Below are 72,089 nucleotides of genomic sequence, written 5' to 3'. Positions count from 1 at the left end.
ATTAAAGATGTTCTGAAGAAATTTGACATGGCTGACTGCAACTCTGCAAAAACTCCAATGCATCTGACATGCATTCTTGAAAAGGAAGAAGTAAGCGCAAAGGTTTGTCAGAAACTCTATCGAGGTATGATAGGCTCTCTTCTCTATCTGACTGCTACTCGTCCTGATATTCTCTTTAGTGTCTGTCTCTGTGCCAGATTCCAATCAGATCCTAGAGAATCTCATTTAACAGCAGTTAAGAGAATTCTTAAGTATCTGAAAGGAACTCCTAACCTGGGCCTGATGTATAAGAAAACATCAGAGTATAGACTTTTGGGTTACTGTGATGCAGATTATGCAGGAGATAGACTAGAACGAAAAAGCACATCTGGAAATTGCCAGCTTCTGGGAAACAATCTAATATCCTGGGCTAGCAAAAGACAGTCAACTATCGCTCTATCAACTGCAGAAGCAGAATATATCTCAGCATCACTGTGCACAACTCAGATGCTCTGGATGAAGCATCAGTTAGAAGATCTGCAAATCTTTGAGAGTAACATTCCTATCTTCTGTGATAATACTGCTGCCATTTGTCTAAGTAAGAATCCCATTCTACATTCCAGAGCTAAACACATTGAAATAAAACATCATTTTATCAGAGACTATGTTCAGAAAGGGATAGTAACATTGAAGTTCATTGATACAGATCATCAATGGGCAGATATCTTTACTAAGCCTCTAGCTGAAGATAGATTTCTTTTTATCTTAGAAAATCTGAACATTCAAAATTGCCCTGAATGAAGTGTGGCTCTGAAGATGTAAAATGAGACTCTGACATAAACAAATGTGTTTCTGCCTCTGACTCTGATACTTCTACGAGTTAAGAAGATATCTGAGTTAGAAATCTCCAGGAACCAATCCTTTGGTATTCCTGAAGATCAGATACATCAACACGTGGAGCACTTAGCGTCTAACCCTAGAACTTCTAGACAGCTGTCCAGAAGAAAATCAAAGGGAAACGTTTGAGATCTCCTCGAGCAGTGTGCATACTGTTGGGATTAGACATTCATTAATGAGCCTTAATCATTTTCCCCCAAGCGTGCTAACTTGTGCTTTGTGCTAACGCTGAATAGTGTGTCGTTTTGTATGTGTTTTCGTTTAGGGTATTTAAACACTTTTTCTCACATTTCACACACTATCACTCTCACTCACTCCCAAACCCTCTCTGAAGCATTTTTGCAAACACTTCATCTTCGCCTTCTTCTTCATCAACTATGGATGCTCAACAACAACAAGTTTTCAACTTTTCTCAGCAAATGGAATCCAACACCACTGACCAAAGTTCAAGCATTCCAACTCCAACGGTTACAGGTGTTTCCATTACTCCAGTGTACAAGGAACCCCATATTCTTGATCGTCAACCTCACATTAACCTTGCAACTCCCTTTGAGGGCCTGGATGTGTTATGTGAAACACTGGTGGACTTCGACAACATGAGGAGAAATGAAGTAGATCTTACTGAAGAACTCCATATACAAGGGTGGGAAAACTACTTCCAAAGGCTTTATGGCCCTGTTTACCCAAATCTCATCAAAGAATTCTGGAGATTTGCTGATGCTGATGACCACTTCATCGTCTCCTTCGTATTGGGGGTAAAGATAGTAATTACTGAAAAGTCAATTGCTTCTTTACTAAACATGGAGAAAACTGGAGGAAAAAGGATTTACAACATCAACCCTAGGTCAAGGCGCATTGCTGAAGTAATCAATCCAACCATCTTCAAACTTAAGACTGAAGGAAATCCTTCAAAGAACAAAGAGCTTCATCAGAACCTCAGAGTATGGCTCAAGATCATTCTGGGAACCATTCATCATCGCCCATCATCAAACTCCTCTGACTACATCAATGCAGATCAGAAGTGCATTCTTTATTGCATTCACAAGGGTGTAAAGCTCTGCCTTCCTGCACTTCTCTTCAGATATCTCAGAGACTCTGTAAGGGAGACAAGAAACAACATGAAACCCAGATCCTACATCCCTCTGGGAAGGCTTATATCTGATGTTTTCATTGAGAATGGGTTGGTAGATCATCTGGAGAAGAACAGGCTGATGCAAGATCTGGCGATAGATACTGGAAGACCTTTGAACGCCAGAAATCTCAAGAGTATGGGAATTCTGAAGAAGATTCAAGTCAGACCCACTATGGATACCTCCTGGGATGCCTTGAAAGATCAGAGGAAGCTGCCCCATGGTCTTGCAAGGTTCTTCAAGAATGAACCTGTAGATGCAATCCTCCACTACATGCAACGTCTGAAGGATGAAGGAGTTGACATATCTGATTTCAGATTGGACGATTGTCTAGATTCAGAAGAAGACTTTGTCAGATTCAAAAGAGGTCCCCCTAAGAATAAGTCTTCAAAGGCAAAGAGAGCAAGAATAGGAGAAACTTCTGGAACCAGATCTCCAGCAAGAAACCTCTGCAAGAAACTACTGGTACGTCTGCTCCCTCTATTCCCTCTGAACAACTTATGGCTTCTTCTAATCCTCTCCCAACACCACCCATATACACAACCTCTGAAACCCCACCTTCTACAACCAGAACCTCACTACCTCCACCTCAAATTAATCTTTCCCAAACATCTTTACCACGTTCTGAAGAAATGAACCAAACCACTTCCTCTTCATCATCTTCAGAACCAGAATCACCTCCATACCTTATCCTCTCCTCAGACCCAGAAAACTCTGACCCTAGCTCTCCAACATTAGCCCAACTTCAGGCTCTAAACCACAACTCTGAACAACCACAACAACCTCCACTTGAATCTGAAGCAATTTCACCTCCCCCAGAACAAACAACCAACATCCCTTCTGAAGACCAACCTTCTGAAACTCAACCCTCTAACCTCCACACCTCTGATATCACCCCTCCAAACACCTCAGCTGAACCTGAACCTGAACCTGAACCTGAAGCTGAACCTGAACCTCTAACCTTAAATCTCAGCCCTCCAGCCTCTTCACCTTAAACCTCTGAACCTAACCTTTCTGTACCTACCCTTGAGGAAGCCATAATGCTGGTCGCAGGGGCTTCAGTACAAAAGGTCAAGTCTCTGACCATTAACTCTGAAGTCAGTGATGATCCTGACTCTGTAAGGACACACTAGAACAGAGTCATTGGCTGGATGACCTCTGAGGCTTTTAGACTGAAGAACATCTCTGAACAAGTCAGAAATGGCTACATCAGAGATGCTGAGGCTAGACTCCAAGAAAGACTTGCAAGAGAAGCTGAAGCTAGAAGGCTAGAAGAAGAGAGATTGGCAAAGGAAGCTGAAGAAGAAGCTAGAAGGCTAGAGGAAGAAATGGCAAAGGAAGCTGAAGCTAAAGCTCTGGCTGATGCTGCTGCTGCTGCCGAAGCTGAGGCACAAGCTACTGCCGAAGCTGAAGCAAAGGCCGCCGTTGAAGCACAGCAGGCTCTGACTCAGGGGGAGTCCTCATCTGTTGTTCCTATGGTTCTCCAGACGCTGGAAGAACTTAAGAAAGATCAGCAGGAACTCCGTGCCAGAATGGATAAACAAGACTCTGTCAATGACAACATTCAGAACATGCTGGCTCTATTGCTTCAGAGAATTCCTCCGCCTCCCAACCCCTAGGCACTTAGGATTTTGTTTGCTTGTTGTTTTTGCCTTCTTTGTTTCTGATGTTTACTTGTTCCTTTTGCCTCTGTTGCTTTTTATCTGAATACAATGTTTTTCTCTTGAATTATTATTATTTTTGCTATGTCTTTTTGATTCTGACAAAAAGGGGGAGAAGTCATTAATAGCTCTGATGAAAATACTGTCTAAATACCTTAAGCACTTTGCTACATTTTTTTCTTAAAAATAAATTTATCTAACTCTAGACTTAAGAAATTGCAGAAGGTATCAAGAACTTCTGAACTCCCTAGCCTATCTCAGGGGGAGCTCTTGTCTATCTGATCTGATATTGTTTATGTTTCATCTGCTAATTAAGTTTGTTTTGTCATCATCAAAAAGGGGGAGATTGTAAGAACAAAAATTGTTCTACAACAGATTCCATGATTTTGATGATAACAAAGGATGAAACCAAAAATGGCACCCTAACGAAAAGTTTCTAAGTGTGCAGGGTTCTAAGGAAAGAAGGAAGAAATCATCAGATACAGAATCATATCAGATACAAATTATCTGAAGACCAGAAGTATCTGAAGTAGAAACACGTTCAAGAAAGTCTAACTCTGAGCAAAACAGCAAAGTATCAGAAGCATCTGAACAAGTAGTACGCTCTAGAAGTTCTGACTCTGAACAACGGTATGTCAAACTCCAGAAGTTCTCAGCGCTATCTGAAGTAACCATCAGAACTCAAAAGAGATCAACATCAGAAGTTAGATAGCAAGATTCCAAGATCTCCAGAAACACGAAGACTCTGATTATGGAATTGCTAAATAAGGAAGAGTAACGTTAACTTCAAATAAAGTTATGGAAATAGACTTCCTAAATACAGAAAGAGACGTTAACTCCAATTCAAATGAATAGGAACTATTTTTGGAAAGTAATCATTCAAGAAGAGAAAGTTGCTTTGGCAACAAGCAACATAAGTTATGGCACTAATTATTATTCAAGAGTTATTATCTGCTATGATTTTTCAACGGATCCTTCTCTTCTATATAAAAGACTGCAAATCAACATTGAGAGGTACAAGTACAACAACACAAGATTTTACTGAAACATCAACACACATAAAAACGTTTTAGTCTCTCCATCTTCACGAAGCTTTTGCTTAGTACGTGAAACATCTTGTTCTTACTGTTGTAATATTTGCTTATCTTAGAAGCACTCTAGATTACATAAGTTTTTATCTTTGTTGTATTTCCTCAAGTGACTCTGTGCAGTCTGTATACTTGAGAAGACTAAGAGATCCTTCTCTTAGACGTTGTTTGTAATCAATCTTTCAAGATTAGTGGATTAAGTCCTTGTTGAAGGCGAAATCACCTTGGCCGGGTGGACTGGAGTAGCTTTGTGTTATAAGCGAACCAGTATAAAAATCCTTGTGTGATTTTCATTTTGAAAAAGTGCTTATTTTCTAAACAATTCAAACCCTCCTTTTTTGTTTTTCTCACCTTCAAGTTTTTCGACCTTCACAATTCTCAAATCCATGTGTATAGTTGTGTAGATCTTTGTTTGCTGATGATTCTGGTAGAAATTTCATGAAAAATGGAGCATTATTCACTGAGTTATGAGTGATTTAAGTTTTGCATTCAAGAATGTTTTTGCTCGATTCTCTTTTGTTATGTGGATTTAGGCTTAGTTGTTGGTTGATCCTTGCTCACCATTGAAAGATCTTTGTGATGATATAATTTTTGTTGAATTCTGGACATTTCTGGAAATCTGGAGATTGGTGCATGAACATTCATCATCTTCATCATGAAGAAGATGAAGATTCATGTTAGCGACGGATTTTTGCATGCTAGCGACGGACTATCGTCCAATCTGTGCAGTGTTAGGGTTTTCAGGTGAAACGGTGTCGTTTCACCTTGGCGCGCGCAGTTTGAATTGAAACAGGGTTCGATCCCAGCCGAGCGCATGTTTTCAAATGCAGTCATATTTTAGTGTTTCCCTCCATATTTCACATGCTTTGCTTATTTTTGATTTTCATTTTTTATGCTAACTTGTAAAATCCATATCAATTTGAATAATGACTCAAATCACTCCCAATTTTTTGCAAAAGGATCCTTGTGATGTCTAGTTTTTTATGATGATGAATTTTGAAGTTGTGCATGGCTGGATTTCTGTTGGTGTTAGATTCTTTGAACATAGGTGCATATGTGACCTTGCCTTGCTCATCTCATCATGAAATGCTTGATTTTAATCCAAATTTCATGAAATTTTACATGATGATTCTAGACATGTTAATGGATGTTTTAGGCTTGGTTTGGTATTTTTCTCATTTGCCAATTCTGTTTTATGGACATGTTTGCATGGTGTGACAATTTGTGTCACACATTTGGTTGATCCTAGGCTTTGGCCTAGTGGTTTGTTACTTACCTTTGAGTTGTGAATTTCAGGTTCAAGTATGCATCTCCATGATTGATGTTGCTCCTTCATTTGAGCTTGATCATTTGTTATTGTTGGCTAACATTGGTTTGTTTTGTAGGCCTTGATGATGGTTCACTTGTGTTTATGGCTCATGTGTTGCATATTGGGTTGTCTGTTTGATATTGACTGTTGTCTGGATTTTGTACTGATTGGTTTAGCTATTTCCACAAGTACCTAAGTTGCTTTAAGTTCATTTGAACTTTGCGTTGCTTGCTTGTGGTTGGCATACCACTGAGGTATAATTCCTTGATCTTCATGTAGTCTGGAAGACCTATCATGTTATGTTGGCAGGAACCTGCCTGAAGCCCTCCTTAAGAGGCAATGTTTGTGGTTGTTTAATTTTGTGCCAAGCAGGTAAAGTCCTCTTAAGAGGCAATTGGCAGATAAAAGGGATGTGCAATCCATCCCCTACTATTCAGTTGTGTCATTCACTTTGCTCACACCATGTGTTGATGCATTGTGAATAAGAACCCAAGGTCTTGTTGTGTCAGTCATCTGTGGAGAAGAGTTCCTTCATTCTGAACTCCCACACTTTCTATTTGATTCAAGCTCTCCCAGGCCAGGGATAAAAGCTATGAGGCATAACCCTCATCTCCATTTCATCTGCTTCACCCTAACTCTCAATGTTAGGGTTAAGAGCTAAAAACACCCCATTCCAGTTGGCTTGTTTCTACTGCCTAGCCTTGTATGAGCCATTTGTTTGCATATAGTGTGTGTGCTTGCTTTATTGTGCTTGTATTTGCTTGATTGTGCTGTTTAGGCTAGCTTGCTTCCTGTGCAAGTTAGGATAGAGACCTCAACATAGGGATCGTATGCATGACAACTTCTAGGCTCGAGTCGTAGTCTCCCTAGTAGCTTGTTATCTCCCTTGTCTCTGGTTAGGTTAGAAGTTCTTTCCCTGTTTAGGGGAACTACGTCGCCCTGATCCTCATACCAGATGAGGTACGTAGGCAGGAGATGAGCTGATCTCTTCGGGCGCCCTTTTACTTTTTCAACCTTTCTGTTTGTGTTAGGAGATGGATGTAAGACCAGCGATTGGCATTCCGTATCCTATTTGTGGTTGTTTGTTTGGAGTCTGACGTAAGTCCAGCGATTGGCAGTCGGTTTCCTGTTTGTGTTTTGTTTGGCGTGCGTTAGCCGAGCTACGAGTGCTCTGATTCTTTCTCTGGTTGGAGAAGATACGTATGCATAGGATGCGACATCCTAGCGAGCACGTTTCTCGCTTCCCCGAACTACGTCGACTCTGATGTCTGTGTCTGACAGACTACGTAGGCCCAGGATGCGATATCCTGCCGAGTCCGTCTCTTCCGTCTTTCATCTGTGTTTGATTCCAGCGTGTGTGTAGTGTTTGAGCAGTTATCTAGCAACCTTTCTTCTATTCTTCCTGAGCGTGGATCCCGTCGAGTACGACGGATGCGTAGGGGTGCTAATACCTTCCCTCCGCATAACAGACTCCCGATCCCATCAATCTCTGGTCGCGAGACCATGTCCTTTCCAGGTTTACTTCGACCGTTTTCTTTCCCTCCTTTGGGATAAATAACGCACGGTGGCGGCTCTGTGTGTCTTTTCCCGCCGGTTTTTCGCGTAATGCGACAGTTGGCGACTCTGTTGGGGATATAAAAGAAGTTGACCTCTTGCTGGTCCATCTTCCCTAAGCGAGTCAGTCCTAGCGCTCTTTAGGATAGGGTTTGGTTGCTTTTACTGTTTTATTTATTGCATTTATTATGCTTTGATTGTATATACTTGCATATATGTTTGCAGGCATCAATTATCATTGTGCTGGCTGTGTCTCTACTTCTCTGTGGGGTGGGAATCACAAGAGGTAAAAAGCCCAATACCTAGGCTATAAGTGAACTTTAGGACACCTAGGAATAGAGTGATTCATGGGAAGCGGGTGGTGTGGCGCCACTTAGCGGAACATGATATCACGAGCAGTTCAGATTCTGATGGGGTATTATCGTTGCATACATCTGGTGTGTACATGATGATATTCTTGAAAGGGTTGTTTATCCTGCGTTTCTCTTGACCTTACCCTGGCCTAGATGACACCCGTGAGTGGGGAGGGATTGAATCATTTGCAGCTACAGATGGTGACTATGGTTCAGATGGACCTATGGATATCTATCTCTGACACGCCGGAATTCTGTCCGTGATATCTATCAGCGGGTTCCGTTTATTTTGGATCCCCGGGTTGAATCCAAAGGTACTTGTTCAGAGGATTGTGATGTCATCCGTTCAGTGGACTCCCTGTGATGAGGGTGATATAACCTCCAGTTCCGTTTATTTCGGAACTCCCCAAGTTGGATTTTTGGTTACTCGGGCCCTCAGATGATTGTAATCAGTTCAGAGACCGGTCCAGTACAGTTGATCCTCAGATAACTTGGAAGATGGCACAGTGACCTGCCTGCATGCATTTTGCATCATTTCCATTTCGCATTCATTTGCATTCAACCCATGTCTATCCGTACTCAGGGTCCATTTTTGATTGAGATTCTGGTTGAGAGACATCCTGATGTCAGAATGTCAGAATGTTATTGATGAAATATTATTCGTCTCAATGAAGCCAGAATCAAAGGACAAATATTCCTCATACGGATAGACATTGCATGTGTGAGTAATATTAACCTGTTTGCTGTTTTGTAGGTGTCAGTATCTAACCGGTGCGCATAGCTCTTCCGTTCAGAGGTCCTGCTAGGCTCAACAAACTCAGACTGATGGATCCACCCAACGCCGACATTCTCGAATTGAAAGAGATGATGAGGGAGTTGTTCAAAGTCGTGCAAGGGCTCGCCTTGGGGCAGAAAGCAATTGCTGAGAGGGTGGAAAGGATTGAGAAATGGCTGATAACGGAGAAAGTTCAGGGAAATGCTCCGTCATCCGTAGTAAAGAAGCCCTCTGGAAATGGTCAGCCCAAGAAGGAGGTTGAATCAGGTGGTGTGCCTGCCAGAAAGGAACACGGTAAGGATCGTTACCACCCTTATACTGCCACTGTAACCACTCCTGTTGGTAATCCACCTGCATCACAGCAACAACCGCCACCTCAACAGAAAGCACAGAAAGCTAACGGCCAAGTGAAGAAGGGGACGACGGATCGTCAGTTTGATAAGCCACCCGTGACTTATACCCTTCTGTTCAAGAGGTTGAGGGATCTTGGGTTAGTTCGACCGAGGATATTGGTTCCTGTAGAACTGCATCGGAGGCCTGCAAACTACGATGAGAACGCTAGGTGCGAGTTCCATTCGGGGGCACCCGGACACAACATTGAGGGTTGTAGAGCTTTTAAGCACGCCGTCCAGGACATGGTGGATTCTAAGGCCATCAGTTTGGCACCGACACTGAATGATAATGCTAACCCCATGCCAATGCCAGGTCCCGTGGGGGTGAAGGTGATGTCAAAGGACAAGAGAGGAATATAGGTGACTGAGGGGGATCAGTTAAAAACTCCTATGCCTGAGGTCCCAAAACATCTGATGAAGAGTGGAGTATTCCCTAGTGTTGATAATGGTTGTGCAGCTGTCGCTACAAATGAGCGTGCAATAGTGAGGGAAACGATTCAGAGGATGATGGGAGTAGAAATGGACGGTGAAAAATGTGAAACACCGAATCAGGCAGTTGAAACCGTCAAGGTGAAGAAGGCCATCTGTGCTGAGAAAGAGAAGAAGCTGTCCATTTCTTCTTACAAACAGGCCATGGAAGTGGTGAAGAACGGAGAAGCCCTAGGCTGGGGAAAGATCATAGACATTGTGGTGAAAGCGGATATGTTTGGGATTGGCTATCAGCCAGACCAAGGCTCGTCTGGGCAAAACAGAGGACGTCGTCAACCGTTCACATTCGTCAGTGCCGGAATGCTGGATCCAGGTCACGCCTGTACGGTGGGTGAAGAGATTGACAGTGACTGCGAGCTTGACTCGTGGATAAAATCGTGCGTACCAGGGAACTGGAAGGCCTCAAAGATCATCACTGTCACTCATCCTGAAGAGTAGTATTTCTGTTTTTCAATTCTGTTTGCATGAAAGCCATACGTTTTTCCCGAAGCGTAATGGTCAATTGTAAGGGCCATCTCATATGTTTCATTTTGCAACATTTTGCATCAGTAATAAATGGATGTTTTTGTATTAAAAGCGGTGTTCCCTATTTTTCATTTATTTTTGCAGTTTAAAAATAAAAATAAAAATGGCAATGTTTATTTTCATTTTTCTTTCCTTTTGATTTGTCTTGTTCCGACCTCAAAAGTGACTATCCTCCTGATCTCATTGATAACAATTCGGTTACACCTCTGTATGACTTCAACAATCCGATCTATCATGCCGAAGAAGAAGGCGGAGAAGATTGTGATCTGCTGGAATTAGCCAGGTTGTTGAAACAAGAGGAGAAGGTGATTCAACCGCACGAGGAGCGATTCAAGATTGTTAATCCAGGCACCGCCGAGGTCAGAAAGGAAGTGAAAGTTGGGGCCGCTTCAGAGGCAAATGTCAAGAGCAGAATGGTAGCACTGTTGAAAGAGTATGTCGATATCTTCGCCCGGTCTTATCAAAATATGCCAGGGTGGAATACCGATGTCGTGGCGCACAAGCTACCATTGAGAGAAGACTGTCCTCCAGTGAAGCGGGAGCCGGTGCTGAAAAAGGATGAGAAGGTGAGAATGTGTGTTGACTACCGAGATTGAACAGAGCTAGTCTGAATGGTGATTTCCCATTACATCGATGTGTGGGTAGATAATACAGCTCAGTTCTCGGTGTTTTCCTTCATGGATGGCTTTTCTGGCTGTAGTCAGATCAAATTGTCGCCAGATGATATGGAGAAAACAACGTCCATCATACCATGGGGCACTTTGCGTTATAAAGTGATGTCGTTCAGTCTCAAGAGCGCCGGTGCCATGTATCAAAGAGCCATGGTAACTTTGTTTCATGATATGATTCATCGTGGAATTAAATGATATGTTGATGACATGATAGCAAAGTCCCGAGCAGAAGAAGGGCACCTGGTGGATCTGGTCAAGTTGTTTGACCGGTTGAGACAACTCAGACTGAGGTTGAGTCTGAATCAGTGCGCTTGTGGAGTGTTGTCCGGTAAGTTGCTGAGGCTTATTGCGAATGAAAGAGGAATCGAGGTTGATCCTGCTAACAAAAAAAAAAGAGAAAAAAAAAGAAATGCCTGAACCGAGAACGGAAAGAGAGGTTCATGGTCTCTTAGGAAGATTGAACTACATTTTATGGTTCGTATCTCATCTGACAGCCACGTGGGAAGCCATTCAAGCTGAAAAAAAAAGAGCAAACGGTCAGGTGGATAATGATTGCCAAGGGGCATTGAAAGATAAAAGAATAAGTTGCAGGAGCCTCCGATTCTGATGCCTCCCAGTGGAGAGACGATCATTAATTCTGTACTTGACAGCCCTCGAGGGGTCTATGAGGTGTGTACTGGGTCAGCATAACGAGTCTGGTCGAAAAGAGCATGCAATTTACCTTAGCAAAAAGTTTATCGACTGTGAAACAATACATTCACTGCTCGAGAAAACTTGTTGTACTTTGGCATAGGCTGCTCGCCGACTGAGACAGTATATGCTGGTTCATACCACTTTGTGGATTTCCAAGATGGACTTGATCAAGTAAACAAGTGAGAAGCCAACATTGACCGGATGGGTTGCGAGATGGTAAATAATTTCGACTGATGTTGGTATACAATATACATCTCAGAGGGCGATCAAGGGGAGTGTATTGTCCGATTACCTCGCCCAGCAACCCATTGAGGATTATCAATCGAGGAAGTTTGAGTTCCCTGATGAGGACATCGAGGTTTTCAAATCGAAAGATTGTGAGGAACCGATCCCGGAGGAGGGGCCTGACCCTGAATCCGAACGGATTCTGATGTCTGATGGGGCTGTCAATATGAATGGTAGTGGGGTTGGTACCGCTTTGGTTACGCCAAAGGGATCCCACGTTCCTTTTGTTGCCCGGTTAGCATTTGAATGTACCAACAATGGTGGCTGAGTACGAAGCTGGTATCCTAGGTATCAAACCTCGGTGCATGCATCTACTGTGGCAACGCCTTCCTCACGGGTGTATGAGAAGGAATCGGTGCTACCATTTGAGGTTCAGATTTCATCATGGAGAGTCTTGGTGGGCGTAAAATTGGAAAAGGCTGAGTGGATAAGGACTCGGTATGACACGTTGAGCCTGATTGAGGAAAAGAGGCTGGCAGTTACTTGTCATGGGGCAGTTTTACTGAGTGCATGAAACGGGCTCTTAACCGAAAGGTGCGACCTCGTGTGTACCACGTGGGAGAGTTGGTATTGAAAAGGATCCTTCCTCCTCAAGAAGATCGTGGGGCAACAGTTATGAATGTCATTCGTGGTCAAAGAAGGTTTTCTCTGGCAGAGCTTTGTTGTCAACGACCACGGATGACGAGGATTTCCCATCCCTTGTGAATGCGGACGCAGTTAAAAGATACTTCGTAAAAAAGAGACCCGCTGGACAAAAAGAATAAAATAGTCCAGGAAAAAAAGGGCATCCTGGCGAACCAAGAAAAAAAAAGAGAAAAGGTTCGGGCAAAAATTAGGGATAAAAGAGAAAAAACTGTACACCCGGCAAGTCGAAAACCCCACAAGGGCGACTTGGGCAAAAAAGGGTATCCCGGTGGACCGAAAACCCGAAAGGGCTGTCCAGGCAAAAGAGGGATTGAAACGAACAACTGCGTCCAGCATGATCGTTTGTACTTTGGTTAAGACATCATGGATAATCCCCGACAGAGATCGATCGGAAGCGTCTTATTCAGAAGACAGAAAGTGCGGAAAGTCTTGAGGACATATGAGGTGTAACCAAGTTGGAACCCGATGAGATCACGGTTTCACATTGCCATTAGGATAGATTTTTCCTTTTATGCACAATCACCTCTTTTCATGGATTGTTTCCTTTGTATTGCTCAGTTTGAGCCACACATTTTTCAGTCAATAAATGCATGTTCAGTCAAATAATTTTGTTTTTGTCTTCATTACCGCTTTGATTGCGAAAATATCCGTTTATTTTTTATAAGAATATTTTCATTTTGAAACATAGAGGTCCCTTCCGATGCATGTTTACAAGATTGAAAACTTGAAATCTTATTCGGAAGTTTGAGTGACCTAAGTGTGGGAAGTTTGGCACGCCTGGGGCACGCTTTTGTCTAACGATCTCTTGTGCAGGTGCTGTTAGATATCTTCATTCACTTGCAGGTTGTGATATGAAGCCTTTTGACAAAAGATCCCCGCAGAGTCCAATCAGGGGCAAAGAACGGTGAAAAGACGGCGAAAGAAGGACGATGATCCTAGAGAGTAATCAAGAAGACTCTTCAAAGTCTGAAGATTAGAGAGTTAGCCCGGATCTGAGGAGATCATTCGTCTCAAAGCAAAGAAAAGACGAGAATACTAAGTGATGAATCAGAAAATACCGGATGAGTCTGAGAGCTCTCAAAAGTGGAAAGTTGACACTATGGTTGGATGATGAATGTCGATGTTCGACGAATCGACGAGTGTTCCGTGTCAAATAGACCATATCTCCCCAGTGGATTTGGAAGTGTTATCCCCACAGTAGATTCGAGATCGGTGTCTCCCCAACGAGCTTGAAAGTTTGCTATGTCCCCTGCGGAGTTGTCTGGGGGTGGTTTGTTTCTCATCAGTCGGGTCTGAGGTATTGTAATCCTCAGCAGGGTCGTGAATGCCTTTCCCCAGCAGGGTTGTGAATATGTTCCCTAGCAATTTTGAGGTGGGTAGTTTTCCCAGCGGAGGTTTGCATTGATGGTTTTCCCAGCGAAGTCCCCAAGGGGACCAGGTTCGGTGAAAATTATCCCCAGTAGAGTTTATCCTGCCCGTGGATTGGCAGTTATCCCCAATGGAGGTGAACTTTGGTTGTTTCCCCTGGTGGAGTCCCTAGGTGGAGTGGATTCGGTGAAAGTTGTTCCCCGGTGGGATTTATCCTTTCTCCAGCAGCAATGTTATTCGCCAGCACGGTTGAGAAGTTGGCGTGTTCCCCAGACAGAGTCTCCCCACAGAGTTGGAGAATATAATCAGAATTGTGTGCTCAGCGGAGCAACCGGCTCTTCTCAGCAGGATTTCTCATCATTTTGCATCTTGCATGTAGTAATCATTGCATCCTCAACTAGCGTAGCATTTCCATTCAACATGGAGCATTACGCCATAGAAAAATTCAAACATATGCATTCATGTGTTACAACAGTTTGGATCATATCCCCACCAGAGGCGGATCATATTTCAACATACGTATGGCACATTTGCTACAGTTGCTCTTGACAGCGTTTAGGATTAGTAATCCCCAGAGAGGTTTATTTCTTCACCCAGCAGTGAAAGGAAAGCTTGATTCCCCAGCGTAGTCCCCGACGAGTGTTTGGCCTTGTCTCGACATATTGTAGATGTCATCCTTGCGATACCAGTGGGTGTCGTGTTGATCCCCGTGCGTGTCCTTTTTTGGTGTCTGTAGACATCATCTTTCGATGTTCGTAGCATCCTTTCTCCCATTCGTTCGTTGACGTATGGTTGAGTCTTCCCATTCATTCGTTGATGTCTGGTCACCTCTCCGTTGGTGTCGATAAACGTCGAGTTTCTCCCATTCGTCCGTTGACGTATGGTTGAGTCTTCCCATTCATCCGTTGATGTCTGGTCACCTCTCAGTTGGTGTCGGTAAACGTCGAGTTTCTCCCATTCGTCCGTTGATGTATGGTTGAGTCTTCCCAGTCATTCGTTGATGTCTGGTCACCTCTCTGTTGGTGTCGGTAAACGTCGAGTTTTTCCCATTCGTCCGTTGACGTCTGGTTGTATCTTTTTCCATTCATCCGTTGATGTCTGGTCACCTCTCCGTTGGTGTCGGTAAACGTCGAGTTTTTCCCATTCGTCCGTTGACGTCTGGTTGTATCTCTTTCTCCCATTCATCCGTTGATGTCTGGTTGAGCCTTTCCTATTCGTCCTTTGGCGTCTAGTCGTGATTTCTTTTCCCATTCATCATCTTTCGATGTCTGGTCGTGGTTCCTTTTTCTGATAAAAATCAAAATCCCCAGTGGAGTCGTCGGTAAACGTCTTGTCTGGTCCAGTAATAAATATCAAATCCCCATTGGGAGCTGCCATTGGTGAACATTCTTTTCTTCACTTCATCCCTCGCATAGTGCAAATTTCTACGGTTCTTTGGTATTCAATCCCTGTTTACCTTGAAGGTCTGACAGACGTTGCTCTCATCCGTCCAGGTTCCCAGTTGTTTGAATAGGGGAAGTTGTAGCACCTCAAATTTGCACCTCCCATTTGTACATTCATTTCATTTTTAGGTCATTAACATTGCATTAACATGGCATAGTACATTGCATTGCATCAGTCAAAACTGGTTAGGAGGATTCATCTGTGCAAGAGAGCAAGGGTTTTTCCATGAGATAAAGGCCCTATGGTTGTTCTAGAGAGCTTACATGATCCAAGGTTCATTTCGATGCAATTTGGCCAAGTGCTAGAGGCTCAAAGTCCATAGTGCAGTTTCAGGTCATCTGGGGCCCATAAAAGTCAACTGCAAGTCAACTGAGGGCTAGGAGATGGAGAAATGGTTTGAGACACTTCATTCATGTTCAAAAGAGGTTTATTCAACATGTCAAACATCTACCTTGAAGATTTTGAAGCCAAATCAAAAGTTTCCAAAAATGGAAAGTGACATGTAATTTCAAGTTTCCAAAAATTGCAAGTTTTTGGACCAACTTCAACTCAACTTTCCAACATCAAAGAAGCTTCAAATGAAATTGTTTCCAACATGAAAGTTGAAGATATTTCTCTCCCATTTCCAAAAAGTCCAAGATCATGAATTTATGATGAATGGTTAAAGAGTTATATCAAATCATGGCAAAGTATGCTTGAAACTTCAAATGGCCATATCTTTTGAACCAAGACTCCAATTTGAGTGCTTCTTTTTGCACAATTCTCCTCATGGCATGAATTTTCCAAATACCTCATCACATTGCATGAAATTTGAATATATGATCACTTGTTTATTCATGTAGTTTTTGAAGGAAAATTGCCAAAATCAAAATTGGTTGATCACATGCATGTAATTCCATTTCCAATGTGTGCATGGGCTGATTTGGAGTGAATTTGGGCCAGCTTGGTGTACTGTTCACGTGTGCTTCCCATGCATGAGGTGAAAATGAAAATTGGTGCATACACCTTGGTTTATTCTAATCTCAATTAGCTTTGGCCTAATCATGATTTCAGATTAATTAGCAAGGCATATATAAGCTTAATCACAACTGAATTGAACAGAACACACAGTTTCAAATCTAGATTTTGAATTTTGATCAAAATTTTCTCTCACAAAGAACTTCAAGATTCCACGCATAAGACTCATTTCTCTTGCATAATTCTTGATCCTGGTGAAGTTTTGAGTGAGATTGAACGTGCCATTGGTGATTTTCTGCTCAAAATCGTGCATAACAAAGCTTGAAGGTGTTCATGGCAATTTCGAATTAAGCTGGATCTACATGTTTCTAAGCTTCCAATTCTTCATCAATCATCTCTACAAGCATTCTGGAATTGATCTGGATCATATGGAGCCTTGGATCGTGCAAAACCATAACCTGCTCTTCAAGAGGTGAGTTTTTCGACCTTCACAATTCTCAAATCCATGTGTATAGTTGTGTAGATCTTTGTTTGCTGATGATTCTGGTAGAAATTTCATGAAAAATGGAGCATTATTCACTGAGTTATGAGTGATTTAAGTTTTGCATTCAAGAATGTTTTTGCTCGATTCTCTTTTGTTATGTGGATTTAGGCTTAGTTGTTGGTTGATCCTTGCTCACCATTGAAAGATCTTTGTGATGATATAATTTTTGTTGAATTCTGGACATTTCTGGAAATCTGGAGATTGGTGCATGAACATTCATCATCTTCATCATGAAGAAGATGAAGATTCATGTTAGCGACGGATTTTTGCATGCTAGTGACGGACTAGCGTCCAATCTGTGCAGTGTTAGGGTTTTCAGGTGAAACGGTGTCGTTTCACCTTGGCGCGCGCAGTTTGAATTGAAACAGGGTTCGATCCCAGCCGAGCGCATGTTTTCAAATGCAGTCATATTTTAGTGTTTCCCTCCATATTTCACATGCTTTGCTTATTTTTGATTTTCATTTTTTATGCTAACTTGTAAAATCCATATCAATTTGAATAATGACTCAAATCACTCCCAATTTTTTGCAAAAGGATCCTTGTGATGTCTAGTTTTTTATGATGATGAATTTTGAAGTTGTGCATGGCTGGATTTCTGTTGGTGTTAGATTCTTTGAACATAGGTGCATATGTGACCTTGCCTTGCTCATCTCATCATGAAATGCTTGATTTTAATCCAAATTGCATGAAATTTTACATGATGATTCTAGACATGTTAATGGATGTTTTAGGCTTGGTTTGGTATTTTTCTCATTTGCCAATTCTGTTTTATGGACATGTTTGCATGGTGTGACAATTTGTGTCACACATTTGGTTGATCAACTTGTGCAATTTAATTTACATGTCAAATGATCTCTGATGCTTCTGAATTTTTGTATGATGATCATGTTAGATGTGTTAAATGCTTTTGAACTTTTCCAGATTTATTTGAATCATTTCTGTTTTGATTGGGAATTTTCATTCTTAATGTTCAAATGTGTGCCTTGAATTGGTCATTGACTTCTCTTGCCTATTACATGAACTTGCCTATTGATTTTGGTTTGGTACTTTTTAGGACTTGTTCTTGATTGATTAAATATGATCCATGTTGAATATCAAGTTCTGTTTTGGTTTTTTTTATCCTCTTTTGACCCTAGGCTTTGGCCTAGTGGTTTGTTACTTACCTTTGAGTTGTGAATTTCAGGTTCAAGTATGCATCTCCATGATTGATGTTGCTCCTTCATTTGAGCTTGATCATTTGTTATTGTTGGCTAACATTGGTTTGTTTTGTAGGCCTTGATGATGGTTCACTTGTGTTTATGGCTCATGTGTTGCATATTGGGTTGTCTGTTTGATATTGACTGTTGTCTGTTTGTCTGGATTTTGTACTGATTGGTTTAGCTGTTTCTACAGGTACCTAAGTTTCTTTAAGTTCATTTGAACTTTGAGTTGCTTGCTTGTGGTTGGCATACCACTGAGGTATAATTCCTTGATCTTCATGTAGTCTGGAAGACCTGTCATGTTATGTTGGCAGGCACCTGTCTGAAGCCCTCCTTAAGAGGCAATGTTTGTGGTTGTTTAATTTTGTGCCAAGCAGATAAAGTCCTCTTAAGAGTCAATTGGCAGATAAAAGGGATGTGCAATCCATCCCCTGCTATTCAGTTGTGTCATTCACTTTGCTCACACCATGTGTTGATGCATTGTGAATAAGAACCCAAGGTCTTGTTGTGTCAGTCATCCGTGGAGAAGAGTTCCTTCATTCTGAACTCCCACACTTTCTATTTGATTCAAGCTCTCCCAGGCCAGGGATAAGAGCTATGAGGCATAACCCTCATCTCCATTTCATCTGCTTCACCCTAACTCTCAATGTTAGGGTTAAGAGCTAAAAGCACCCCATTCCAGTTGGTTTGTTTCTACAGCCTAACCTTGTATGAGCCATTTGTTTGCATATAGTGTGTGTGCTTGCTTTATTGTGCTTGTATTTGCTTGATTGTGCTGTTTAGGCTAGCTTGCTTCCTGTGCATGTTAGGATAGAGACCTCAACATAGGGATCGTATGCATGACAACTTCTAGGCTCGAGTCGTAGTCTCCCTAGTAGCTTGTTATCTCCCTTGTCTCTGGTTAGGTTAGAAGTTCTTTCCCTGTTTAGGCGAACTACGTCGCCCTGATCCTCATACCAGATGAGGTACGTAGGCAGGAGATGAGCAGATCTCGCTGGGCGCTCTTTTTCTTTTTCAACCCTTCTGTGTGTGTTAGGAGATGGATGTAAGACCAGCGATTGGCATTCCGTATCCTATTTGTGGTTGTTTGTTTGGAGTCTGACGTAAGTCCAGCGATTGGCAGTCGGTTTCCTGTTTGTGTTTTGTTTGGCGTGCGTTAGCCGAGCTACGAGTGCTCTGATTCTTACTCTGGTTGGAGAAGATACGTATGCATAGGATGAGGCATCCTAGCGAGCACGTTTCCCGCTTCCCCGAACTACGTCGACTCTGATGTCTGTGTCTGATAGACTACGTAGGCCCAGGATGCGATATCCTTCCGAGTCCGCCTCTTCCGTCTTTCATCTGTGTTTGATTCCAGCGTGTGTGTAGTGTTTGAGCAGTTATCTACCAACCTTTCTTCTATTCTTCCTGAGCGTGGATCCCGTCGAGTACGACGGATGCGTAGGGGTGCTAATACCTACCCTCCGCATAACCGACTCCCGATCCCATTAATCTCTGGTCGCGAGACCATGTCCTTTCCAGGTTTACTTCGAGTGTTTCCTTTTCCTCCTTTTGGATAAATAACGCACGGTGGCGGCTCTGTGTGTCTTTTCCCGCCGGTTTTTCGCGTAATGCGACACCCATAATGCAAGCTTCATATTCTGCCATGTTGTTTGTACACTTGAAAGTCAATCTAGCTATAAATGGTAGATGTGTTCCTTGAGGAGTAATGATCACTGCCCCAATGCCATTTCCATATTAATTAACAGCTCCATCAAATACCATGCCCCAACGGGAACCAGGTTCTGGCCCTTCTTCAAGCAATGGTTCATCGCAATCTTTCATTTTCAAGTACAAAATCTCTTCATCAGAAAAATTATACTGCACTGACTGATAATCTTCAAGCCAAATGGTCAGCCAAGATGCTACCCTTGATTCCTTTCTGAGATCGGTATTCGATATCATACTCTGATAACAACATCTGCCAACGGGAAATCCTCCCAGTTAAAGCAGGCTTCTCAAATATATACTTGATTGGATCCATTTTGGATATCAACCAAGTGGTATGATTCAACATATACTGACGCAGACGCTTAGCAGCCCAAGCCAATGCGTAACAAGTTTTCTCAAGCATAGAATACCGAGTCTCACAGTCGGTGAACTTCTTACTGAGGTAGCAAATTGCAAATTCTTTCTTTCCAGTCTCATCTTGCTGACCAAGAACACAACCCATACTCTCATCAAGCACAATCAAATACATGATCAACGGTCTTCCTTCAACAGGTGGAGACAACATCGGAGGTTCAAGAAAATATTCCTTGATACTGTCAAAAGCTTTCTGGCAGTCTTCGGTCCAATCACAAGAATGATCTTTCCGAAGAAGCTTGGATATAGGCGCACACGTGGCAGTCATGTGGAAAATGAATCTGGAAATATAATTCAAGCGGCCGAGAAAACCTCTAACTTGCTTCTCAGTTTTAGGCGCAGGAATCTCTTGTATTGCTTTGACCTTGGCAGGATCAACTTCAATACCCTTCTCGCTGACAATAAAGCCCATCAACTTACCAGAACGAACACCAAAAGTACACTTATTGGGATTCAAGCGGAGTTTATATTTCCTCAAACGCTGGAATAGCTTCAACAAATGCTCAAGATGTTCCTCTTCATCAATAGATTTAGCAATCATGTCATCGACATAAACTTCAATCTCTTTATGCATCATATCATGAAAAAGAGTAGTCATTGCTCTCTGATAAGTTGCACCAACATTCTTCAAACCGAAAGGAATCACTCTATAACAGAATGTTCCCTAAGGTGTAATGAATGTGGTCTCCTCCATATCTTTGGGTGCCATCTTGATCTGATTATATTTGGAAAATCCATCCATAAACCAAAAGACTTTGAATTTAGCAGTATTATCTACCAACATATCAATGTGTGGCAGAGGGAAAGTATCTTTCGGACTGGCTTTATTTAAATCTCTATAGTCAACACACATGCAGACTTTTCCATCTTTCTTCGGCACTGGCATAATATTGGCCACCCATTGCGGAAACTCAGCGGTTACAAGGAAACCGACATCAATCTTCTTTTGCACTTCCTCTTTGATCTTCATAGCCATATTAGGATGCGTTCTTCTCAACTTCTGCTTGACTGGCGGACATTCTGGCTTCAACGGCAATCTATGCTCCACAATCTCAGAATCCAACCCAGGCATGTCTTGATAGGACCAAGCAAACACATTTGAATACTCTCGAAGAAGATCAATCAACCCCTCCTTGACTTCTGGACACAGTTAAGATCCAATCTTGACTTCCTTCACATCATCCTCGGAACCCAAATTGACTAACTCGACCTGCTCTTCGAACGGCTGAATGGTCTTTTCATCTTGCTCAAGAAGACGAGATAATTCATCACTCACTTCTGCATCACTCTCCTCCTCGGCCTCAAACACAAGGAATTCAAAATTTGGAGAAAGAGAAAGATCATTGTATTCAATGGGGTTAGGAACCAACCTGCATAATGATTTGATATTTTGATTTTAGAGAAGTGAATTTGTGACCAAATATTATGCAGATGGACAATTATATTGTTTATTTATGTTTTTTGTGATTACCATTTTCAGAATAAAGCAAAAAGTAAAAAAACAAACATCATAGATATGGATGAATAGAATTAATTTTATTGATGATCAATTTGAAAATGCCCAAACAATGTTCACTTCTCCCTTAGGCATAAGAGAAGGATTTAAAACATATAAAAGCAACTACTTAGATTGATGCAAAATAACAGGAATATCAACAGCAGTCCAATTGTTGCAAACCTTTCCATGCGTCACAAAATTGGTGCAGTCTTCCTCTTCGTCATCCTCTAGCACAACAGCTAAATATTGCTCATTGCCATGAATGAACCCTCCGCTACAAAAACTGAGTTGCATATCTTCAGACCTTGCAGTTGATGAACCTTTCTGGAACCCCAAACCGATTTTTCCTCTGTTGTCGGAGACCTCTACCATGCGCCCCCACTGATCGACATTGCCTTCTTTCACAATCTTTTGAGCATCTTTCAATGAGGACATAGGTGCCCCAACCCTCTTTTCAGAAGCAATAGATAAGGCTTGGAACGGAGTTCCAACCTCATCCTCATCTTCTACTTAAGAAAAAGATGACAAGTGGCTAACCAACAACGCCTTCTCTCCTCCAACAATCACTAGCTTGCCATTCTTGACAAATTTGAGCTTCTGGTGCAAAGTTGAGGTAACAACTCCTGCCTCAGGGATCCATGACCTTCCCAACAAGCAACTGTAGGCCATATGGATATCCATTACTTGAAAAGTAATTTGAAAATCACTCGGACCTATCTTAACTGGAAGGTCCACTTCACCAATAACCGTTTTACGCAAACCATCAAAAGCTTTGACGATTACACCTCTATACCTCATGGGCACTCCTTGGTAAGATAGCTTTGACAAAGTTGACTTCGAAAGCACATTCAGTGATGAACCGGTGTCAACAAGCACATTTGACAAAGCATCCTCTTTGCAATTCATCGATATGTGCAAAGCCAAATTATGATTCCTTCCCTCCTCAGGGAGTTCTTCATCACAGAAGTTGAGGTTATTGCAAGAAGTGATGTTAGCCATAATATGATCGAATTGATCCATTGTAACATCATGTTCTACAAAAGCTTTCTCTAGAACTCTCTGCAGTGCTTCTCTGCGTGCTTCGGAATTCATGAGCAGAGACAACACTAAGATCTTTGAGGGGGTTTGGAGCAGCTGCTCCACCACATTAAACTCACTTTTTTTAATCAAACGAAGTACCTCATCATCATCATTGGGTTTCAAGTTCCTGAATTCACCATACTTATCTTTTGAACAGCCAACTGGGTTTTCAACATGCACTTCCACTTTCTTACTCACAACTGCTTCTTCTTTATCCTTTGGGAACACCGGCCTAAACACTCGACCACTGCGGGTCACCTTAGTAACATCAGCAATGCTCACCACTGAACTAGTCGTAGGTAACGGGACCTCTTGACCATCCTTCATCATTGTAGCATTATACTGATACAACAGAGCTTTATCAGATGAATACGGGACTGGGCCCGGTAATCGTACTACCAACGGCGATACTGATCTTTGGTTGTTGTTGTTACTGGAGTCATACTGAATCGCCAACTTCTCAGGCTGCTTGAAAACAGGAACTATGACATTAACATCGTCATTTATATGACGAGATTGAACAATTTGGATCATGCCTTCATCCATCAGTCGTTTGATGTCCCTTTTCACAACTTCGCAACCCCTCGGGTTAATACCACAAACAACACAACCGCCATGGTCGCGCTCACATTCACTTACCATACAAATATCCTTATGCATCTGCACTAAGGACCTCCTGATAAAACGCACATCAAAAAATTTAAATTCCCCAGGACAACCATCCACCATATTCACAAAAGAGTTCCCATGAGTGGGCAACGGGTTCGCTTTCACATTCGGCGCACGGTCCTCAAAGGACACCATACCACTCTTCCTCAATTTCTGAACCTCATACTTAAGTGGATAACAATTTTCGATATCATGTCCGGGTGCTCCTTGATGAAAAGCACAACGGAGCTCAGGCTTATACCACCAAGGAAGTGGTTCTGGAATCTGTGGCGACTTTCTTGGTTGGATCAGGTTCTTGAGAACCAAGGATGGATAAAGCTCAACGTAAGACATAGGAATCGGGTCAAAAGAGACCTTCTTCCTTTCAAAGTTTTGTTGCTGATGATTGTTGTTGGTATTGTTGTTGTTGTAGGTGTTCGTTCGTTGTTGCGATTGTTGTTGTTGACGTTGGTGTTGTTGAACTGGTGTTCCTTGTTGATTAGAAAATACCGGGATAACGAAAGATACTTGATAGTGATGATGTTGAAGAGATGTTGGATTCCTTCTGATCTGAGGCCTCTTCTGCCTCCCATTGCTTATTGTGTTTGTCTCACTGTCTTTCTTCTTACCAAAATTACTATTATACCTCTTGCTTGTTGATGCCTCATCTCTTGACAAACGTCCCTTTCAGACTCCTTCCTCAAGCCTCATCCCCATGTTTACCATTTCAGTAAAGTCACTAGGGGCACTAGCAATCGTTCGTTCATAGTAAAATGAACTCAGAGTTTTCATGAAGATCTTTGTCATTTCTTTTTCCTCCAAAGGAGGAGTGATCTGGGCAGCCAACTCCCTCAATCGCTGCACATACTCTTTGAATGTCTCTTTACCCTTCTGAGACATAGACCTCAACTGGTCTCTATCTGGCGCCATGTCCACATTATACTTATACTGCTTGACAAAAGCCTCCCCCAAGTCATTGAAAGTGTGAATGCTGGCACTGTCTAATCCCATGTACCAACGAAGCACAGCGCCGGTCAGACTATCTTGGAAGTAGTGAATAAGCAATTGATCATTGTCGGTCTGAGTAAGCATCTTGCAAGCATACATCACAAGATGACTGAGCGGATAAGAGTTCCCCTTATACTTTTCAAAGTCAAGCACTTTGAATTTCACTGGGATCTTGACGTTGGGCACCAAACACAACTCGACAACACTCTTCCCAAACAAATCCTTACCTCTCAGCGTCTTCAATTCCTTGCGCAACTCAAGAAACTGATCCTTCATTTCATCCATTTTCTCATAGACATTCAGACCCTCAGACGGCTCAAAATGATAGATGGTGTCCTCTACGCGAGGCAAGGTGTCCATAACGGGAGGTGGCACGGACATGACCGGGCTAGATGCCGGCATGGAAGCAAAGGTAGACGCAAAACCTTCGGGCACAAAGTTGGACGGGATTCCCCACGGGAATTCGGCAGGCATAATTGGTGCGAAATGGGCGACAGCAGCAGGCACGGTAGAGGTAACCACCTCTGAAATAATAGTCCTCGCAGGAGGAGTTGCAGGCGTTGGAGAAGATTGACTTTGAGCGGCAAGAACTGACTCCATCATGGCAGTCAGGCGAGCGATTTCGTCCTTCAGCTCTCTGTTCTCTTGCTATAGGTGCTCCATGATTCTCAGATGATTGGCTCGGGTATTGTACCAGTGAGTCAGCTTGGCTAAAGCACAAAAGAAATACCAATTAGACATCTGGGGAAAACCTGCTTATGCAAATGATGCATGAGATGCAATGCTTGATTATTTTTATTTTTCAAGGAACTTACTATATCATTTGCAAATATATGTATTTAAATAGTAATTGCAACAATTTGATATGACCAAAAATCTCTTTTTATTTATATAAATTGGAAGGATTACACTGAGTACAATTTTAGAAACCAAATGAAAAATACAAGAGAAAAGGAGACTAGTCATCCTAAGGATCCCTAACAACAATCTCTGAAGATCTGGCTTTAGGCGCGTACTTCCTTCGAATGCGATGGATCTCGATCTCAAAAGAAGCCTTCATCTGAGTCTTCTCGAGGACAAGTTGTTCAACAATCTTCTTCCAAGCAACAGAAGGCTGAGGCATGTTAGAAGATGAAACCTCTGGCTCTCTCTGTCTCTTCATCACTCGGTCTTCTAGTAGCTCAATAAGTGCATCTTTGTCCTTAGACTCCAACTGCAACTCTTCATACTTCTTGCTCAAAGCACATAAACACTCTTCCCACATATCCTTTTCTTGCTTTATCTTGACGAGCGCGTCTTCCAACTCCTCTACATCTTGGTTAAGGATAGTTAATGGCTCAACCACAACTCTAGACATAGGTCTTTCACAAGGATAAGACATCTTTAACTCCAAAGCTCTTTTCTTCACCCAAAGAGTGTAAGCTTCCAAAGCTACACAATTGTGCGGACCAAGCTCGAATCTTCCTTTCCTATGCACATTATGCCAAGTATGCACAATCTTCTGCTTCAAATGTTGGGGATATTTACCCTCTTGATAGAAAAGACCTTCTAACAAAGTGTTATTAGGCTTGTCTCTCAAGGGGAACCCAAGTTGACGACGAGCCAAAACAGGGTTGTAGTTAATTCCTCCTTGTGTACCAATGAAAGTGTAACGGGGTATTCGTTACCATTAGAGATATTGACTAAATCCAAGGTAAACCATACAAGTCGAGTCACCACCGCACTTCTATTTATCCAAAGGAATGGTTAGAAAGCGAAAAAAAACCTAAAAGTTTTATCGAATAAAAAACTAGTAAAAATGTCAGAGATCTGGGTAAGGGGGTTGGGTATGCAATGGGAAGGTTTTAAGCACCCAAAACATCCTAGGTACTCCTAGGGAGCCCTTTTCATAAGTGTTGTTCTAGTCTAAAGGGTGTAGGTATATCTAAAGTACTATTTACTAAAAGGAAGGTTAAAAGAAAATGACTCGCAAGGATGTCGCATCCACTGCCTACGTATCTCATATGAGTATGAGAATCAGAGTCTTCGTAGCTCGGCTACCTATGGGTTAAAGAGAAGTGTGCTCGGTAAGACGTCGCGTCTTATGCCTACGTATCTCATCTGGAATGAGAATCAGAGCAAAACGTAGTTCGGCTAACTAGGGGTTAAGGATTGCCATCTGAAAATGGACTTACAAAAGAGGACACCAGCTGTGTCAAATGAGGGTGGTCAGTGTGTTCAACGTCCTAGCAGTAGGTGTCGCAGCTCGCTGAATCGAGTCTTAGGCAGTTACCTCTTTGCAATAGAACGGACTGACATGCCACAAGATCGGAGATGCACGGAAGGTCTAAAAGTGGGGAAGCTCTGCTCTAGAGTTGTCATGCAATATGGACCTATGTGTTAGGATTTACAAAGGGGAACATCTATCTAATGTTAGCATGCAAAGAATAAGGGAGTTATACCTATGTTATCATACAAAGGGTTCTACCTAATGGGTGCTACCTAAATGAAACAAGAGTCGACGGATGGAGCTCGGAGAGGAGTTACGAATAAGGGTAGATGGCGATGCCGAAGGCAATCGACTTACAGGTAGATGGCGATGCCTGAGGAAATCGACTTACAAGAGGATGGATGAATGCGTGTTGGTTCTGTTAAGTTTTGAAAATGATTACTCGACGTTGGATCGAGCTTTTGATCTTATTTTGAAATGGTTATCGGATGGTCGTTTTAATTCTTGTATTAATAGGTGACTAAAGAAATAAAGAAATAAATATTATACACTTTATGGGAGAGGGGTACATTTGTTATGAATGGGGATTGTTCATGGCAAACAAACAATAAGAATATATGCCTCATACATCATACAAGTAAACAACAATAATCAATCAGATCGGATAAATAAACAATATATAATCAAACCAAAGAATCAAATAATGGATCATTTAAACAATGCATGGGAGTATGAACATGTTAAATAATCAAGCAATAGAGAGCATGAATGAGAGAAACAAGTATAAAAGATAACAGATGAATCAAACAGATTAAAATATACACACGAAGGGTCCACTGAATAATTTAATCAGGAAATGAGGTAAGGACCAAATAAAATCAAGGTAAAAGGCCTCTAATACATGGCATATGAGATGAACAAGGGAGGATCAAAAGATCTCTTCAATTGCCATAAGCAATCCCTAAGTCAAACATCGATCACAAAGAAGTCAACTGAAAATTCAAGTCAACTTAAAAAATAACAAATAAATAGCAAATTAATCAAGAAAATTATGAAAAATTAAACTAAATGAGGTGGGGTCAGGACATCATCATCCCCCACAAATATTTTTAAAATAATGAAAATTGGTACATAAATTAATTAAAATAAAACAGAGGTCAAACCAAAAGTCAATTAATGACACTAGGTTAGAAATGAATCAAGAATAAATAGTAAATTAATCAAGAAAATTATGAAAAATTAAAATAAATAAGGTGGGGTCAGGACATCATCATCCCCCAAAAATATTTTAAAAATAATGAAAATTGGCACGTGAATTAATTAAAATAAAACATAGGTCAAACCAAAAGTCAATTAATAAGACTAGGTTATAAATAAATCAAGAGTAAATATTAAATTAATCAAGAAAATTATGAAAAATTAAAATAAATAAGGTGGGTTCAGGACATCATCATCCCCCAAAAATATGTTAAAAATAATGAAAATTGGCACATGAATTAATTAAAACTAAACATAGGTCAAACCAAAAGTCAATTAATAAGACTAGGTTAGAAATAAATCAAGAATAAATATTAAATTAATCAAGAAAATTAGGAAAAATTAAACTAAATAAGGTGGGGTCAGGACATCATCATCCCCCAAAAATATTTTAAAAATAATGAAAATTGATATGTGTATTAATTAAAATAAAACAGAAGTCAAATTAAAAGTCCACCAACCAAACTAGGTCAAAAATAAATCCAAAATAAATTTAAAATATGAAATAAAATTTCAAGAAAAGGTCAGGTTGACCATGAGACAGTGGTCAACCTTCATCCCAAAAATCAAATGCTAACAATAATTTTATGTCATAAAAATAAAAACAATAAAAAAAAATGTGTTAAAAAGTGAACAGTTAGAATAAATAATTAAAATAAAATATTAATATTAAAAAAATACGAATGTAAAAATTATATAAAATTAAATAAAACGTTAAGAAAAGTGAAAAATATTTTTGGGTAATTTTATGGATGAAGAAAATATTTTAAATAAGAAAAAGAAATACGAAAATGGAAGGATTAATGGTGATGAACATGGTAAGCAAACGTAGATATATCAAAACATGGCCATGGAAGAGATGATTACCTAATGGAAAATAGAAGTGGAATGAAATATGATATATGATGAAGCTTTGCCTCCTTGCCACGAAATTCCAATGCTCCTTTAGGGTTAGGGTTTCAGCTTCTTAAATAGGGTGGATTAGGTGTTCTCATGGGCTTTTTAATAAGTGATTTATCCATAAGAATAAAAGTGTGAAGTGAGGTGTAAAATGTTGTTATTTTGGGCCAAACTTAAGTGAATGGATGTCTAATGCATGGCCAAAAGAGGTAAAAAAAACGTGAATGGTTTGTGCAGCATGCTTAGAAAATCTGATTGGGTCTGCCAGACCCAAAATCTTTCTAGAAAATCAAGTCATGGTGCCCACTTTAAATGAATGTATCTCTCAAACCATGGATCCAAATGAGATGATTCCAAAATGATATGAAAGAGGACATGGCAAGGTATAATTGTTGTGAATAAAGTATTTTCAAATAATGCCTTGAAGTGCAAGAAAACTGGCCAAGAAGTCTTGACAAATTTTGAAGATTTTGGACTTAGAAATTTTTCTAAGTGTCCTAAAAAAATGTCTCACTTTGACTAAGCATAACTTTCTCAATTCTAATCCAAATGGAGCAAACTTTATATCTCTAGAAAGCTTGGAACAAGAGGAACAACTTTGATGCTGGAGAAAGTTTCAAATGGAGCTTTTATCTTGATGTAAAATGGGCTTAAAGTGAGTGCAACGATTATGAAAACTTGCCCTAAATGGAAAGTCAACCATTTCCAAATTAAGTAACTTTTCCAATTCCTGATTAAATGATGAATCCATGATCCAACCTTGATCAAATTTCACATGTAGGATCCCCTAGGCATGGATTTTGAGATTCCACTCTCAAAATTTCAGGAGTTGACTTTTCTGGCCCCACAATTGACTTTTCCTAAACTGTTTGATTCCCGATTCCGTTGATCAATTGAAGCACTTCTAGCTCAAATAAAGAGCTGATTTTTTGTATGTAGACCCTTGTGGACATATGGAGGGCCACGGAAAAGAGTTTCACCCAAAGAATCAGAAATAAACTGATTTTATACCAAACCCTAGTTTTAGGGCAAAAATGATCGGGAACTGATTGCACTGCTTGCCAATGAATCTTTCTGAGATAATTGTGAATCTTCCTAGGCCAAGATGCCTCTCTAATAATGACATGGATGATCTCTTCTACTTCCAACCAAACATTGCCTGTTGCAGGTAGCCATGAAACCCTAATTTATGATTAGATCCAGATGAACACTCTGATAGCTTTGAATCCTTCACTGATGAACTGAGGACCATAATAAGATACTTGGACCCCCCTAAGACCCTTGAGACTTGTATACTTAGAAAATGAAGTCCAATTGTTAATCTTGCTTTGTGTGGGCTCCTTTTGTTAAGGAGTGATCGATCAAAACCTGATCTCCCTGTCACTAATGCAGTATGCAATGAGTATGACCTAATATGATGTTAATGAAGTGTAAAACATAATCCCATGCTTCCAGGAAAAATGAAGGGTAAATTTTGGGGTATTATAGCTGCCCCTATTCAATCAACTGGAAACCCGAAAGGAAGATAGCAATGGCTTTCGCACTTTCGAGGTATCAAGTGATTGAGTACGATAAAAGCCCGAAAATTTACACTGAAGTGAAAAAATGAAGTAACAATGCCTGTGAGAATCGTCCAAGAGGTGGTCTTGAAAAAGAATCCGTCTGGTACGGTGAGAGTCGGTCTGAACACCGAAACAAGGAATGTTAGCCTGAATACCAAAATAAATGGTAACACAAAAATAACCATGGCCTGAATGCCGCTCATCAATCTGAATGACTTCGATCTGAGCATCGGACGATACTTGATTATCAAACATCGGTCTGAACACTGGGAAACTGGCCTGAATGCCACTTCGGTCTGAATACCAGAAAACTGGCCTGAATGCCACAAGTTGCATCGACCTGAATGTTAGAAACTTCTTCGATCTGAACATCGGAAGATATTAGATTATCAAACATCGGTCTGAACACCGGGAAACTGGCCTGAGTGCTACTTCGGTCTGAATACCGGAAAACTGGCCTGAATGCCACAAGTTGCATCGACCAGAATGTCGGAAACTTCTTCGATCTGAACATCGGAAAACTGACATGAATGCCACTTTGGTCTGAATACCGGAAACTTGGCCTGAATGCCAGAAGTTACGTCGACCTGAATGTCGGAAACTTCTTCGATCTGAACATCGGAAAACTGGCCTGAATGCCACTTCGGTCTGAATACCGGAAACTTTTATGCCTGTAAGCATCGGTAGAAATAGGGAAAATGATAATTGAGGCGGCGCGTGGGCCAACGACCCCTGCTGGGAATAATAAAGATAAGTCATGAACAATCTTCAGTCTGAGTACTAGAAACAACTTCTGGCTTATCACTTGGGATACCGAGAAAGCCTTATGCTTTACATGCGTATGTTTGAATTTTTCAATGGCATAATACTTCATGAAAATGGAAATGCTACACAATTTGGGAAATGTTCCAATGTCATCAAGTCATGTATGAACTTGTTCTGGAAATTTTCTCAAAGTATTTAGTTTGTCATCAGGTCATGTATGAACCTATTGATATACTCTTTTCGAATTTTTCTGAGTTTGTTAGGTCATGTCTGAACCTACTGTCAGAACTTCTTGATATTCTCCAGCATTGTCAGGTCATGTATGAACCCGTTGCTGTTAAGCCTTTATTCCAGTTTTACCAGGGCATGTATGAACCTGTGGCTGAACCTTTTATTCCAGTGTCGGCAAGTCATGTATGAACTTGTTGTGGAAATTTTCTCTAAGTATTCAAGTTTGTCATCAGGTCGTGTATGAACCTGTTGATATACTCTTTTTGAACTTTTCTGAGTTTGTTAGGTCATGTCTGAACCTACTGTCAGAAATTCTTGATATTCCCCAACATTGTTAGGTCATGTATGAACCTGTTGTTGAGCTTTTATTCCAGTATTGTCAGGTCATGTATGAACCTGTTGTTGAGCTTTTATTCCAGTATTGTCAGGTCATGTATGAACCTGTTGCTGAACCTTTTGTTCCAATGTTGCCAGGTCATGTATGAACCTGTTGTAGAAATTTTTCTTATTCGGGTTTAGTAAGTCATGTGTGAACTTACTGCCAAAATCTCTTGTATTCTAAGTGTTGTTCATCGAGTTTCACTTTGAGTACTCTCCAGTGTGTGTCTGACTCCCCAACAAGATTGTTATCCCCAGCGAGCTGTTTTTACCATTTGTCTGTCTCCTTGTGGACCATCAGTATTCCGCACAGATTGGTCTGTCAAGTAGCATCTCCTGTTAAGGATTCACCGTGTCCCTAACAGATAAAATCAAAGAAATAAAGAATCCTGCATCCATGCATGTCATATCATAGCATTTTCATTTTCAGGATCAAAATCTGGGTCTCCATGGTATTTAACCATCCCCCACTGCGATCCAATGAAAAATGATGTTTCATTTTCCTCTGGCGGAGGATGTTTAAATAGGGACAACTGTCATACCCCGATTTTGGTCCTGAAATTTTTTCCCATCCGTCATTTATTTTTCTTTTTCTCATATATTCGAGGTTCGAAGATCCCATCCATATTTCTCCATTCATATTCATTTTCTCATTCAAAGAATTGCCATGCATACTCCTTCATTCATGTGCATATCTTACTATTTCATATTTTTTACATTTGTCACATTTTTAATTTTGCATTCATGTTTCTTCATTCACATTGAGAATTTTTTCATGCATATTCAAGAATTCCCGCCTACTTGTTCATGTCTCGATTACTTCATTCATGTTCAAGAAGTTTTTCCTGAAGTGCTACTTGAAGTGCTATGGAATTATTGACTCTTTCTACCTCATCGAATGTGATGTCTGGGGATGGAACAACTTTTGATGCCCGCTTACTTGATGTTGATGCCCTCAAAAGCATGATCAATTATTGCATGAAGAGGTTACGTTCCCGTTTATGTTTGTTGGGTTTGTGAGCAAGAACTTGATTAACTTATATGTCTCCTGCCATTTGCTTGATTATGCACAGCGTGTGTTTCATGTCATTGAAAACCCTGGTGAGATATCTTTGTGGAATGGCTTTATGGCAGATTACACTAAGAATTACATGTACGTGGAAGCCTTAGGACTTTTTGATAAGTTGATGTGTTATCCTTATCTGAAACTTGATAGTTATAGTCTGCGGCGGGCTTTATAGAGTTGTCTTGGGACAAATGGTACATATTTGGTTGATAAAAACTGGTTTGATGGTGGATATCGTAGTTGGAAGTTCTTTTGTGTATATGTACGCCAAATGTAATTTGTTTGAGTATGCTATACAACTTGTTTGATGAAATGCCTGATAAGGATGTGGCGTGCTGGAATACGGTTTATTTCTTGTTATTATTAAAGCAGGAAGTTTGATGAAGCTCTAAGATACTTTGGCATGATGAGAAGATATGGATTTGAGCCGGACTCGGTTACAATCACCACTGCTATTTCATCGTGAGCTAGGCTGTTTGGATTTAGAAAGAGGGAGGGAAATTCATATGGAGTTGATTAATAGTGGGTTTCAGCTGGACTTTTTCGTTAGCTCTGCTCTTGTTGACATGTATGGAAAATGCGGTCACTTAGAAATGGCTATAAAAGTTTTTGAGCAAATGCCTAAAAAGTCTGTTGTTATTTGGAATTCCATGATTGCGGGATATGGTTTCAAAGGTGACAGCTTTTCATGCATTCAACTTTTTAAGAGAATGTACAATGAAGGAGTCAAACCAACTTTGACTATATTAAGCAGTATAATAATGCAACTACTAAAGGGAAAGTTTGTTCATGGATATATAATACGCAACAGAATACAACCTGATATTTTTATTAACATCTCCCTCATGGATCTATACTTCAAATGTGGAAAGTTTTTCTCAATTCCTTTTGTTTTTCGTCTGAGAACTTCAAAGTTTTTTTTGAGATATGGCGAACGAAGGTACTCATACTGAGACCTTAGCTCCGGTGGAGTCGCATCTATTCGAGAATCGGCTTGTTGATGCTAACCAACATCAAGACATCTTCATATGCTACCACAACATCTGGGCCTGAAGTTGTATCATGGACTGTTCAGAGCTCCACGGCAAATGGAGTTTATTCTAATCCAACCTACCAGTATGATCAGCATCCGCAACCACCTGGAAGAAGCGTTCAAGAAGGTCAAAGTGTATCATCAGTTGCTGGTAACACATCAAATTTGGGAACAGCTAATGCACCACAAGATTACTATGCATACACATCATATGCAAACTCTTCTAATCCATATGGTTATGGCAGCAGTACGGGATACTCAGGCTACTATAACAGCTATCAGCAGCAGCAACCTAATCATGCTTATTCACAGCCTATAGGAGCATATCAAAATACAGACAACTGGAGGTTACCAAAACAGCAATGGATACCCAAATCAAGCGCCAGTGTTGAACAATGGCAGTTACTCAAGTTATTCCTCTCATCCATATACAAGTTACGCACCAGATTCCAATAGCTCATATAGTTCTGGCGCTGCAGCAACTTCAGTGCAGTACCAGCAACAATACACACAATGGGCAGACTATTACAGCCAAACAGAAGCCAGTTGTGCCCCAGGGATAGAGAACTTGACTGTCCCAAGTTCACCTACTTCGGGATGTCCCGTTTCTGCAGCTACTAGTGGTTATGCAACTCCAAATAACCAACCTCCTGCAACATTGCCAACATTTTGCATCAATTAATACTGCTACATCATAACCCATGGCAAATCATTATGCACAAGCTTCAACATACAAGGCAATTTCATCACTTCAACACAAAATCACAGCATTAACACAAAAAATCAAATGCAAAACCTGTTTGATGAAGGCCTCTATTCCGTGTTTCTATTGAAGAATCAAGAATGGAATCTTTGGTGTCAGACTGTCGTGTTCAGTTGGAACAGGTAACTCCGTGGCAGTGGTCGAGTTGCGACGGAGATGATGCGAGGCGATCAAGGCTGCTGGATAGTACACACAAGCATTCTTCCTGTGTCTACTGTATTCCTCCACACCGAATGGCTGAAATAAGAAGATTATGTGAAGACTACAAAAAGAAAGAGAACAACAACAAAATACAGTATCGCTTCAATTTCGCAGTTTCATAGCAATTCTCGCCAAAAAAGAAAAATCCAAACCTTCACCTCAAAACTTTTGTATACTCTTCTCAATTTCACACTTCCAGGAACGGCATGTGTCTTAGTTGCTTGGTACAGAATCTTTTGAATGCATGTGCATCAATATTCCGAAGAGGCGAAGCACTTTCAATTTCTTCATCCCTTTACAGAACAACATCCATGACATCTGCAACATCACTTGATAATTCTCTATCGGACATGTACCGTTCTCCTCCAAGGCCCTTACCATATGATGCCCGAGAAGATGAATTGAAGATGTACCGTTCTAAGTCTGCATCAAGAACTTTCATCATCAAAATACATACTTGGAGTCGGGCTTGTTTACACGTCATCATCAGAAGAAGAGGATATCTGTCCAACTTGCCTCGAAGAATACACTAAAGAGAATCCCAAGATAATGACAAAATGCTCTCATCATTTTCACCTTAGCTGCATCTTGAGTGGACGGAGAGAAGTGACAACTGTCCAGATTGTGGAAAGGAGATGGAATTCAATGAGACAATATACTCTTGATAATCTGGAGGTGGATAAAAGCAACATCTAAAGATAGTAGTCAGGCTGCAGTGAAAAGAAAAATCATTAAGAATCAGAGAGAATTTGAATTTGAAGTTAGTATTCTGGGAATAATTCAACACAAAAAATACCATGTATCCCGTGCTTGGGATGGATATACTGATCTAGAAACTATTAACACGCAGCAAGTTCATTCAAGCATTTTTGAAAATGCCATGAATTTATCTTCGGATGTTCATGGTTTGCCCGAAGCTTCGGTATCTGATGCTGAGATCAAGCCAAATGATTTACCTCATCATAATGGTGTTAAACATGTCCATGCTGCATACCTCAAACCTGCAGTTTTTGTCTCCAAACAAGCAAAATAGAGTGCACATCAGCCCAATAATAATAATTCAACCATACTACTAAACCACAACAATTCAGAGAATGCAGTAATCATTTACAACAACTTTGATTTATCACATTCAGATTGACTAATTTGGAGAATGTGTTAAAAATACAGAAGAACCTACTGAGTCTCAATCTACCAATTCACCAGTGCTAGAAGAACCTGCTGAAACTCAGCACAAGGAGGCTCCAAAAATAACCGACAGAGGTTCTTCATTGCTGCAAAACAGAAGCAGGAGGAGCAACAACTGTTAATACACCAACAACAACAAATGTGATACACAGTGGACCCGTTATTGCTTTTCCATTCTTTTGCTTGCATTTCACTGCAGTAAAAAAAAACACGTGAACACTCAACAAGGAGGTAAAATTCCACCAGTAATCCAAAAGAGGAATTGAGACAAATTTGAAGCAAGAAAGCGTAGGATCGTATTACCTCTTCAGATTGAGTACCAAATTGAGGCAAACAAACTGAGCACCTTAAAGCACTCTCAAAAGCATACCCTTTTGATTACCACAAGCTGAATCAAAAACCCTAACCAGATGAGTATAAAAAAGAGGAGAGCGACCACGAAAAAAGGGTCAGGCGGCGAAAAACCCTAGAGAAAAGAAAAAAGAGGAGATAGCGGCAGAGGAGAAAAATCCTAAAATTTCTGAAGAAGTAAGCGGAAGCGGAAAGTAGTAAAAGGTTTTGATTCGGGAGAAGAAAGCAGAGAGGGGCTCGCATACCTGTTCGTTCACCTCTGAGATATTTCGATCTGGTACATTTCTTTCCCTTTCGATGTTCCATAATCAAATGCGTAGACATGAGGTTTTGGGATTTGATTTGTCCTCTGTGTGTTGGTTTTCGTCATGATACCTAGGTTTGGTTACTGGTAGTAGAGTTTGATTGTGTTTCATGCTGAGGGTAGTTGTAAGCTGAGGTAGATAGAAGGAGAGAGATTCTTTGGGAGAAGGACGAACGCGGATAAGGAGAGGGTTTTGGGAAGGATGTATTTTGTTTGCATTTTCACCATTTAAGTTCACTCTTTGTTTTCCAACGAGGTATTTTAATGGTCATTATTGGAATTTCTTCTTTCCACTTCCCCAAAGGAGGACTACCGTTTTGTTTCTCCTTCTGCATTAATGGCCATTTTCTCGGTCACCCCATGTGACCGTTGGAATTGGAGGGGTTTATTCCCCACGCGTCCTCCAGCAGAATGTGATTATCAAATTCTATTATTTCTTTTATTTCTTTTCCTTTTCTTTCAAAAAAAAAAAACAAATTCTATTTAATTTAAATGAAGTTGTATTTAACAGTTAAATCTTTATTATTATTATTATTAATAACTCATATTTAATTATATAGTCTTCTTATTTAATCAATTAACATGTTTCTCTTATCATTTATTTTATTTATTCTTATTTTTATTTTATTTTATTCTTTTTTTTTTATATTATTTAGGCAATTATTTATTTTTTTGGGATTTACGAGAATTATTATATTTGTGCTTGTCCATTCATTTATACGAATTATTGATTTTATGTGTGAGGTATGTTACAATCATGATGAATCATCTCATTTTCCTTGATGAAAAGAAAAACCATTCAAAAAATAATAAAAATAAATCACCTAATTCTCGATTCAACGTCGAGCCCATTTCCATACCCTTGTAAGTCAATTGCTTTTAAGCATCGCCATCAACCTCACATGGCTTACGCTTGGGCCTTCTTACAATGAGCTCTTAAGTAACATCAACTTAACTTTCAAAAATTTCAAACCTCGGTACTTTAATTGTTTTAATTTAATATTCAAATCATTTTCTAAATAAAACGTGAAGAAAAAGATTACCTGGATGGAATGTCCAGTCGTAATCCCGAATATTAGGCTCAAGTTGTAAGAGCTTGTAAGCCATAAATATTCGTCTTCTCTCCAAAATCGTTATGAGTATCTAAACCATTTTCTTAATAAGGCGTGAAGAAAAAGATTACCTGGATGGAATGTCCAGTCGTTATCCCGAATATTAGGCTCAAGTTGTAAGAGCTTGCAAGCCGTTAATATTCGTCTTCTCTTTAACACTCAAATATTCAAATCATTTTCTAAATAAAACGTGAAGAAAAAGATTACCTGGAGGGAATATCCAGTCGTAATCCCGAATATTAGGCTCAAGCTGTAAGAGCTTGCAAGCCATAAATATTCGTCTTCTCTTTCACACTCAAAGATTCAAAACCTCTTCTTAATAAAGTTGGAAGAAAAAGATTACCTGGAGGGAATATCCAGTCGTAATCCCAAATATTAGGCTCAAGCTGTAAGAGCTTGCAAGCCATAAATATTCGTCTTCCCTCCAAAACATTTATAAGTATTCGAATCATTTTCTTAACAAATATTGGAAAGAAACAGACTGCCTGGGTGGAGTGTCCAGACGTAGTCCCGAGTATTAGACCCAAGCTGTAAGAGCTTGTAGGTCACAAGTACTCGTCTTTCAAACTTCCAAACACCTAATTCCTAACTAAACACTTTTTCAAATAAGATGGAAATGGAACGTGGTGTATACCGCGCACTCCCGAGACTAGGATTCGAGATGTATATCTCGCTCATCCAAGTTCTCGCCATTATTCAAAACACATCAAATCAATCAATTTCTTTCCTCGCCGCCGTACGATTGATCTCTTAAACCTTTTCACAAACAAATGGTATTTTGTTTCAAAACAATGCAAGGCAATGTTTCTCCACCTGTTTTGGGTAGTCCAACAATGTTTTCGTCGATTTGACACAAAGTAGCTTTCGCTAAAATCGACCAACAAACAAACATTTTTCTATCTAGAACTACGTAAGCCTTGATTTCTCTTTTGAGATACGTAGGAGCAGGATTTTTAAATCTTGTCAGGCCCACTAATAAAAAACTTAGGTTTAGTCCTTAGTTAAAAATCCAAAAACATTTCTTCTCTCTTCTCATCCTTTCTTTCCCACCTAATAACTTGAAAAGCCTAACATTTCAAACTAACACTAACGCACACAACTGACCTAATGGTTCCCGTTGAGTACAACGGACGTGAGGGGTGCTAATACCTTCCCCTTGCGTAATCGACTCCCGAACCCTGATATTGGTTGCGATGACCATATCTTATCCTTTCATTTATTTTGGGTTTTATCGATATTTCCGCTTTCCTTTTTAGGAATAAATAAAGTTCGGTGGCGACTCTATTCAGTCCATCATTGCGAGCGTGCGATTGCGCTTTCTCTTTGTAGTCGTATCCCCATTTTTTCGAGGTGCGACAGATGGCGACTCTGCTGGGGAAAAACCCAATCCCTAAGTGAGTCAAGCCTAGTTAGGTCATTTGTGTGCCTTTGTTTGTTTACCTATGTGGCTTTTCTTTATTGTTTTTACTATCTCTATTGTCATATTGATATGAATCTGTTGTATTGGTTCGATTATGGTTTGGTACTTGGATACTCTGATTGCAAACCTTGTGGGAAAGACTTTTATCCGAGTCTCGAGTAAAAACATAAGATAGGACGAGGTTGAGTAGTACGGGTCCACGAGATGTATTTCTCGTTGGATCGGTACGAGAACCTTACTTAGAGTAGATTCTTGAGAGGATGTTGTCGCTCGGCAAGTAAGTTGCCGTAAGCTTCGATATTTTCTTTAGGATCCATGACTCTGAGAACCATTTGTAGAACCTTAGTTCTTTGCCCAACTAGGAAAGATGGTTGCGTAGTGTGGGTCTGCGAGATGTATTTCTCGTTGGATCGATGCGAGAACCTCACTTAGAGTAGATTCTTTAGATGGAGTTGATGTCCGACAAGTAAGTTGCCGCAGGTAGCAAACAGTCTAATGGATCCATGACTCTAGGAACTTTTTCAAAAAACCTTAGACCATACCTGGTGAGAACCATGTTCTATACAAAGCAATCAGACTTATCCACGCCTTAAGCCTATTGAACCTATACCAAAAAAATGCATTACATTCATACATTGCATCAACATCATAAAAAAAAGCAAGCTCTTAGTTGTCTCTTATTTGTTTCAGGAATTGAGAACTTGAAAATGACAACTTCAATGAGACACACTTTCACGCTTAAGTACAAGGAACCTAAGTTGGACAGTTTGAAGGGTTTGATCTCTGATTTGTCTCTCAGCAGACGTGATGAGTTCGGGAAAAACTATGGGAAAATTTTGAGCCTTCTAACTAAGAAAGTTGACTATGGAATTATCGGCTCTTTGGCACAATATTATGATCCACCTCTACGCTGTTTCACATTCGCTGATTTCCAGCTAGCTCCTACTTTGGAAGAAGTTGAGAGGATCGTGGGTCTCAAGTTGAAAGATTTTAATCCATTTCCAAAGCTCGAAGAAGATATGGGCCCAAAGAAGATAGCTTCGGCCCTAAGTATCAATGTCCCGACTGTTCGAGACAATTGGGCTGAAAAAGGGGGTTGCAAAGGTTTTGCCGCGATGTTTTTGGAGGATTTAGCTCTAAAGTTCAAGAAAAGTGGAAATTGGAATGCATTCTATGATGTGGTGGCTTTATTGATCCATGGGATTGTGTTATTCCTAAATGTTGAAAAATTTGTGGATCAAGTGGCCATAGAAGTCTTTCTCTCTGGCAATCCAGTACCATTTCTCTTAGCTGATATTTCCTATGCCCTTCACGCTCGACATGAAAAGAGGGGTGGAATGTTGTTGTGTTGTGCTCCTTTGCTTTACACTTGGTTCATGCAACACATGTCCGAAGAAGGTCCTTTTGTGGCAAAAGAACTTAAGTCTCCTCAGAAATTAGCTTCTCTCACCGCAAGTTCCATCAGATGGTATATCCGAGAGTGGGAAACCCCAGACATTATAGTCAGTTGTGGGGAATTTCCTAATGTACCGTTGTTGGGCACCAAGGGTTGCATCAACTATAACCCTATGTTATCTCGATTACAACACGGTTACCCCATGGATGGTCCTCCTGACGCAAAGGACTTACAGCCATTTGTGCTCTCTGACATCCAAGCAAGCAATCCTGATGTAAGAGCAGTACGAAAGGCTTGGTTAAAGGTTGTAAGAAAGGGTAAAGAGTTTGGAAAAAGAAACATTCTTGCCAAAGAACCTTACACGCAATGGGTGAAAGAAAGAGTTGAGAAAATCCAGTTGCCATTTATCTTAAAGGCTCCAGCTTTTCCTAAAACTCCTGAGCCCGAGCCCATACTCCCTGAGGACATGGAGAAACTCATTACTAAGGTTAAGGAGCTCGAAATGGAGAATACTGAATTACGAATTCAGATGAACCGAGTTATCTTGGAAAATCAGAATTTGAAAGAGGAACGTAAGGGAAAAGCCCAAGAACTTGAGGATAGCAACAAGAGAGCTAGGCTATTGGAAGACCAGAAAGATGATCTTGATCATATCCTATTAGGTTCCACATCAGTGATCCGAACCAGGAAGGAAGAGCTCAAGAAAGCTGAGTATAGGATCTGTGAGTTAGGGAGAGTGTTGGATAAATCTCTTATGGATAAAAAAGAAATTAAGCTCGACTTTGAGGCACAAATCCGTGACTTGAGGGACGCTCTGAAGAAGTGCGAGGAAAAGTTGTCTCGCGAGATCCTCCAAAAGGAAGAAGCTGAAAGAAACTGTCACCATCTCAGGTACCAGTTGGAAGAAGCTACTAGGAGGTTTGCAGTTTTGAAGAGCCAAGAAGGTGATGCAACCTACTTACTCCTAAAGAATGATTGTGTGTACTGGAAAAGGTTGTATAGAGAGGCTAGAGCAACCTTAGATGAAGATCAAAAGGTCATCCAGAAACTCCAAGAGCTCTATGTTGAATGGAATGGCAAGTTCCGCAACTTAGCTAGGTTTGTTAACCTCAATATGTTGGAACTTCCAGAAAAACTCCAGGAAGCGGATTGGTGTATGTGTCCAGAAAACACGCCTCCTCAAGTTTTCAACTTCGTCAAGTTTATCAAGAAAATGATGAATGAGCTCACCACAGATCTGGCTACAATCATAAGAGCTGAGACAGAACTTAAGTTTACTTGTACTTGAATTTGAATTATTGGTGTTTAAATTTTTTTGTATTCGAATCATGTGTACTTGAAGTTAAATCTCTTTGTATTTGAATCTGATTTTAATTAATGGAAGTTGTCATTTTAGTTCTCAATTATTACATGTTGTTCTTATATTCTAACATTGCTTGAATAAATAATAAAGATAACTAAGAGTTTTGCAAACAAATGCATCCATACATGCATTCATACATTTTCAAAAAAAAAAGAGTCTCACTCCGCCCTTTCTTCCACCAGTTTCACGCTGAATTTTCAACACCAGTATAATACTCGCGCCAGAGCAAGACAGAGAATGGCTGAACAAGAACAAGAGAGCGCCCGAGTTAGAGCTGAACTAGACGAAATCAAAGGAGGCATGTCCCATATGCGAGAGATGCTGCAAGCTTTAACCTTAAGGTTTGAGATTCCACAAGCGATCGTGATTTCAGAAACCACGGGCCCAGCAGTAGAAGTCCCACCTCAGAGGACGTTACCCTCAACCCTTCCTCCATATGGGCTACCCTATGACTTCGTCCCCCGAGCGGAGGTGGTGCACGACATGGGCCAATCTGTCCAACAAGTTGTGCCATTACCAGTTTACACCGACGCGCGTCCAGTCATCCATACTGTGGTTCCACCAGCCGCCTATGCTAGGCATGTTCCTCATTATGAAGATCAAAACCACATGTATCAGACTGTTGACTCAACTGTTGTTGGTGACGAAGTAAGGTTTGAGGACTTCAGGGAGGTAAAGGAGAACATGCAGCTCCTTGAGAAGAAATTTCGAGATTTAGAAGGAGACCATGTCTTTGGATCTGCTGCCAAAGAAATGTGCCTTGTGTCCGGTTTGGTGATTCCGGCCAAATTCAAAACTCCAGACTTCGACAAATACAAGGGGCATACTTGTCTAAAGAGCCATCTCATCATTTATTACCGCAAAATGGCTGCCCACGTGGAGGACGACAAGCTGATGATTCATTGTTTTCAGGACAGCTTAAGTGGGGCTCCTTCCAAGTGGTATTTGAGTCTGAATCAGAATAGGATCAGGTGTTTCCAGGACCTGTCAGATGCGTTCATAAAACATTATAAATATAATATGGATATGGCGCCTGACAGAAGACAGCTGCAGAGCATGTTCCAACATGATAAGGAGTCCTTTAAAGAATACGCTCAAAGATGGAGGGAACTGGCTTCTCAGGTTGAACCACCTCTTGCTGAGAAAGAATTGGCTGAACTGTTTATCGACACTGTCCAACCCCAGTTCTACGAGAAGATGGTTGGAAGTGCTTCCTTGGAATTCTCCGAGCTTGTTTCTATAGGAGCTCGTGTTGAATATGGTGTAAGGAATGGAAAACTGGCGGCTGTAGCTGGAACTTCAAATGCTAATCCAAAGAAGTTCTCTGGAGGGTTTCCTAGAAAGAAGGAAGGGGAAACAAATGTCGTGACTGCTGGTCAAGGAAGAGCTCCTCCAAGAAGGAGACCACAACAATATCCACCTCAGCAATATATTCAACAACCAATTCCCTATCAACCACCCATGTATCCCGTCCAGTATGCTCCGCAACCATACGTAGCTGCTGTGACGCCTGCGTTCAATCAACAGCCTGCTCAGGCTTATCAAGCGCCTCCAGCTTATCGACCAGCTCCAATTCAACAACGTACTGCGGCTCCTCCAGCTTATCAACAAGCACCAGCAGCTCCTGTTTATCAACAACCGAGAGCGCAAGCGCCGAGGCAGAATGCTCAGAACCAAAATAGGAGACAAGGGGAGAGGGTGACCTTCAATCCAATCCCAATGTCCTACACTGAGTTGTATCCTTCCCTATTGCAAAAGGGTTTGGTGGTTCCCAGACCTATGGGACCTCCACCTGATCGTCTTCCTCCATGGTACAACCCTAATGCACACTGTCCTTTTCACGAAGGTGCCCCCGGGCATGACCTAGAGGGTTGTTACGCTCTGAAGCATAGGGTTCGGGAATTGATTGAGAGCAAGATCTTGTCTTTTAAGGACATGGGACCGAATGTGAAGAATAATCCCCTTCCTCCCCATGGAAATCCTGAAGTCAACGCCATTGAAGACGCTTCTGTTGGTGTTACGGTTGAGAAGGTGGAGGATGTAAAGACTCCTTTGGCAGCATTCCATGCCCGATTGGTGGAAGCTGGTCTGGTTAATGTTGATCATGACAACTGTGAAGAGTGTGCCACACACCCAAGAGGATGTCAGGTGGTACGAGACAATATTCAAGATTTGATGGATAAAGGAGTGCTTCAAATATCCAATGCTGTGAAGAATGAAGATGTGTTGGTAATTGAACCTTGCTTCAATTTACCTGAACCAGTGGAAATCCCTTACTATAGCAGAAGGGTGGCGCCTGAGGATAGTCATCCGTCGCCTGTGGAAATATGTATGCCCGCACCTTTTCCGTATGAGAGCACCAAGGCCGTGCCTTGGAAATATGAGATTACTGCTGTGGATAAGGTTGTTGAAGGAAGTTCAGACACTGAGGTGACAAAAACTATAAGTGAAGACGTCACAAATATTGCAGGGATGAGCAGAATGACCCGTAGTGGTCGAGTCTATGCGCCCGAATTCAATGTGACTCCTCAAGGGCCAAACAAGGAATCAATAGTTGTAGCTCCCACTAAAGAACCCGAAGTGGTTTAATCCGAAGATGTTGTTGAATTCTTGAAGTTGATCAAGAGAAGTGACTACAAGGTTGTGGACTAGTTGCATCAAACACCGTCTAAAATCTCTATTTTGTCTTTGCTACTGAACTCCCAAGCCCATAGGGAGGCTTTGTTGAAGGTGCTTGCTCAAGCTCATGTAACACAAAGCATAACAGTTGACCAATTTGATGGAGTTGTGGCAAATATCACAGCTTGCAATACTTTGAGCTTCAGTGGAGAGGAATTACCCGAGGATGGACAAAATCACAATCGTGCTCTCCATATCTCGGTAAAATGCAAAGATGATGCTTTGGCAAGAGTGTTGGTTGATACCGGATCTTCTCTGAATGTTATGCCAAAGAGAACACTCGCCAAATTATCTTATCAAGGACCAGCTATGAAGCCTAGTGCCTTGGTAGTGAAAGCTTTTGATGGTTCCAGGAGAACCGTGATTGGAGAGGTGGAATTGCCCATATTGATTGGCCCTCACATATTCCCGATTAATTTCCAAGTCATGGATATTAATCCAGCATATAGTTGCTTATTGGGACGTCCCTGGATTCATGCTGCAGGGGCAGTTACCTCCACCTTACATCAGAAAATGAAGTTTGTAGTGGACAATCAATTAATCATCATTTTTGGAGAGGAGGACTTTGTGGTTAGTCACCTTTCATCCTTCAGATATATTGAGGCTGATGAGGACGCTTTGGAAACTTCTTTCCAAGCTCTCGAAATAGCCAATGCCACTTTTGTGGAAATGAAGGACCCTGTTGGGAAAGCTTGTTCATCTTTCGCTTCTCTGAAGAGCGTAAAGTCTAGCATCGGAGGAGGAAACCCTGAAGGTGGGGGATAACTTATTGATATTCGTGAGAAGCATGATCGCTTTGGTTTGGGATATGTGCCTTCCGCTGCGAAAGGAGCCCGAGTCCCTACAAAGGACAACACCCGAAGCATCCAGGAAGTATTCCTCAGCACAGGATTCATCCATGGAGATCAAGTCAATGCAATTGAAGATAGCATCGCAAATGAAGATGAGCCATGTTTGGTTTACCGGTGTGAGACAGCTTTGAACAATTGGAAGGCGGTTGAGATCCCCGAAATTTTTCCTTTTTCAAAAATAAATGATAACCCCGTTGAATCCAATGACTTTACTACCTCTCATAACTTTGACTCCCCTATCTACCAAGCGGAAGAAGAGGGTGAAGAAGATTGTTACATCCCCGACGAATTGGCAAGGCTGCTCGAGCACGAGTCCAAAGCCCTTCAGCCACATGAAGAACCGGTGGAAACAATCAACCTTGGCACAGAGGAAGAGAAGAAAGAAGTCAAAATCGGTACCACGCTGGAAGCAAGCATCAAAGAGAGACTGGTTAAGCTACTACAAGAATATGTGGATGTATTTGCATGGTCATACCAGGATATGCCAGGTTTGGACACCGACATTGTAGAGCACAAGCTCCCGCTTCAGCCAGAATGCCCGCCAGTAAAACAGAAACTCCGAAGAACGAGACCAGATATGGCTCTGAAGATTCGTGAAGAAGTCAAACGACAATTTGACGCTGGTTTTCTCGCAGTGGCGAAGTACCCACAATGGGTAGCTAATATTGTACCTGTGCCCAAAAAGGATGGAAAGGTGAGGATGTGTGTTGACTATAGGGATCTGAACAGAGCTAGTCCAAAGGACGATTTCCCTCTACCACACATTGATACTTTGGTAGACAATACTGCAAGATTTGTTGTCTTCTCCTTTATGGATGGTTTTTCTGGATACAATCAAATCAAGATGGCTCCAGATAACATGGAGAAGACCACTTTTATTACCCCTTGGGGCACATTTTGCTACAAGGTAATGCCTTTCAGTCTCAAAAATGCTGGGGCAACTTACCAAAGAGCTATGGTCACTCTCTTCCATGATATGATGCACAAGGAGATAGAGGTCTATGTTGACGACATGATCGCTAAATCTCAGAATGAAGAAGATCATATGAGCCATCTGAAGAAGCTGTTTGAACGCCTCAGAAAGTTTAGATTAGGATTAAACCCTACAAAATGCACATTCGGGGTCCGTTCAGGGAAGTTGCTTGGTTTCATCGTTAGTCAACGAGGAATTGAGGTAGACCCTGACAAGGTCCGAGCTATACAAGAAATGCCTGCTCCATGCACCGAGCGAGAAGTCAGAGGTTTCCTTGGACGTTTGAATTACATCTCAAGGTTTATCTCACACATGACGGCCACGTGTGAGCCTATCTTCAAATTGCTTCGAAAAGACCAAGTTGTTGAATGGAATTCTGATTGTCAAAATGCTTTTGAGAAGATCCGTCAATACTTGCAAGAGCCTCCTATTTTGATTCCACATGTCCCGGGAAAGCCATTAATCATGTATATGACTGTGCTTGAAGGATCAATGGGATGCGTGCTGGGGCAACATGACGAAACTGGTCGGAAAGAACATGCTATTTACTATCTGAGTAAAAATTTTATCGATTGTGAAAGCCGATACTCACTTTTGGAGAAAACTTGTTGTGCGCTAGCATGGGCCGCTCGTCGTTTGAGGCAGTACATGATTTGCCATACTACTTTGTTGATCTCGAAGATGGATCCAATAAAGTATATCTTTGAGAAACCTGCCTTGACTGGAAGACTTGCCCGTTGGCAGATGCTCTTGTCAGAGTACGACATCCAGTACGTAACCCAGAAGGCAATCAAGGGAATTGTGTTAGCAGAGTATCTTGCTCACCAACCAGTTGAGGACTATCAGCCATTGAAGTTTGATTTCCCCGATGAGGATATAATGGTGATAAAGGATTGTGAGACCCCAGGCCCAGATGAAGGACCAGAACCAGGATCTCGATGGAAGCTCGCGTTCGATGGTTCTTCCATTTACAGTGGTCATGGTGTGGGAGCTGTTTTGATGAATCCAAATGGTGGTTTTACCCCTTTCACAGCAAGGTTGTGCTTTGATTGTACAAATAATGTCGCCGAATATGAAGCATGTATCCTTGGTCTTGAAGCTGCAATTGATCTCCGAATTAAGATCCTTGAGGTGTATGGAGATTCAGCCTTGGTGATCTATCAGGTCAAAGGTGAATGGGAGACCCGAGATGCGAAGCTGATCCCGTATCGCGCTCATGTTGTGAAGATGATAGAATACTTCGACGATATCACTTTCCATCACATCCCAAGAGTAGAAAATCAAGTGGCTGACGCTTTGGCAACATTAGCATCAATGTACCAAGTCAGATTCCATAATGAAGCTCCACTTATTCGAATCTTGCGAAGAGATGAGCCTGCTTACTGTCAGCTGATTGAAGAAGAAACTGATGGTAAACCATGGTTTCATGACATCAAGCGATATCTTCTAAATCAAGAGTATCCAGAAGATGCTACATTGTTGGATAAGAAAACTCTGAGGAGGTTATCGTCCAAATTCTTTTTGAGCAATGGTGTGCTTTACAAGAGAAACCATGACATGGTTCTGCTCAGATGCGTGGATAGACACGAAGCAGACATGTTAATCAAGGAGATTCATGAAGGATCCTTTGGAACCCATGCTAATGGACATGCCATGGCCAAGAAGATTTTGAGAGCTGGCTATTATTGGTTGACCATGGAGTCCGATTGTTTCAGCTATGCAAGAAAATGTCATAAATGCCAAATTTATGCTGATAAGGTGCATGTACCACCAACACTGCTGAATGTTTTGACATCACCTTGGCCTTTTTCAATGTGGGGCATCAACATGATTGGTGCTATAGAACCTAAGGCTTCCAATGGTCACCGCTTCATCCTGGTTGCCATTGATTACTTTACTAAATGGGTGGAGGCTGCTTCCTACACCAATGTGACGAGACATGTGGTTGCTCGCTTTATCAAGAAGGAGATTATCTTCCGCTATGGAATCCCAAGCAAGATCATCACCGACAACGGTTCAAACTTGAACAACAAGACAATGACAGAATTATGTGAGAGTTTCAAGATTGACCACCATAATTCTTCTCCCTATCGTCCAAGGATGAACGGTGTTGTTGAGGCCGCCAATAAAAATATCAAGAAGATCCTGCAAAAAATGGTGAAAACTTATAAGGATTGGCACAAGATGTTCCCATTTGCTTTGCATAGATACCGGACCTCAGTCCGCACTTCAACAGGGGCAACCCCATTCTCCTTAGTGTATGGGATGGACGCAGTTCTCCCAGTCGAAGTAGAGATACCGTCCACGAGAATATTGATGGAGGCCAAGCTGGATGAAGCTGAATGGATCTAGAACAACTATGATCAACTTAACCTCATTGATGAGAAGCGTATGACCGCTCTGTGCCATGGACAATTGTACCAGCAAAATCAAGAAGGCATTTGACAAAAAGGTCCGTCCTCGAGAGTTCAAGGAAGGAGATCTCGTGCTCAAGAAGATCTTGCCAGTACACAAAGATTCACCTGGGAAGTGGACTCCCAACTATGAAGGCCCATACGTTGTAAAGAGAGCATACTCTGGAGGTGCTCTATTTCTCACAACTATGGATGGCGAAGAGCTCAGTCACCCTGTGAACTCTGATGCAGTCAAAAGATACTATGCCTGACAAATCCCAGTGGACTGAAAACCCGAAAGGGCGGTCCAGGCAAAAGTTAGGGATAAAAAAAAATGGTAGCTCGCTAAGTCGAAAACCTGAAAGGGCGACTTAGGCAAAAAGGAGCGTCCCGGTGGATTGAAAACCCGAAAGGGCGATCCAGGCAAAAATTAGGGACAAGAGGCATAGACTGCATCGGTTCGTCACTGATCAACACAGAAGAGCAAAAAAATGAAAGATCAATCTAGTTACTCCCTTCAGAAGCGAGGTCTCATGGAGTCATTGTTATTAGGGATAGAAGTAGTCATTGTGATTCAATGTAAACCTTTCCCTATTGCCATTTTCAAATTTGTAACATTCCATGGAGCTACGCCATTTGCGTGTTACCATTCTTGAATAAATACAAGTTTGCCCATCAAATTTTATCATTTGCTGTTTTCTCTGATTTTCTTTGTTATGCAAAATGTCATTCATTTGTTAATAATGAAATTTTGAACTCAAAAAAGATTTTTTCAACATATTGAGAAACACAATTTTGCTTTGACATGTGGAAATATTAAAAGGAAATCTTCCGTCTTTCCCCGCAAGTCTCAAGTTGCAAGACTCCCTTTGGATGATCAATATCTATCTCCAGAGAGCACAAATTTATCATTCTCTGGAAGGATTATTGGGCCAGTTGTAACTGTTCAGCTTGATAGATCCTCCTTTGATGCATTTACTCACTCCTTTGGTTGAGTTATTGGTGTTGAAGATTCAGTACCTCCATAAAGCTTTCCCTAATGTTCAGTCTGTATATTGTCAGCATTTGCATTTCATGATCATTCATACATCATGCATATAAGCAAAATCCAAATCATGCATAGCCGAAATGTACTTCGTGCTCATTTTGCATTGACCTAGGTCTTGTTGTTGATCCTATATCCTTTGACCTCTAATTCTGGTTTGTCTTTGGTGCCCTTAAACCAACACCCGGTTTTCGCAGTCATTTTCAAAGTCCAATTGTTGTTGGCACGTACAGAAAGTTTAATTACACTGTCTTTCCTGATGGTTCCGTGAAAGTCATGTATGACTTATCATCTTGAGGAATTTCCAGAAGCTTGGAGGTTCTTCGTGTTAGAAAGCTCCAATGATGTTCCTTTGTATGTTTTCCAATATTCTCAGGTCATGTATGAACCTATTGATAAAACTCCCTTTGATTTTTTCCAATTTTGTCAGGTCATGTATGAACCTGTTAATTGAATACTCTCTGAATAGTCAACTGTTGTCAGGTCATGTATGAACCTGTTGTTGAAAATTCTTTGAATGTTCCTGTTTTATCAGGTCATGTATGAACCTGCTGTTGAAAATTCTTTGGATGTTCCAGCATTGTTAGGTCATGTATGAACCTGTTGCTGTTGAGCTTTTATTCCATTATTCTCAGGTCACGTCTGAACCTGTTTTTGAAGAATCTTTCCAATGTTGTCAAGTCATGTATGAACTTGTTCTGGAAATTTTCTCAAAATATTCAAGTTTGTCATCAGGTCATGTATGAACCTGTTGATATACTCTTTTTGAATTTTTCTGAGTTTGTTAGGTCATGTCTGAACCTACAGTCAGAAATTCTTGATATTCTCCAGCATTGTCAGGTCATGTATGAACCCGTTGCTGTTGAGCCTTTGTTCCAATGTCATCAAGTCATGTATGAACTTGTTCTGGAAATTTTCTCAAAGTATTCAGTTTGTCATCATGCCATGTATGAACCTGTTGATATACTCTTTTCGAATTTTTCTGAGTTTGTTAGGTCATGTCTGAACCTGCTGTCAGAACTTCTTGATATTCTCCAGCATTGTCAGGTCATGTATGAACCCGTTGCTGTTAAGCCTTTATTCCAGTTTTACCAGGGCATGTATGAACCTGTGGCTGAACCTTTTATTCCAGTGTCGGCAAGTCATGTATGAACTTGTTGTGGAAATTTTCTCAAAGTATTCAAGTTTGTCATCAGGTCGTGTATGAACCTGTTGATATACTCTTTTTGAACTTTTCTGAGTTTGTTAGGTCATGTCTGAACCTACTGTCAGAAATTCTTGATATTCCCCAACATTGTTAGGTCATGTATGAACCTGTTGTTGAGCTTTTATTCCAGTATTGTCAGGTCATGTATGAACCTGTTGTTGAGCTTTTATTCCAGTATTGTCAGGTCATGTATGAACCTGTTGCTGAACCTTTTGTTCCAATGTTGCCAGGTCATGTATGAACCTGTTGTAGAAATTTTTCTTATTCGGGTTTAGTAAGTCATGTGTGAACTTACTGCCAAAATCTCTTGTATTCTAAGTGTTGTTCATCGAGTTTCACTTTGAGTACTCTCCAGTGTGTGTCTGACTCCCCAACAAGATTGTTATCCCCAGCGAGCTGTTTTTACCATTTGTCTGTCTCCTTGTGGACCATCAGTATTCCGCACAGATTGGTCTGTCAAGTAGCATCTCCTGTTAAGGATTCACCGTGTCCCTAACAGATAAAATCAAAGAAATAAAGAATCCTGCATCCATGCATGTCATATCATAGCATTTTCATTTTCAGGATCAAAATCTGGGTCTCCATGGTATTTAACCATCCCCCACTGCGATCCAATGAAAAATGATGTTTCATTTTCCTCTGGCGGAGGATGTTTAAATAGGGACAACTGTCATACCCCGATTTTGGTCCTGAAAATTTTTCCCATCCGTCATTTATTTTTCTTTTTCTCATATATTCGAGGTTCGAAGATCCCATCCATATTTCTCCATTCATATTCATTTTCTCATTCAAAGAATTGCCATGCATACTCCTTCATTCATGTGCATATCTTACTATTTCATATTTTTTACATTTGTCACATTTTTAATTTTGCATTCATGTTTCTTCATTCACATTGAGAATTTTTTCATGCATATTCAAGAATTCCCGCCTACTTGTTCATGTCTCGATTACTTCATTCATGTTCAAGAAGTTTTTCCTGAAGTGCTACTTGAAGTGCTATGGAATTATTGACTCTTTCTACCTCATCGAATGTGATGTCTGGGGATGGAACAACTTTTGATGCCCGCTTACTTGATGTTGATGCCCTCAAAAGCATGATCAATTATTGCATGAAGAGGTTACGTTCCCGTTTATGTTTGTTGGGTTTGTGAGCAAGAACTTGATTAACTTATATGTCTCCTGCCATTTGCTTGATTATGCACAGCGTGTGTTTCATGTCATTGAAAACCCTGGTGAGATATCTTTGTGGAATGGCTTTATGGCAGATTACACTAAGAATTACATGTACGTGGAAGCCTTAGGACTTTTTGATAAGTTGATGTGTTATCCTTATCTGAAACTTGATAGTTATAGTCTGCGGCGGGCTTTATAGAGTTGTCTTGGGACAAATGGTACATATTTGGTTGATAAAAACTGGTTTGATGGTGGATATCGTAGTTGGAAGTTCTTTTGTGTATATGTACGCCAAATGTAATTTGTTTGAGTATGCTATACAACTTGTTTGATGAAATGCCTGATAAGGATGTGGCGTGCTGGAATACGGTTTATTTCTTGTTATTATTAAAGCAGGAAGTTTGATGAAGCTCTAAGATACTTTGGCATGATGAGAAGATATGGATTTGAGCCGGACTCGGTTACAATCACCACTGCTATTTCATCGTGAGCTAGGCGGTTTGGATTTAGAAAGAGGGAGGGAAATTCATATGGAGTTGATTAATAGTGGGTTTCAGCTGGACTTTTTCGTTAGCTCTGCTCTTGTTGACATGTATGGAAAATGCGGTCACTTAGAAATGGCTATAAAAGTTTTTGAGCAAATGCCTAAAAAGTCTGTTGTTATTTGGAATTCCATGATTGCGGGATATGGTTTCAAAGGTGACAGCTTTTCATGCATTCAACTTTTTAAAAGAATGTACAATGAAGGAGTCAAACCAACTTTGACTACATTAAGCAGTATAATAATGCAACTACTAGAGGGAAAGTTTGTTCATGGATATATAATACGCAACAGAATACAACCTGATATTTTTATTAACATCTCCCTCATGGATCTATACTTCAAATGTGGAAAGTTTTTCTCAATTCCTTTTGTTTTTCGTCTGAGAACTTCAAGGTTTTTTTGAGATATGGCGAACGAAGGTACTCATACTGAGACCTTAGCTCCGGTGGAGTTGCATCTATTCGAGAATCGGCTTGTTGATGCTAACCAACATCAAGACATCTTCATATGCTACCACGACATCTGGTCCTGAAGCTGTATGATGGACTGTTCAGAGCTCCACGGCAAATGGAGTTTATTCTAATCCAACCTACCAGTATGATCAGCATCCGCAACCACCTGGAAGAAGCGTTCAAGAAGGTCAAAGTGTATCATCAGTTGCTGGTAACACATCAAATTTGGGAACAGCTAATGCACCACAAGATTACAATGCATACACATCATATGCAAACTCTTCTAATCCATATGGTTATGGCAGCAGTACGGGATACTCAGGCTACTATAACAGCTATCAGCAGCAGCAACCTAATCATGCTTATTCACAGCCTGTAGGAGCATATCAAAATACAGACAACTGGAGGTTACCAAAACAACAATGGATACCCAAATCAAGCGCCAGTGTGGAACAATGGCAGTTACTCAAGTTATTCCTCTCATCCATATACAAGTTACGCACCAGATTCCAATAGCTCATATAGTTCTGGCGCTGCAGCAACTTCAGTGCAGTACCAGCAACAATACACACAATGGGCAGACTATTACAGCCAAACAGAAGCCAGTTGTGCCCCAGGGATAGAGAACTTGACTGTCCCAAGTTCACCTACTTCGGGATGTCCCGTTTCTGCAGCTACTAGTGGTTATGCAACTCCAAATAACCAACCTCCTGCAACATTGCCAACATTTTGCATCAATTAATACTGCTACATCATAACCCATGGCAAATCATTATGCACAAGCTTCAACATACAAGGCAATTTCATCACTTCAACACAAAATCACAGCATTAACACAAAAAATCAAATGCAAAACCTGTTTGATGAAGGCCTCTATTCCGTGTTTCTATTGAAGAATCAAGAATGGAATCTTTGGTGTCGGACTGTCGTGTTCAGTTGGAACAGGTAACTCCGTGGCAGTGGTCGAGTTGCGACGGAGATGATGCGAGGCGATCAAGGCTGCTGGATAATACACACAAGCATTCTTCCTGTGTCTACTGTATTCCTCCACACCGACTGGCTGAAATAAGAAGATTATGTGAAGACTATAAAAAGAAAGAGAACAACAACAAAATACAGTATCGCTTCAATTTCGCAGTTTCATAGCAATTCTCGCCAAAAAAAAATCCAAACCTTCACCTCTAAACTTTTGTATACTCTTCTCAATTTCACACTTCCAGGAACGGCATGTGTCTTAGTTGCTTGGTACAGAATCTTTTGAATGCATGTGCATCAATATTCCGAAGAGGCGAAGCACTTTCAATTTCTTCATCCCTTTACGGAACAACATCCATGACATCTGCAGCATCACTTGATAATTCTCTATCGGACATGTACCGTTCTCTTCCAAGGCCCTTACCATATGATGCCCGAGAAGATGAATTGAAGATGTACCGTTCTAAGTCTGCATCAAGAACTTTCATCATCAAAATACACACTTGGAGTCAGGCTTGTTTACACGTCATCATCAGAAGAAGAGGATATCTATCCAACTTGCCTCGAAGAATACACTAAAGAGAATCCCAAGATAATGACAAAATGCTCTCATCATTTTCACCTTAGCTGCATCTTGAGTGGACGGAGAGAAGTGACAACTGTCCAGATTGTGGAAAGGAGATGGAATTCAATGAGACAATATACTCTTGATAATCTGGAGGTGGATAAAAGCAACATCTAAAGATAGTAGTCAGGCTGCAGTGAAAAGAAAAATCATTAAGAATCAGAGAGAATTTGAATTTGAAGTCAGTATTCTGGGAATAATTCAACACAAAAAATACCATGTATCCCGTGCTTGGGATGGATATACTGATCTAGAAACTATTAACATGCAGCAAGTTCATTCAAGCATTTTTGAAAATGCCATGAATTTGTCTTCGGATGTTCATGGCTTGCCCGAAGCTTCAGTATCTGATGCTGAGATCAAGCCAAATGATTTACCTCATCATAATGGTGTTAAACATGTCCATGCTGCATACCTCAAACCTGCAGTTTTTGTCTCCAAACAAGCAAAATAGAGTGCACATCAGCCCAATAATAATAATTCAACCATACTACTAAACCACAACAATTCAGAGAATGCAGTAATCATTTACAACAACTTTGATTTATCACATTCAGATTGACTAATTTGGAGAATGTGTTAAAAATACAGAAGAACCTACTGAGTCTCAACCTACCAATTCACCAGTGCTAGAAGAACCTACTGAAACTCAGCACAAGGAGGCTCCAAAAAGAACCGACAGAGGTTCTTCATTGCTGTAAAACAGAAGCAGGAGGAGCAACAACTGTTAATACACCAACAACAACAAATGTGATACACAGTGGACCCGTTATTGCTTTTCCATTCTTTTGCTTGCATTTCACTGCAGTAAAAAAAAACACGTTAACACTCAACAAGGCGGTAAAATTCCACCAGTAATCCAAAAGAGGAATTGAGACAAATTCGAAGCAAGAAAGCGTAGGATCGTATTACCTCTTCAAATTGAGTACCAAATTGAGGCAAACAAACTGAGCACCTTAAAGCACTCTCAAAAGCATACCCTTTTGATTACCACAAGCTGAATCAAAAACCCTAACCAGATGAGTATAAAAAAGAGGAGAGCGACCACGAAAAAAGGGTCAGGCGGCGAAAAACCCTAGAGAAAAGAAAAAAGAGGAGATAGCGACGGAGGAGAAAAATCCTAAAATTTCTGAAGAAGTAAGCGGAAGCGGAAAGAAGTAAAAGGTTTTGATTCGGGAGAAGAAAGCAGAGAGGGGCTCGCATACCTGTTCGTTCACCTCTGAGATATTTCGATCTGGTACATTTCTTTCCCTTTTCGCTGTTCCATAATCAAATGCGTAGACATGAGGTTTCGGGATTTGATTTGTCCTCTGTGTGTTGGTTTTCGTCATGATACCTAGGTTTTGTTATTGGTAGTAGAGTTTGATTGTGTTTCATGCTGAGGGTAGTTGTAAGCTGAGGTAGATAGAAGGAGAGAGATTCTTGGGGAGAAGGACGAACGCGGATAGGGAGAGGGTTTTGGGAAGGATGTATTTTGTTTGCATTTTCACCATTTAAGTTCACTCTTTGTTTTCCAACGAGGTATTTTAATGGTCATTATTGTAATTTCTTCTTTCCACTTCCCCAAAGGAGGACTACAGTTTTGTTTCTCCTTCTGCATTAATGGCCATTTTCTCGGTCACCCCATGTGACCGTTGGAATTGGAGGGGTTTATTCCCCACGCGTCCTCCAGCAGAATGTGATTATCAAATTCTATTATTTCTTTTATTTCTTTTCCTTTTCTTTCAAAAAAACAAAAAAAAACAAATTCTATTTAATTTAAATGAAGTTATATTTAACAGTTAAATCTTTATTATTATTATTATTATTAATAACTCATATTTAATTATATAGTCTTCTTATTTAATCAATTAACATGTTTCTCTTATCATTTATTTTATTTATTCTTATTTTTATTTTATTTTATTCTTTTTTTTTATATTATTTAGGCAATTATTTATTTTTTTGGGATTTACGAGAATTATTATATTTGTGCTTGTCCATTCATTTGTACGAATTATTGATTTTATGTGTGAGGTATGTTACAATCATGATGAATCATCTCATTTTCCTTGATGAAAAGAAAAACCATTCAAAAAATAATAAAAATAAATCACCTAATTCTCGATTCAACGTCGAGCCCATTTCCATACCCTTGTAAGTCGATTGCTTTTAAGCATCGCCATCAACCTCACATGGCTTACTCTTGGGCCTTCTTACAATGAGCTCTTAAGTAACATCAACTTAACTTTCAATAATTTCAAACCTCGGTACTTTAATTGTTTTAATTTAATATTCAAATCATTTTCTAAATAAAACGCGAAGAAAAAGATTACTTGGATGTAATGTCCAATCGTAATCCCGAATATTAGGCTCAAGCTGTAAGAGCTTGTAAGCCATAAATATTCGTCTTCTCTCCAAAATCGTTATGAGTGTCTAAACCATTTTCTTAATAAGGCGTGAAGAAAAAGATTACCTGGATGGAATGTCCAGTCGTAATCCCGAATATTAGGCTCAAGCTGTAAGAGCTTGCAAGCCGTTAATATTCGTCTTCTCTTTAACACTCAAATATTCAAATCATTTTCTAAATAAAACGTGAAGAAAAAGATTACCTGGAGGGAATATCCAGTCGTAATCCCGAATATTAGGCTCAAGTTGTAAGAGCTTGCAAGCCATAAATATTCGTCTTCTCTTTCACACTCCAAGATTCAAAACCTCTTCTTAATAAAGTTGGAAGAAAAAGATTACCTGGAGGAAATATCCAGTCGTAATCCCGAATATTAGGCTCAAGCTATAAGAGCTTGCAAGCCATAAATATTCGTCTTCCCTCCAAAACATTTATAAGTATTCGAATCATTTTCTTAACAAATATTGGAAAGAAACAGACTGCCTGGGTGGAATGTCCAGACGTAGTCCCGAGTATTAGACCCAAGCTGTAAGAGCTTGTAGGTCACAAGTACTCGTCTTTCAAACTTCCAAACACCTAATTCCTAACTAAACACTTTTTCAAATAAGATGGAAATGGAACGTGGTGTATACCGCGCACTCCTGAGACTAGGATTCGAGATGTATATCTCGCTCATCCAAGTTCTCGCCATTATTCAAAACATCAAATCAATCAATTTCTTTCCTCGCCGCCGTACGATTGATCTCTTAAACCTTTTCACAAACAAAGGGTATTTTGTTTCAAAACAATGCAAGGCAATGTTTCTCCACCTGTTTTGGGTAGTCCAACAATGTTTTCGTCGATTTGACACAAAGTAGCTTTCTCTAAAATCGACCAACAAACAAACATTTTTCTATCCAGAACTACGTAAGCCTTGATTTCTTTTTTGAGATACGTAGGAGCAGGATTTATAAATCTTGTCAGGCCCACTAATAAAAAACTTAGGTTTAGTCCTTAGTTAAAAATCCAAAAACATTTCTTCTCTCTTCTCATCCTTTCTTTCCCACCTAATAACTTGAAAAGCCTAACATTTCAAACTAACACTAACGCACACAACTGACCTAATGGTTCCCATTGAGTACAACGGACGTGAGGGGTGCTAATACCTTCCCCTTGCGTAATCGACTTTCGAACCCTGATATTGGTTGCGATGACCATATCTTATCCTTTCATTTGTTTTGGGTTTTATCGATATTTCCCCTTTCCTTTTTAGGAATAAATAAAGTTCGGTGGCGACTCTGTTCAGTCCATCATTGCGAGCGTGTGATTGCGCTTTCGCTTTGTAGTCGTATCCCCATTTTTTCGAGGTGCGACACACAACAGATAAAAACAGAAATTAATCTAATGGCAATGTGAAATGGATTTCTATCGGGTTCAAATTCTGCTATGATTCGCTCGTCTTCAAGATCCTCCAGATGACCAGCTTTCGAAAAGGTGATTAGACTGTTTCCTATCCTTCGAAAGTTTCCGGTTATCGACACGAGATGATATTTAGAACTACTCAGAACGCAGCCATTCGCTTAATCCCTAACTTTTGCCTGGATCGCCCTTTCGGGTTTTCAATCCACCGGGATACTATTTTTGCCTAAGTTTCCCTTTCAGGTTTTAAACTTACCGGGTGTACAATCTTTTCATTTTTTAATCCCTAACTTTTGCCCGAACCTTTTTCATTTTCTTGGTTCGCCGGGATGCCCATTTTTTTGCCTGGACTATTCTTTTTATCGTCCAGCAGGTCTATTTTATGCGAAGTATTTTTTAACTTCGTCTGAGTTCACAGGGGAAGTGAAGTTTTCACCATCCATAGTTGCAAGCATTAAGGCTCCACCATCAAAAACCTTGGTGACAATATACAGTCCATCATAGTTAGGAGTCCACTTGCCCCTATGATCTGTCTGAGGAGGAAGGATCCTTTTCAACACCAAATCTCCGACTTGGAAGCATCGAGGATGCACTTTCTGATCAAAGGCTCTCTTCATACGACTTTGATACAACTGCCCATGACAAATGGCTGCCATTCGCTTCTCTTTGATAAGACTCAAATCATTGAACCTTGTCTGAATCCATTCAGCTTCGTCTAACTTGACATCCAGTAGGACTCTTAGAGAAGGAATCTCCACTTCAACAGGTAGGACTGCTTCCATACCATACACAAGGGAGTAAGGGGTTGCCCCGGTCGATGTACGTACTGAAGTACGGTACCCATGCAAGACGAAGGGTAGCATCTCATGCCAATCTCTGTACGTAACGACCATCTTCTGCACAATCTTCTTTATGTTCTTATTTGCTGCCTCAACAACACCGTTCATCTTAGGACGATAAGGGGAAGAGTTGTAATGTTGAATGTTGAAGTTCTTGCACAACTCTTTCATCATTTTGTTATTGAGATTAGAACCATTATCAGTAATGATTCTTTCGGGAATCCCATAACGACAAATGATTTCTTTCTTAATGAATCGGGCAACCACATGTCTGGTGACCTTCGCAAATGACGCTGCTTCGACCCACTTGGTGAAATAGTCAATGGCAACAAGGATGAAACGATGCCCATTAGAGGCAGTCGGCTCAATCTTTCCAATCATATCGATGCCCCACATAACAAACGGCCATTGCGAAGACATCACATTCAGAGGATTTTGCGGCACATGCACCTTATCAGCATAAATCTAGCATTTATGACACTTCCGAGCATATTTGAAACAATCAGATTGCATGGTCATCCAGTAATAACCTACTCTCAACAATTTCTTAGCCATTGCATGTCCGCCGGCATGAGTACCGAAGGAGCCTTCATGAACTTCTTGCATTAACATGTCCGTTTCGTGTCTATCCACGCATCTGAGCAAAACCATGTCGATGTTCCTCTTATACATCACATCGTCTTTATTCAAAAAGAAACTGCCTGCCAATCTTCTCAAAGTCTTTCTATCATTGTTGGATGCCCCTGCAGGGTACTCTTGATTCTTCAGAAAGCACTTGATGTCGTGGTACCAGGGCTTGTCATCAACTACCAGTTCAGCAGCAAACACATACGCGGCCCTATCAAGGCGCATAACATCGATCCTGGGAGCATAGTTCCACCGAATCACCTTTATCATGGAGGACAGAGTAGCAAGAGCACCTGCCATCTGGTTCTCATCACGAGGTATATGATACAACCTTACTGTTGTGAAGAAAGTCAACAGTCTTCTCGTGTAGTCTCTATAGAGGACCAGATCAGTACCATTTGCCAACGAGCAACCCTTCCGGTGAGAGCTGGCTTCTCAAATATGTACTTGACTAGATCCATCTTGGAGATCAGTAAGGTTGTGTGAGTTAGCATGTATTGTCTCAATCGCTTAGCAGCCCATGCAAGTGCACAACATGTCTTCTCAAGCATTGAGTATCTCGACTCGTAATCTGTGAATTTTTTACTCAGGTAGTAGATGGCATGCTCTTTCCTACCTGTCTCGTCGTGTTGACCGAGAACACAACCCATGGAATTATCAAGTACTGTCAAATACATAATCAGCGGTCTCCCTGGGACTGGAGGCATAAGGATTGGAGGATTTTGCAAATACTCTTTTATCTTCTCGAAAGCCCTTTGGCAATCATTATTCCACCTGATGGTCTGATCTTTTCTCAACAATTTGAATATTGGCTCACACATGGCTGTTAGGTGAGAGATGAACCTTGCAATGTAGTTCAACCTTCCTAAGAAACCACAGACTTATTTTTCTGTTCTTGGCTCAAGCATTTCTTGTATTGCTTTCACTTTGGCCGAATCCACCTCAATCCCTTTTTCACTAACAATAAAACCCAGCAGTTTTCCAGATCTCACCCCGAAAGTACACTTGTTCGGATTAAGCCTCAACTTGAATTTCCTCAAACGCTCAAACAGTTTCTGCAAATTCACCAGATGTTCTTCTTCCGTCTGATATTTGGCAATCATATCATCAACATAAACCTCGATTTCATGATGAATCATATCATGGAAAAGAGTTACCATAGCTTGTTGATATGTTGCCCCAGCATTTTTCAGACCAAACGAAATCACCTTGTAGCAGAAGGTGCCCCATGGGGTTATGAAAGTTGTCTTCTCCATGTCTTCTAGTGCCATCTTAATTTGATTATAGCCAGAAAAGCCATCCATGAAGGAGAATACCGAGAACTGAGCCGTGTTATCCACCAAAACGTCGATGTGAGGTAATGGGAAATCATCTTTAGGACTAGCTCTGTTCAGATCCCGGTAGTCAACACACATCCGTACCTTTCCATCCTTTTTAGGTACTGGAACGATATTTGCAACCCATGGCGGATAATTTGTAACCACTAGAAACCCTGCATCCAACTGTTTTTGCACTTCTTCCTTTATCTTGACAGCCATCTCTGGTCTTGTTCTTCTGAGCTTTTGCTTGACCGGAGGACAATCCTCTTTGAGAGGCAAACGGTGTACCATAATGTCTGTATCAAGCCTTGGCATGTTTTGATAAGACCAAGCGAAGATGTCAACATACTCTTGCAGCAATTCAATCAGCCGCTTCTTCATATTATCTTTCAAAGCAGCCCCTATCTTGATTTCTCTCTTGGCGTCCTCGGTGCCGAGATTAATCACTTCAATAGTCTCTTGATACGGTTGAATGACCCTTTCCTCCTGTTTTAATAACCTGACAAGTTCTTCAGGGAGTTCACAGTCTTCATCACCCTCTTCTTCAGCTTGAAAGATTGGATTTTCAAAGTCGAAGCGAGCCATAGCTGAACTGTTATCAATAGGATCCAGTGACGTGCATCTGCATGAGTGATGGTATGTGCTTATGAGTGTGAACAAGAAGTGGAAGCTAAACAAAACATTGCCAAATGTATATATATATATATATATATATATATATATATATATATATATATATATATATATATATATATATATATTTTGATTTTTGAAGACTGCAAAAATAGAAAGACAGTGAACAAAATATTTGAATGCAAAAAGACGTCTTTTATTTATGATAAAAAATGCAGGTATCCACATAGATGAGCCCTATAATGAGTCATCACGCCCTGGGCGGAACGTAAGACTTGGATATGCATGAATAAACAAAGAAAATTACTCTTTAAGAAGAGTGACTTGGATAATCTCTTCAGAAGACCAGTTACGGAGAGCTTCACCCGGGACCCTTGGACGCACCCAGTTGTCAATGTCGCAATCACTATCCCCATCTTCTTTGTTGATTGCAGAGATCTGGCCGTACTGAATGATGCCAGCATTGGAGGAAGTAATCGGCCCCTGACGAGTCTGAGGCGTTTAAGTTATAGAAGTCAATGTTGGCTGATACCCAATCCCATACTTGTCTTCCTTTACAGGTAAATCCACCAGACGTCTCCAACCGGGAGCAACACCTGAATTTACCAAGGCCTGTGCCTGCTTGAAGGACGACAAAGATGCACCTGCTTCAACCTCTTCCACTGGAGTTGCATCCTTGACTTGAACTTCCTCAAAGGCCTGACACAGGGTCTCATGAATCTCACCTTCTACCTCTACATACTTGAATGTAGACAGGTTACTGACCAGAATATCCTCCTCACCACAGACAGTGATAATTCTTCCGTTGACCGGGAACTTGATCTTCTGATGCAAGGTCGAGGAGACTGCCCCAACATTGTGGATCCAAGGACGACCCAACAAGCAGCTATACGAAGGACTGATATCCATCACATAGAATACGGTGTTAAAGGTTTGTGATCCAATCTGAATTGGCAATTCTACCTCTCCAAACACCGACCTCTTAGAACCATCGAAGGCTCTTACCACAAGATCGAAAGGCTTCAAGATCAAACCTTCTACATCTAACCTTGACAGGGCTCTCTTGCGTAGCACATTGAGAGAGGGACCTGTATCCACCATAACATGGGATAGCACAGTGCCTTTGCATTCCATCGAGATGTGAAAAGCCTTGTTATGATTGCGTCCAGCTGGCGCCAAGTCAGAATCAGTAAAACCCAACCCGTTGTTTACATGAACATTTGCAACGATCCCTTCTAGTTGGTTCACTGAGATCTCCTGAGGCACATATGCAGCATTAAGGACCTTCAGAAGTGCCTCCCTGTGTGCCTCCGAACACAGCAGGAGTGAGAGAATAGATATCTTAGACGGCGTCTGAATCAACTGATCGACTACCTTGTAATCGCTTTTCTTTATAATTCTCAAAAGTTCGTCCCCATCCTTCGCAAAAGCAGACTCAAAGCCAGCCTGTGGTGCAGAGGTACCCTCATTCAAAACTTGCTTGCCTTTGGCCTTCGCCGCGGTATCAGCACTATCAGGTTGGGTAACCGGTGGTGAGAACAGTCTACCACTTCTGGTGAATCGCCCGATTCCACCAACATTGTCCACTGCGGGATCTTTTATCTCAATTCCAGGTTCAGACTTCTGATCCTGCACCTCTTCTACTTTCAGTGGCTGCTCTACTCCAGGATCATGCGTGTACACACTCCCCCCGTAGAGCCAAGGAATGGCCCTTTCGCTGGTGAAAGGTAAAGGAGTAGGGGTTGTGATGGTCATAGTGGATTGATGCGGTCGCACTTGTGGTACCGGTTGCGCTTCTAGCACACTGATCTGAGCGGTCAGGTAGAAAATTGTGATAGTGGCAACGTCACAATCATACTCAGAAATCTTATTTATTAAAGTACAAACATCCGAAACATTGAAATCAAGTTCAGCAAGTACATCAGAATCAAACACCATGTTTGGAATATCAGCAACAGCATCAGAAAAATTAATTACATCATTGGGAATTACAAAATCAGCAGGAACAACATTTATAAATTCTTCAGCATCTTCAGGAAAAAGAGGATCAACATCTGCATTCTCAACAACCCCTTCAACAGACCTTTGGGAAGATAAGTCTTCAGCTTGGAGGATACCATCGTCAAGCAAGGCCTGGATACCCTGTTGTAGCTTCACACAACCCCCACTCTGCGCAACACAACCGAAACAACCGCTCCCGCAACCAGGGAAAACATCTACCTTTAGCAAGTATTCTTTGATTTCTAACAGCAGAGTCTTCAGCTTCAACACCTCCTTGACTAATTTGACTTCTCCTTCAACCATGTTAACATTTACTCTACCATGCTGCGGCATAGGATTGTTGACAACATTAGGAGCCAGCGCAAAGTTAATGGCCTTTGAATCAATAAGGTCCTGAACTACGTGCTTAAAAGCTTTGCAGTTCTCAATAGTGTGGCCAGGTGCCCTAGAGTGGAAATTACACCTAGCATTGGCGTCATAACCCACTGGAAGCCTGCCAACGGGAGGAGGCAAAGTGCGTAACTGCACAAGTTGCAAATGTTGAAGGTTGGGAAGTAACTGGGCATACGACATCGGAAGAGTGTCGAAACGCCTATCCATCATCCTCTGTCTCTGTTGATAAGCAGGTCTGTTACCCTGTTGTTGTTGGTATTGATTTTGTTGACGTTGAGGTTGTTGTTGTTGCACTGGTGCTGCAGCCGGAATGGTCACTGCTGCAACATAAGGTTGTTGATGGTAATTCTAAAAGTTATTCCTCCGGTTACCCCTGTTCTGATAAAAAGATATGGCATTTGCATCCCCTTCTCTCATTTTCTGTCCTCCTAAGAACGACTTCTTTGACCTTGAAGATGATCCAACCCCATTTTGGATCTTACATGTCTTCAAGTAGTTCTCCACCCTCTCACCGGTAGAGACCACATCAGTAAAATTCGAGGCGTTGCAACCCATCAGACGCTCCAAATAAGATCCAGGTAGTGTATTCATAAACATGTTGGCCATCTCTTTTTCCAAGATCGGAGGCTGAACACGGGAAGCCAACTCTCTCCAACGTTGAGCATACTCTTTGAAGCACTCGTTGCTCTTGAGAGACAGATTCTGGAGTTGAGTCTTGTCAGGTGCCATATCCGTATTGTACTGATATTGCTTCACAAAGGCCTCAACCAAGTCTCTCCAGCAGTGAATATGGGCTCTATCCAGCCTCATATACCACTCCAAGGATGCCCCAGCTAGGCTGTCCTGGAAGAAGTACATGAGTAGCTTCTCATCATCAGAATACATGATCATCTTGCGGAAGTAAGCTTGTACATGAGTCTTCGGGCAAGAGTTGCCATTGTACTTATCAAACACTAGGACTTTGAATTTTGGCGGAACTCTCACGCCTGGGACTAGCCCCAAGTCAGCAACATCCACACCAAGAGCATTCTGCCCTTCCACAGCTTTCAACCTCTCTTCTAGTCTCCGAAACATAGGGTCCATACCGTGGCCTATGCCAAAGTCCTCCTAAAGCAGGGGGAATTGATCCTCCTGATCATCATGGATGGGTTGTTGACCAAGGTTGCCATGTGAGATTGGGATAGGCCCCGGTCCATTGGGTCCATTAGCCTCTCCAGTGGGAGGTGTCGCAACCTGAAAAATACAGTGCGCGAAAAAACAACCGGCGAAAGAAAATGACAGAAGAGTCGCCACCGTGCGTTATTCATCCCAAAGGAGGGAAAGGAAACGCTCGAAGTAAACCTGAAAAAGGAAAGGACAAGACGGGGTCTTGCAACCAAATCTTGGGTTCGGGAGTCGGTTATGCGAAGGGAAGGTATTAGCACCCCTACGCATCCGTAGTACTCTACGGGATCCACTTTTGTAGTTCTTGTCTAAAGGGTGTGGGTTTATCTAATGTGTTATTTACTAAAAAAGGGGGGGTTAAATGAAAATGACTCGCGCGGATGTCGCATCCACTGCATACGTCTCTCACCTGAGTATGAGAATCAGAGTCTTCGTAGCTCGGCTACCTAGGGGTTAACGGTAATTGTGCTCGCTAAGACATCGCGTCTTATGCCTACGTATTTCATCTGGCCTGAGAATCAGAGCAAAACGTAGTTCGGCTAACTATAGGGTTATGGATTGGGTTTTGGACGAACGACGTCACTATGCAATCTACCGGATGCTCGACCTTTGGAGACTTACTCGCCTGTAGTAGAAGGAGTTAACGTGTTGCTTTGGGTTTTAGGGTTTGGGATGCTCAAGGGCAAAAAGGCAGTCCTTGACGAAGGAACCGTGCTACCTGTAGGGATACGAACACATACAAAACAAACATGTATAAAGTAAATGTGCCAACAAGGGGCTCAGAAGTAAATAAACAAAAGAAAACAAATGCCTCCTATCGAGGTCTTCCAGCTAAAAAAGCGATAAAATGCGGAAAAGAGGTAAAAGTACCACACGGATAAAGGTCCGAAGTAACAGCAATTAAAGGAGTAAGAAACCCAAGGATATCCCAAGCTAATGCCATCAAAGAAAGGTGAGTCAGTACAGGTAATCGGAATGAACCTCTAGGGGGTATCCCACAAATAAAGTGGGAAAACCACGCAAACCATCTCTGCAAGAGTCTGTGAGCCCTCACAAAAACTCAACAAAAGGGTTAGTGAAACACGATAAGCATTTTTTTCATGGATAACAGTATGGTTTCAGAAACCTCAAACCCTGTGGCATACATTTCAGAAATCATGTGATTAAACATTCAAGGCATAGGTTTCACCCATTCATGCATAATTAAACTCGTGGGCAAAAACATAATGAAATTCATCCATCATACCTCATACATTCAGATGATCCAAATTAAGAGCATAAAATCATGGGAATGAGGCAAACCTAATGGGAGAGACCGGTTGAAATCAAATGGCACGGCTGGGTTTGCAAGGCAATGTTAGGGTTTGCGTGAGATGAAAGTGTGTGAGTCAGATTGAATTTTTCAGAGCTGCCTGGGGCTTGCTCTGAGTTCTCTGTCAGGTTTCTCTTCAGGTTTTGTCCAGGGTTTTGTTCCAAGGAAACTTCAGAGTATTTTGCTTCTCTTCCTTTTTCTGTCTGATCTCCCTCTTTTATAACCTGATTTTCATGGCTTTGTGGGCTCAAATGAGAGAGGTCCAAGTCCAAGTTTTTCTATTATATTTTATTTATTTTTTTATTATTATTTTTATTTATTTATTTTTTTTGTAAAAAATTATTTTTATTTTTATTTTTATTTTTTCGTTTTTTTTTTAAAAAAAAATTTTTTTAAAAATTCTTGGATCTAATTCTGATTGACATGATGAAATGCAATATGAAATGCTAAATGAATGCATGAATGAGGAGGGCAAATTTTGGGGTGTTACAGCTGCCCCTATTCAATCATCAGCTCACCCGAGTAGGATGAAAGCGAACAGCTTATCAGACAAACGGGGTGAGCTGTGATTGAATACCAAAGACAGACCGAAAATTTGCGCTCCGAGAACACCACAAAAACGCGGAAATACACCGTGCTGTTTATTTTTCTTCCGATCCTCTGGCTGGATCTGAATCAGTCTTCTGGCTTAATCTGGAGTTTCGATCCTCTGGCTGAACCTATACTCAATTTAGTCCTCTGGTTGGATATTAATTTTGATCCTCGGGCTGGATACGATTTTGATCTTCTGGCTAGATCTTCTTCGATCTTCTGGCTAGATCTCCTTCGTTTCGATTCTCTGGCTGAATCTATTTCCTTTGATTCTCTGGCTGAATCTACTTCGATCTTCTGGCTAGATTTGAATTGTTGCGATTTTCGATCTTCTGGCTAGATCTTCTTTGTTTCGATTCTCTGGCTGAATCTACTTCGATCTTCTGGCTAGATCTGAATTGTTTTGATGATAAATTCCCATCATTAGGATCCCGCATCTGAGGCATGCGCTGGTTAACCCTGTTTTGAAATCTACACCCAATCCTTCATATTAGATATGCAGCTTCGAGAATATTCCACTTTTGGGCTTCGTACATATTCTTCGGGCTAGAACATGTTGTAACGACTCCTCAATTGGGCTTGCTGGGGAAATAAAGCTTGTAGGCGACTTCACTGGGGAATCTTCAAATTGAGCCTTAGGCTGGCTTACTGGAACACGATTCTCAGGCTGAATCTTCGAAATGACCCTCAGGCTGGATCACTGGAACACGATTCTCAGGCTGAATCTTCAAAACGACCCTCAGGCTGGATCACTCACGCTTGATCCTCTGGCTGGATCTCATGACCTTGGTTGTAAAGTAATTCTTCAGTCTGCTTGGAAGAACCTGTTTATCAGCTTATGTGTATGCTTGATATGATATGCATGCAAATGCAAATGTTATGCATGGTGTAAAAAGAAATCTGCTTGGGGAAGCAAACTCCGGTAGGGAACAGATCGCTATATCAATCCTTGAATGCTCTGTGGGGAATGATCCGTCTGCCGGGACCAATGAGCCACCAAAAATAAATTGGATGCTTGAAAAGTTGACCTTGCGGGGGGAGTATCAACTATGGAAACTTTTCTCGGCGAGGCTATGTGAGGAGAGTCTGTGGGGAAAACACTTCCTAGGGAAATGTCGTAGGAAACGACCTTTGCTGGGGATATGAACTTGCTAACCGCCCTCAAGCTGGGGATTAACAAATCTGTTAAAAATAATCTGCTGGGGAATGAGATGAACACTAGGAACACCACCCTCTCATCTGTTAGTTATGCGACCACTCCGCTGTTGCTAGGAAGATACAGTCTGACACTATCAACTCCGCTGGGGATATATAGTCTGGATACTGTCAACTTTGCTGGGGAACATGCTCTGCTGAGGAGAGACTTTGTCAACCGCTTGGGGATGAGGATTCATGACTTGGCATCCGGTTCCTGTGACCTGCAACCAAAAATACACGTATGCCTCGGGGGAATTACTCGGTTTGAATTCACCGTCCGGGATTAAGCACATTCAAAGCAATTTTAAATGTTTTCCTGTGCAAATCATCTGCAAAAGCCACCATTATGTTCACATGCAATATGTTTTATGAAAAATTCGGACATTTTTGCAAACAAACTGATAAATGAAAAATAAAGAGGCTCTTTAACTGAATTATTCGACTCTTACTGAGGAGAAAATTTGTGCCAGGAATAGGCGAGGGTATCAGGAAGCTGATCCCTGAAAAGAGGTGATCGCTATAAAAAGAGAACTATCCTAATGGCAATGGGGATACAGGGTCCCACCGAGTTTCGACTCTGCTATGGCTCGTATGTCCTCAAGACGCTCTGCTCATCTTACTTTCTGAAATGAATGATTAGTCGATCTTTAACCTTCGAAGATTGCCGGATTGAATGAAACGGTGATATAACACTGATGAACTCAGATCACAGTCATTCGCTTATTCCCTAACTTTTCCCTGGATCGCCCCCTTTTCGGGTTTTCAATCCAACGGGATACCCATTTTTGCCTGAGCCGCCCTTTTGGGTTTTCGACTCACCGGGTGTACTCTTTTTTTATATCCCTAATTTTTGCCCGAACCTCTTTATTCTTTTTTTTGGTTCGTCGGGATGCCCTTTTTTTGCCTGGACTATTCTTTTTATCGTCCAGCGGGTCTATTTTATGCGAAGTATTTTTTTTAACTACGTCTGAGTTAATAGGGGACGGGAATCCTTCGCCATCCATGGTTGTTAGCATCAAAGCTCCGCCATAGAAAATCCTTTTAACCACATACGAACCCTCATAGTTCGGTGTCCATTTGCCCCTGTGATCTGTGTTGGGAGGAAGAAATCTTTTGAGTACCAATTCACCGACTTGATACCCCAGAGGGCGCACTTTCTGACCAAATGCTTTCTTCATTCGTCTCTGACCGAGATACGTCAATTCTGGGTACGTAGTTCTAGCATAGCACCATTTCCCGTTGGTTTGATTGATGACCAAAGCTGAATCCCCGTATACATCTAGGGTTTTAATCTGTATATTGACGGCTTCCTCAAGTCTTAGGATACAAGCTTCGTATTCGGCTTCATTGTTGGTGCAGGGAAAAGTTATTCTGGCACCAAATGGCATATGAACCCCCTTCCGGTGTGATCAACACTACACCAACTCCGCGACCATTGACGTGGACCGCCCCATCAAACATCATAACCCATTTGGATTCAGGGTCAGGCCCCTCCTCCGGGAGTGGTTCCTCTCAATCTTTCGATTTAAGAAACATGATGTCCTCATCAGGAAAGTCAAACCTCATAGGTTGGTAATCATCAATCGGTTGCTCTACAAGATAGTCTGACAAGACACTTCCCTTGATGGCTTTTTGTGAAGTGTATTGGATGTCATACTCTGTCAGTATCATTTGTCACCTAGTAACCTTTCCGGTAAGTGTTGGCTTTTAAAAAATATACTTGACTGGATCCATTTTTGATAGCAATAGAGTCGTGTGAGTCAACATATACTGTCTTAGTCGGCGAGCAGCCCATGCCAAAGCGCGGCAAGTTTTCTCGAGCAATGAGTATCTTTGTTCACAGTCGGTAAACTTTTGCTAAGGTAGTATATTGCATGCTCTTTTCGACCTGACTCGTCATGCTGACCGAGCACACAACCCATTGACCTTTTTAACACAGTCAAGTACATGATCAACGGTCTTTCCTCTCGGCCTGTGGACTTGCCCCGATCTTGATCTCTTTCTTGTCGTCTGCGGTACCGATGTTGACGGTCTCAATCACCTCCTGATAAGGTGTAATAGCTCGGTCCTCCTGTTTCAACAATCTGGCTAACCCTTCAGGCAATTCACAATCTTCCTCAACCCCTTCTTCGGCTTAATAGATAGAATTGTCGAAGTCATACTTGGCCATAGTGTTAGACTATGGCACGGATCTAGAAGGGGAGGGTTGAATAGATCCCAATTCAAAACTTGAGTCGGCGCTACCAATTTAAAATTGGTTTTGAAAAATTGTTTTAAGTGCAGAAGCGGCCGAGGAAAATTTTAGTCTAAAACGAACCGTTATTGGAAAACCGGATATGCGTTAAGCTAATGGATTAGAGATAAAGTGAAATATAAATCACTACACTAATTGTACAATCAATGATATGTTTCACTTACTAGGATTCCTAGTTCCAATGATCCAAATACCAGATTAAACAAGATACAAACTTGAGACAACTTTGGTTTAGGCAAATTTTCAAACACTTGGCGTGCATAAACATTCCAAGTGATATTTGTGTTGAGTAAGTAATTCAAATTGATCTAGTACAATATACTATTGTACTTTGGATACAAAAATAGAGTTTTTAATCTCTTACTCAACTTATATCAATGTTTGGTAAAATTGCTTAAACTAAAATCACTTAATTTTTAAGCTGAAAAACACTTATGCAGAAAATCAAAGAAGACAGAGATTTGATGAGGCAGTTCCCCCGCCGTCCTCGCTTCGGGGTACGTCTGCCCTCAATTCTAAACTTAGAATTGAGATGATTTAATTAGATATCACCTGTGAAATTTAACCGTTTATACAAGGATTGCAAAGCAAGTAAACAACAGAACTCCCAATGTGTTGAATGATGCTTCCTATCCTTGCTCCTTAATTCAAGATGAATCAAGACCTTCGATCGTTGTTGCTAGACCTCCGATTCCAGCCCCTTTGTTGAAGAATCTTCCGTTCTTTAAACCCTCGGCCCGGCTGATCTCAAACACAACGAATCGAACCCGAATCCTTCACTTCAATATCACTGAATCCGCTACTAGACTGATGAAGACTTCCTCTTCTCAATCACCTTCGCTCAGCTGAATATTGATGAAGCAATTCGTCCAAAAACCCCCAAACACAAACCGGTATTGGAGGACAAAACCCTAACGGTTTTATTCAAGAAATAACCTGCCACAAGCTTCAACCCGAACCGGATTCTCCAATCACAGCTTTGAACCTTATCACCTTTAATCGATCACGAACCACATCAAAGATGATTGTGTGTAGTTGATGTGTTGTGAAATGTTGAAGATGAAGATGATGAATATTGGACACCTTTTTCACTCTTTCTTGTTTCCTTGAACACTTGAATTCAAATTGACAAATGTTGTTTGATAAAAGTGTTTTGACTTCTATTTATAGTAACTGGCAAACCAACCAAAAGTAACAGCTTTTCAAATAGTGGAAAGTACTCAGAAAACTGAGTTTACGCA

General features: G+C 41.0%; 2 pseudogenes; both read left to right on the top strand.

Annotated features, from left to right (window-relative positions):
• Window positions 1-31,326: 31,326 nt before the first annotated feature.
• On the top strand, window positions 31,327-52,921 carry LOC127130339 (pentatricopeptide repeat-containing protein At5g27110-like; annotated as a pseudogene).
• Window positions 52,922-54,037: 1,116 nt separating this feature from the next.
• LOC127130338 (E3 ubiquitin-protein ligase At3g02290-like) lies at window positions 54,038-54,820 on the top strand (annotated as a pseudogene).
• The last annotated feature ends 17,269 nt before the right edge of the window (window positions 54,821-72,089 follow it).

The sequence above is a fragment of the Lathyrus oleraceus genome, chromosome 3 (genome assembly GCF_024323335.1).
Source record: "Lathyrus oleraceus cultivar Zhongwan6 chromosome 3, CAAS_Psat_ZW6_1.0, whole genome shotgun sequence".
Classification (NCBI taxonomy): Eukaryota; Viridiplantae; Streptophyta; class Magnoliopsida; order Fabales; family Fabaceae; genus Lathyrus; species Lathyrus oleraceus.
Note: the sequence above shows the minus strand (reverse complement) of the source record. Positions and strands in the feature narration are given on the sequence as shown.